We start from the raw sequence: 72089 nt of genomic DNA on the forward strand, positions 1-72089 counted from the left end.
CGACCGTTTTCACAGCGTGCAGCGTTGAAATTGAATCGGCTTTCAATAACTGAACTGATCAATTACACCTCTCAGCTAGCAGCTCTCCGCTCAGAATGTACAGACAGACAGACAGCCGGCAATAACTCCGATACAATATCGTTTATCATCAACTGAAACATTTTCTCTTATTAGAAATATTTTATTGCTTTTTTTTCTTATCAATTTTTTGACTGTATTCGAAACTAGCTGTCGCCCGTGATACCGTCCGCGCGGAATTAAAAAGTTAATTAGTAGCTTAGGCATTCTTCCAGGCTATCAAATTTCAGCGAGCTCCTTGCAGCAGTTTTAGAGAAAACATCTAACAAACATACATCCATACATCGAAACATTCGTATTTATAATATTAGTAAGATTTACAAAAAATACGATTCGTACATAAATTAGAGATATGTTTTATCATCTACCAACTGTTATTCCCAAAGGAAAAAATTACAAACTGAGAAATAAATATCCAATATTTTTGTAAATATTTAAATATCTAAATGCAGCATTTTAAACTTCAATGGCCACAAGTCTATTCAAATTAGGAAAGAATAATGTCGTGGCATATTTTTTTCAAAGTTTTTTTTTACAGACTTGGAGTGAATTAAAAAAGTACTGTTGAATTATTAATGTTACCATTAGAGCAAACATTAACAGAATACAGCGTTAGCTTCACAGTTCACTTTGTAACTCAAAGTCCGCCTTACTTAACGACCTCTTAAATAAGTAAATCTAATCAGACTCAAACACTTTAACGCAAAGAAATTTTAAGGTATTATTTTTGTAAAGAAATATTTCTTAACTTTATGTTTTTATTAAATTCACATAATTTAAAAAGTTAATGCGTTTGCTTCACTAACATCATTTCAAATCATGTTTTAGAAATGAAATAAAAATTCTCATAAATTTAAATTTTAAATATTCAACAAAAATTATACAATATTTTTTTTTCGTCGAAATATAATTTTCAGATCACTGACCGTTGGTTTCTGACAAAATATCTGTATGAAACAGAGATAACAATATATTTTAAACGGGAATTCTGGTCTCAGAAACTCACTTCTCAATAACATAAAGTAGTAGTAGATAAATAACTGTAACAAAACTAATGTAATTAAAAACAAATTACTATAACCTTCATCGGAAACGATTCCTAACAGATATCAATGTCACACATTTATGCAAATATAGGAAAACCCCAATTAAGGCTCCCTTGCTGCTACCTTACACTGAAGTAATATAATTAATAGTCGTAACTAATCCAGTAACATTAACTTAAGAACAATTTTACCACATTGTATTTGACTTTGAAATGAATATCTTTGCATATAAATAAAGCGTAAATCACCCTTAAGTTAGGCTCCGTGCCTCTCGGTGAAGACGTATAGTGAGCTGATGATGATGATAAATAAAGCGTTAGCAACTAAGTACATTGGATACGACTAAAATCAAGATATATTTGAAGAAAGTCTTCAGTTTTAATAAAAACTCCGACATATTGTCATATACTTTTAATATAACAATACAATAAAACGCTACTTTCGTGAAATAATTTATAAGACGCTACATCATGTCTCAAAAGAAAATAATTCTCAGGAAGCGACGAAGTATTTGTTCTGAATTAAATTGACTTTCTGTAGTTTGCGAAGCGTAACAATTTCCTACAAAGATGAATATTTATATATATATATATACATATATGTACATATAAATACAAATATATCTGCGAATGTTTCTTTCATTATGTGTATCAAAAGTGTTCACTTAATATTAAATTTTTTGACTTCTTTCATACAAGGTTGTTTAATTATAAATCCTTTGACAATTAAGATTAATATTGTCATTAAGTTTCATTAACTCCTTGGAATTTTTGTTTATATATGAAGAAAATAAAAGCTACTTACAAAGAGAAAGATCCTAAGTAGTGGGACGTAATTGAATAAGACAGATCGAGACAAACATCGTCTCTGTTCCAACATAAACACGAATCGAATGAGGAAAGTCAATATATTGTTACTTAATGTTTCTATGAACTTATTCTATCTATCGCAAAACAAATAATACGTAACCATGTCATAATCCCTTAATGAGTTTTCTAAAACTGATCTATGAAAGTTGTCTCCTTTACTACTAATTTAAAATTAGTTTTACACCACATGTTAAAAGATGGCGCTGTAACGAAATTAATTTAACCTAGACATCGCTGTTACGTATTCATTCTTCCATGAGGTATCATCTAAATACTTTTTTATACTATACAGGTATGTCGCAAGTCCAACAATAATGTGTCGTCATAATTTATGCACAACAAAACGGTCTCAGTATGAAATATAAAGGAAGAAAGTTATTCGCCTTATCAAAATTGTTCTTGACACAAAATATTTCTTTGAAGACAATTTCATATATAAATTGATATAAATTATTATTCATCCTAGAATTATGTAAAGGGTGGGGATATCTCCGGCAAATTGCTGTGAGAAAAATTGCCAATTTCTGCCCTTTGAAAATATGGGCAGGTTGTGTCGAGTTAACAGAGACAAATTGCCAGAGTTCTGTGCAGACTTACACTGAAATGTTTCCTTATATGATTGGGGAAAAACCTGTCCGAATATTATATAAATAATTGTCAAATACTCGTATGTTGCGGTAAATAATGTAGAAGTTTCAATTTTAAGGCTGCATCGAAACTTTGAAAACTACATTTAAAGTACATAGATATTTCTAGTATTTGATAATACAAGAATAAAAGAAGAAAGATTGGCTGTAGTACTATTATAGTGTGTTGAACTTTTAAAATGAAGCAGTTGATGGTACATATGTGGTCTTCGCTATCAAAGTACCAAGGATCACATAGGACGAATACATTGCTGAAATATATTGGAAGGCGCAAGAGACCGTTATAAATTTCTCGCACAAGAAATTGGCCGGTTACCTTGATGTATAACGGGTTGGTCAAGGTAAATAGCTTATTCTCAGATATATTTAGATATTTATGGGATTCAATATACGACATAACGACGCTGAGCTCATCAAGTACGTGGCCAGTGAACATTCAACCTAAAAATTGTTGGTTCTCCCCATAATTAACGTGTAAAGAATGACTCTAGAAGTTCAAATGTTCATTATTATTAACTATGAAACAAAATAACATATTCGTAAATAAGTTATAGGAAAAAATAAACATCTGAGTTTAAATCTTGTACACAGCTACACAGCGTTTGTCTAGACTTGTAGTATTGGTATACACATATATATAATTTAATTATGTATAAGTCAAAAGCGTAAGGCTTAAGTAGAATTTCTTAGCATTTTCAACTAGTATCTAAAAGTGGTAATTTACCACGTTTTAATACTATATTCTTCATCCCTTTTTATTTCGTTCTTTTTTTTCTGTAAACATTGGAGGTCCACCTCCTGAATTCAAACGACTTGTTAAACTGAGAATTCTTTAGCATTGAACAAAACACGTAAATAAATGGTTAACAGCTCAATCGACACCTTCATTATCAGCCGGGCCTTGCCTTGTAATGGGATCGACTTTGAAATTGCTTTTGCTTTCCTCCTAATGATATTTATACGTGATGTAATCTTGCGGCCTCAAACATTGTAACTTCTTGGTTAAACTAAGATTATATTTTAAAATTACAAACAATACAAAGACAACTCACGTCTGTGACGCAGTGGGTTAGGCAGAGATACTGAATTTTCTATTGGTGTAGTCAGTAGCACACAACTTTCGTCTCTTCCACATTCATTTACACAATAAAAATGTATGCTCGTTGTTTATGGGTTCCCTATTAATCCATAGATTTTTTACAACAAACGAAATCTACAGACTCTTGGTCCGTATCCTTTTTTGCACATGTTTTCTTAGTCTAAACGACTAAAGTTATTTTTACAATGTAATATTTCGAAATTCTATTTTTTTTTGTTACAAAAACCCATAAATTCAATAGATCTCCGTAAGGAGTGAACGTGCAATTTGTTATTTAGTTATTGCAGTCACAAATTGGATATATTTGACTAACATTATAAATGCGAATGTTTGGATGTTATTATGTTACGTTGTATGCTATCTGATTAGCTTTGCTCAAAGCTAGTTGCTTAGTTGATTTAACATGTAACGCTAGGAATGGGCATATGACGTGAGACATACAGCGTCATCTCAAATGTTCAGTGAAGCGGCACACCGTAGATAACGATGACACACACGGATCAAAAGTTTCCCCAAAATTTACCATATTTTTACTATTTGTTCCTTTTGCTTTGGTCGACGTCACATTATTGTTTTGTTAAGAATAATTTACGGATTAGTTTTGTTAAAAATTATATTTCACTTGAAGTTTAATTTATGTCATTAATATAATTTATGAAACTATAACGATGACGTCTATAGGGACATATCAAACTTGTCCTCAAATTGTCAACATTATGACATAGTTTAATTAACTAATCTTTCAGTTACATCGTTAATCCATCATTTAATTAACAACTATTATTGATGATCTAAACTTAATTACTGAATGTAAAACTTTTCAATTTTAATAAGTAATTGTAAAGAAACAATAGCAACACTGTTATTATTTTTACATTTTAATTGACGGTTATTATTTTGATATTAAGCATTAAAAAATAAATAAATCTTAAATCCATCCTTAAAGTTATAATTCAGTGCCATCTAGTAGCAGATCGCGGAACTACAACAAAGTGTGAGTCTGCGAATACAGTAGCTAAAACAGATTTGTGAGAATAAATAAATGAGAGTAAATTTAGAGAAATAATAGTGTAATATTTTACAAAATATAAATAAATTATAACAATTAAAGTTTATTGCTTTAACAAACAAAACCAACATTTTGTTAACAAAATCAACAATTTGTCTCTGCATGAATAATCATGTTCTTAATGAATGTTTTTATAACCTGACGATATTGAAATTCGTACCTAAAATACAATCTCATGAGCAGACGCTTAATTCTATAATATTTCATTAAACTATCGTTATGTTAACAAGTGTACAGAGACGAGACTTAATGAGAGGAAAATTTCAATTCCAAGTTGTGATAAAGTTTCTCGCTACACAATTTCGCTTCTTCGATTAATTTCTCCAATTATCTTCTCCATAAATCCATCATTGTCAGCTTTGAAATTAATTCTTAGTATTCATTTATTTCACTGTGAATTTCATAAGATGCGTAGTAACAAAAGTTATTTAAAACTTATTTACACTAAGAAGATATTATTTTTACTTGTGAAGGCGTCGCGTCATTGTACTTACGGACAAACACGCTTTGTCATGCAAATCATATTTGCTACATATAAAATCCAAACGCTGCAGCAAAACGTTGAAAAGACGACGACGTCATTTGAATATTCATCCATCTGTTGGATACGCGATCATTTTGTATATTTTCCTCAACAGCTCAAGAATAAAAATGCCCTCTGCGATCTTTAGGTCGAGTTGCTAACAACGATATAAAATTGTCCACGAAAACTCAACTAAAACTCTCGATTAAAAAATATTCTTAATTGCTAGAGTCAGAACCGTTCATTGGCCGCTAAAGAAAACTGTTTGTGTACATTTGTCATATTGAATCTATACAATTGGAAACCACTTAACCTCATTGATTGCTGCATTAAACGAGAATCATAAATGATTCATTAAAATTAGCTCAAACGATCAAATTATCATTAAACTTTTTAATTGCCCTCTAATTCTTTTAACTGTATGAGGACGTAATCTGAGTAAGCTGCAGCTTTGCTTGGATTTATATAGCCAGCTTGGGCGCGATACAGAACTGCGACCCACCTCTCCCACCGCGCTTCACTACACCCCGCCCTCACCAGCGCCATGCACTCAAGCCTAATCCCGCAACCAGACTAACATTTCCAAGAATGCACACATTGCATAGAAATTCACTATCACATCATAATATGTTTAAATAATTCTATCACAAAGATTAAAAGTCCGGTTTCCAAGGAAGTGCAACTCTACATATTTTTTTTTATTAAAAATGTAATTAACTTTTTATAACAAAGAAATGCTCGGATCTCATAATAATTTAATTTTAATTCCATGTCATTTCAGCATTATAAATTAAGTAAAATCTAGATTTATAAAGTGCACGTCCTAGTTCTGAACAGTTTGTTCCAAAAGTCAGAGAATTGTAACGTGCGCTAATGACGTCACTTGGACTAAGGAACCTATGTATTCTTTAGGCAGACAAGAGGAGCTATAGAAAGTTTTACGAATATTAAACTAACATATAAACGGCAACACATTCTTAGTTTGTGATAAAGTCTCACGAAATTTTAAATTATGTAATATTCTTTAGACCTTTCTATAGCTTCTCTTGTTGATTTCATGAACAATAAAAATAATATAAGAACCATTAGGTCACAATTAATAGTATTAATGGACATTAATTTAATTGTATTTCATGAATTTGTTTAGTGGAGATAAGCATCAGATGAAATGTTATCAGCGCTACAAATCTCTCATTGTAGCGACACTCGAGTGTATCGCAGTCATTTGGGAAATGAAATGTTCAAATCAAATAACATTTAAAGTCATTACAGAGATAGGGAACTAAATATTTAGTAATTTGTATTTTATATTCTTTTTGGTAAAGCAACAGAATTTATTCAGTACATAGAAGTAAGCATGTCCAAAAAGAACTATACAAAATTTGAAATTCATTATTTTTGTTATAATTAAAATATCGACGTAGTGTAAATGAAATTGAATTGTTAAATTTAATATTAATAATTTATTTCTTTCAATTGAAATTACTAGGAAACGTCGATGAAAGGTCACTCGTTACGCAGAAATAGTAAATTAATTGTGTTTTACAAACAAAAATTAAAGTGCACTACCTATATTTTAATATTTTTTCCTGCAACTATAAAATAATATTTTAATATACAATCTTAAAAACATATAAATAATACAATTATATGTAATAAAGTAATAAAATTATGTATAACAACGAAAGTTTTCACAACATACGTACTTTGATAATTTTACAACATTTTGTGGGAATCAAACGAACTTATCTTTTAGATAATCCGACTACGATTTTATTTTGTAACATTATTCTTGTTTTCGCTCCAAGCATCTTTATCGGATCAATTGTTTTTGATATTTTCTATGTAAATATTTCATTTATCTATTCCATAATGATTTTTGAACTGGCCGTGTCTTTAGAAACGATATATCTTCTGACCGCAGCTGTATCACAAACGAAGACGTTTGATGCTATTAAAATTTTAGATGAAAAATGTTTATTTTCTTATGAATACGCATCTAAAATTGAAGCAAAATCTTTAACTATTACAATAATAAATGCAGTATCTATTGTACTTGATGCCATTGGAATGTGGAAACTTGATTTACCAGCAAACGTTATTGTATTCTTGACTATATGTTTTGCTGTACATGATACAGAAATAAGTTTTTATTATTTGATAATATCAGGAATAAATTTAAGGCTATTCAGTGTAGTGGGAGCTAATGTAAATTACGGATCCAAAGTCTACAGACACGTGTTATTGATTGCGTCACATTTTGAAAAAGAATATAATTTATCGGTAAGATATTTTTATATTTGCAGTTTCGTTTATAAGTAAAATCTCTTAAATATTTAAAGTGTAAATGTTTTGCAGATTCTCATCATGTTGGGTATTACTTTTGTTACAACTGTTGTATATTCTTTGGTTATAATTCTTATAGATTCAACAGCGGTAAGATATATTTGGATTATTAACACAATAGCACACAAAGAACACGTATATGATGAAGCTTACCAAAAACTCTTTTTGACTGCGGTAATTTAACAATTGGTTTTTGCTTTAATTACAGAGATCAAATATTGGTATGTACTTAATATGGCGCGAGTTGAAATCATTATATTCGCTTTGGTTGTTGTGCTCCGCCGCAGCTCAAACGAAATTAGCCTGTAGCGAAATAATTGGTTACCTATCTCACTCAATGATATTTGATTTTAACAGTCCAGGTAACATTGCTTTTATATTTTCTCTCATTGACTGCCAATTTTTCGTGTATTTCCCCAACAAAGTTTATTTTTTCAAACTATTTTATACTAGAAGTTTCTTAATGGATCTGATGTTTATTAAACCTTTTTGCTTTACGTTATTATTTTTAGAAAAGACATATGTTCAGAGAACGACGAAGCGTCTGTTATTGAGTGTGAAAACTGAGAAGCCTCGTTACGTGAATGGATCTATATTCTCTATAGACTTGGGCGTGCCGCTGCGAGTGATGGATATCAGTGTTAATTATTTGTTAATCATCTTGCAGGTATGAATTAACAACGTAAAATATACTCCAATGTCCAGTGAGACATATAAAAGAATAAAATTATTAACACGTTCAATGCTACAACAAGTTTGATTATTTGGTGGCATTGAAAGTGTTAACTGAGATATAATTCTGATAGAAACATTTTATTTTCAGATATACGTCGCATATGTTATGAAACATTGAAATATTGTAGAAGCAAACAACCGTTTGTTAACTCGAAGAAAACTACAATTTGTTTAGAAAATATTAGTTTTATTTCCCGCATGAGAAGGAAAATAATCATAAGACGTATTTGAAGAATAAGCATTTAATAAATAAATATTATAAAGCTAAGCCGATAAAATATTAAAGTTGAGAAAAGGAGTGAAAAGGCAGGACGTGTACTACGAAAAGCGCTTTGACTTGGAGAGAAAAATTGTTTTTGTCAACACAATACTAAGGTAAAAATCTAACTTTATGTTATAAAATATTCTTTATTTACTTTTTATTATTATTATTTTTTAATTAACCTCCTCGTTTTATATAAAAATCTTCTAAATCGTGAGTATTTTACATGATGTCTACTTTGATAACAATATTGATATAGAAGTTTATACATACTGATGAAATTCCATAACGTTTAATATAATAAGATAGTATATAAAGCAGTGATCGCATGCGCCGCAACACCTCTTTGTTGTCCCTCGCTAATTGTGAACGAGATAAACTTTTTGCTCCTCAACACATCGGTCCATTGTTAGCGCGGCCCTTTGTCCGGCCGGACGTCGTTCCATTCATTCGTTCTTTGTAACAAATTTCTGTACACATCGCTCCGCTATTTTGAAATAGTATTTTTTGTAGTTTGAATTTACATTTTAATGTTTATTTCCTTTGATGAGAAAGTTAAAAGTATCAAGGCAAGTCGCAATCGTTTGGCAACGCTATTGTCTTTGTACTTCATGATAATTGTACTCCTAGTGCGTGTAATCGAGGCAACGGTACACTAAAATTAACACTGTTACAAAATGTAAAAGGGGGTTTTTGTAAGAAATGGATATATAATAGAACTGCGTACCCAGACGCGTTAATAACACTTTTATACATAATAGTTCCTGCTCACTTAAATAAAACTATTCGCTAAAATAATATGAAAAAGAGGGTCAACTTCAGACATAGCAATTTAACTTTGAATTTTCATCTTATTTTAATTTAATAGAGTAATATTTCTCGACGTCGGAGCAAAGTTTATAAATGAGCACTTACAATAAATCCTTGGCGTTATTCTGAAGCACTTGAAGTATTTAAACCATTAAGTTTGTGTAAAGTGGCTCGCGGAGTTGTATTATGTGTAATCTGGACGTATAAATTTACGCAAAGCACGGCCCGCCTTGGCTGTCGTCCATGGAAGCGTTTACACAATTATAAAAAAAATTAAGTGTATTGGAAGTCAGAATAATATTTGAAACATTAACTTTAATATAGATTTACTATTTTCTTAATTAAATAGCATCATACAATATTTACGTATAAAATTCATGAATAAAGACAGGTGTGCCTGGACGCCTAATGCTTTAATCTTTGACGACCCTCTCTGTTAGAGTCGTGAGTTATGTTTCTGTTGAATATAAAATAGGCTTAAGTGATTTTATTTGTACGTATTAACACGAGAATTAAAAATGTATAATGAAATGTTATTAGTATTAGTTGGAAAGGTCGGCCGTGGACACGAAATTGTTACCTAGTTAGCACCGCGTATGTTAATTGAATTAGATTCATTGTAATTCCAAACATGTTACTGCCAGTTACATTCACATTTACATACATATGTGTAATTAATTAAGCTATTGAAAGTGACTTTTCACAATTTTCCTAACCGCTGTTATTACGTTCTCTATGTTAAAATAGTTTGGTATTAAAATTATATTGCTTGCGAGTAACATAAGAAGACTTTTTAACAAAGAAGATGTTGATGAAATATTATAAATGCAAATGTTTGGATCGATGTATGTATGTTAGAAGGTATCACCAGAACGGCTGCATGGATAGGCATATGTGTAGAACATATTCTGAAAGAACACATAGGCTACTAATTTAGTTTTTAATCCCCCGCGGATTCGTGGACGACAGAAAGTACTTAAATAAAGTGCCATTAAAATAAATAATCTTCTTTAAAATAAAGAACGTAATAAATAATTTTCAACCAGTATTGTGGAAGGCATAAATTTAAGTTTAAATTATTTCTGTTCGTGTCGACTTGAGCCGCACTTTGTGAGAGAAACGAAATTACAGTTCAGAAATTATTGCAATAGTTGTGTTAAAAGTTTAACTGAGGCAATATTGTTCCTCTTATATCTACAGCTTTGTATTCAAATGTTCACTAATTATATTACCATACAAATTCTGTGTACCTCTATACATTTATACAACAAGTTTCTTACATAACACAAAAGAATAAAGATAGATAGATTTAATATTTTTGTCACGACACAACTCCCACTTTCTAGTCTAGAAAAGTTAAATCTCTTTCTAATAATAAATACCTAACGTTTTCTTTACTTAAATTATGAAAGTAATAATCTGAAGAAAGCTTGACAAATGCTATGCTTTATTGAGAACAGTACAGACAATGAATGTCATGTGAGGAAACATTTCTACCAAATATAGAATGTACACGTTTTGAACTAACAGAGGATAGTAAAGTAGATTTCCCTTGAGAAACGCTCGGCTATATTTTAAATGACTGAAATTCTCAACAACCTAAAATAATATTCATATTAGGGACAAGAAACTGTGGCAAATTCTTCGACATGTAATTTAGAGTGATACTGAACGAAGTAAGTTTTAACAAAATTATAAAAGCTACAAGATGATTCTAGAATGACGAAAGAAAAAAGGGGGCCATTGGTGTGTTTTCTTTATACGTTGAGATATAAACTAACAAGGAGCAGAAAATATAGGACAAAAGAAAGCCGTAACACATGTCTATCTTTAATTAATGATACTGTATCTAGATTATCTATATATTTACCGACAACTAACATTGCTCGCTCGCCTCAATTAACAAGGTACGTAATTACGACATTAACTTTTCTCATTTCAAGAAGGTAACCGTTTGACCGAAACAAATCTCCATATAAAATGGCTTTTTTCGAGGAGGAAATGAGTCATTATGAAGCGAGGGATCTCTTTGCCTCAATAACGGCGGGAAGGCGCCCCGAGGTGACAGCCTACGTCAAATTAACCCGCTGATTGTTCCGCGCTAAAAGATTGTAACAGACTAGTGTGGACATGCCATAACTTTTTTATCGCAATCCTAATGTCGTCGGTTTTAGCTTTATCTATTATAATAACGCTTTTCAACTTCTATCTTAACTATTCGACTTATTGAATAATATTTTTGATATTCTACAAGATTCTAAGTTTATAAGCAATTTTAAAAACAACTTCTGAAAAACCGTTGTTAAGAATTCTTACAAAAATCTCAATTAATATGTTACAATACGTAACAATACAATAGAAAATGTTTCCCTTCTTACAATAACACTGTCTACACAATAAAATACCGTAGTACTAAACCTAAAGGTTAGTCCACACTATACAAACAAAATATATCAAGGCTATTTTTGCATTTTAAAAGCGAGTCTTTAATGGCCAACCTTTGTTTTCATCATTCATTCAGTTGCAATTACATTCTGACTGCGATTTAAACAAGTGCCTTTTAATTTAATCTCCAATTCATTTAAAATGTCCTTAATTTGTTAATTTATATCTCAATTTTGGTGTATTAGCTAGTTGGTAAAATTGTCTGTTAGATTATTTTGGTATGTGGTGAATGAATCTGCTGTATATGTATATGTAATGAATAGCTCAATGTCACAATTAAAAAAAATATATGCTCCATAAGACAGTTTGCATGAATAGCAACTTTTTTAGCATTTTAATGACTTCGGTATTATATTTTCACAAAAATTAACTATTAAACTATTATCTAATTTAATAAAATACCATAATACAAAAATAAACAAAGTAATATTGTGAATTTTCTTCGATACATTTCAAGGTTTTTCAAACAGACAGCCGGCGGCGGAGCGGTTACAGGCAATTGAAAATTGTTTGCCGCAAGTCTACTGCGATTTTATTTCAAACGGGAAATAACTCTTGACTTCACCAATTAACTGCCAAAATGTGAGTGCTAAAGGCAAAGCGCTCGCCGACTACTATTTAAACAAATGACAATCAACATGAACTTAACTGACATCAAAATAGAGGGAAAATTCAATTAACTAAAGTGTCATTAAATCGTTAATTGCTATGTCAAAAAGCTTTTAGTAATTATTTTGATGATTAACTCATTTTGCTATCTAAAATTTGGGTATTTTATGCATTATTCTTTAGTTTTATTACAGAGTTTTTATTTTATGATCCACGACATATCCTGTAACAGGTTTTTCATAATTTTTCTGGAGAAAATAGATATGTTTGTTTTAGTACAATTAGAAAACAGATCTAGATATTTACTTAAAATCCTTAACGATACTACCTTCTTTAATATTTGACGATAATCTTACTTCTTAATATCTTACTAATATTATAAATGCTAATGTTTAGATGCATGGATATTTGTTTGAAGATATGTCTAGAACGGCTGAACGGATCCAGCTGAAATTTGGCATAGATGTAGAGTATAGTCTAGAAGAACACAAAGGCTCCGTTTTTTTTTAATTCTGGGCTTACGGAATTCCTTAATTAAGTTTTTAATAGAATTTTTCTATTAAAGCATACATATATGAATGTTAATCGTAACTTCCAATATCTTACCATCATCCAAATCTTTTTAAGTCAATCTATTATGATACTTTCCGAGGTCATCAGGTATACGTTTTTTCAAAGGCAAAGATTTCGTAAATTTTGTGTCTACAATAAATTGTATACAAAAAACTTTATTAAACTTCGATGTGTGAGGGTTAATAATTAGATGAATAAAATTAAATTTTAATTCCACATAAACATTCACAATCATCGTTTCGATATCACTAACATCAGTCACAATCCAAACGAAGCCATAAAATATGAATAGATTGAACAATTGAACGATATACAAAGGTTTCACTCGTTCACACAACCAATCATTTAGTCAAATATAACGTGTTTTATTCAAATCTATTTAAACACTAGCTCTGTCCGCGACTTCGTCCGCGAGAAAAACTGTCTTCTTTTTTCTAAAATATACGTAGCCTAAGTTACTCTTTATTACATTAGCTATCAGCCAAGAAAAGCCCCGTCAAAATCGCTCCAACTGTTTTAGAGATAAGCCAGAACAAACAGATAGAAAGACAACAATTGTAAAAAAAATATTTTGGTGTATGTATCGTATATGTATTCATATACATGTAGTAAAAAAGGTTATTTTAATATTACAAACAGACACTCCAATTTTATTAATATGTATAGATTCGATTCAATTTCATTGTATTTATATGAAGAATCTTTTCTTTTGTATCAAGATTCCATTGTTCAATGACATTGAGATAAATATTAAGAAATATTCAACTAAATGATTGTTTCTTTACAATTCGTAGACAATGTATTAACTATTTATTATTAAACTTAACTAATTTACATTTTGTAATATAAATGAGCTCGTTCACAAAGTACGACAAATATGTGCCATTTCGTTGATACAACAGGAAATTCGTATCTAACCTTTTATTTAACACAAGTTTATAATAAGTTCAAAATGAGCTATAATATTTACCACAGAATTCCTGAACCAACATTTTGTAATACGAATATTAAAAGCAATTTTGGTTCTAAAATTGTGAATTCAATAATAACTAATTCTATTAAATATTACTGTATGATGTTTAAAATACGTTTTAAAAAACAAGTAATAAAGATATTTATAAAATAAAATGGTGTAAATTAAAAACAAAAGACAAATCCCGGAATTCGTTAACTAAAATGGACGGACTTAACGAAATAGTTTTTTATCAATTAATTATTCTGACTCATACATTTCAGCAATATGTAAAAGAACTTCTATTTTTGTACATTTTTTATTTAATCGAATGAATGAACAAAATGCAAGAAATTATTAAATTTGCATAAAATGTAAAACAACTGACTATTGATATAATATTTACAATTATTTAATTTATTTAAAGGCCTTAAATATAATTATAATTATATAATAATAATATAATACAATAATATGTAGATTTTTGTACATTTAAGTAACATGTGACTGAGGTCAAAGCTTCTTTAGTTAATCGTTTTGTTTATCCTTACATCAACTAAATATAAACGGCTATTCAGAGTCGGCATCGTTTCAATATACGAGTGAAGTAATATTTAGTTTAGAAAATGATCTTAAGGAAATTTAAGTAATTCATCGCTATATTCGTTAAAAACCCTTTCTTCAAAAGCGTTTTTAACTTAGCGTTGTATGTGTTATTCGTCTGTGAAATTGACTATTGTATGGTACAATTTCTCAATTATATTCTTTATACTTTGCGTTTATTTCACGTTAACGAGAATTTATCGGTCAAAGGGTTCTTAGAAATATTCTATGTTTGGTAGAACTTTTCAACGGAAAAAGAGAAGGAAAATATAGTACTTATGTAGACTATTGAAAGGTTGATTTGAAATTCAGAACATTCGGAACATTATCTAAATCGTCATAGACGTAGGTATCAAATAAATCTACAATCAGTCTTATTTAAATTTAATTTTCCTTTGGTTCAGCTGAAATGAATACTTTTAACAACAACAGATACACAACAGTTAGATGCAACTCTCCTTCACCCTGCGCGAGGACGTGACCACTTCGGGCCGCAGCCGCGCCGCCGCCGCGGCGATGTCCGCGCTGCGCGCCGTCACACCGCGGTTCACCAAAGCTATATTCTGCAAGTCACCAATATTTTATCTACAAAATCAACATCTTTTCATGTCAACTATTTTATACGTTTTTTTCGTAGTTTGTCGTATATTCTTTGCCTTTCATCTCTTCCTCAACTCTGAACCTAATTGAGCAATTGTTCGCTGTCACATAATAGCAAAACTAGTCAGTTCTTTTACTGATTTCTAGCCGAAATATACTCTTTTGAGATGTGGTGTAAACAAATTAGAATCATTTTAATGAAAAAGCTACATTTATGAAATACAACACAAATTATATACAACATGATTTGAGGTACAGATTTTCATTTGGACATGTTTTGCGGCGCAGCTTTTTAATTAATTAAAGAGATGAACTTTTGCCCACAGGAGCCTATGTCGCTATCTACTTAGAGTTTTTAACGTTAAATAAAAATTTTATTTGAACGAATTTAGACATTTTAACGGTTGTAGAATTTCGTATCAAATGTAGGACAACATAATTTAATGTGTTTCTTAGTTAAATTAAAAATGTTTACATAACGAACATAAATGTTCGTCTCCCACGAGGAGGATATGAGAAGTATAGAATAACAGATGTTAGGTTGCTTTATCTATACTCACAGTATTAAATAATGACTGCTCGCTGTATATTCTTCTCGGCTCATTTTCTTGAAACGATGACTTACTGTACTCGTCCGTAGGCTTTTTGTCTATGACAGGAAAAAAAAACACAATTTTGAGCTTAATTTTGACATAAAATTGTGTGCAACTAACGTGTGAGTAATCTATACCGTAGTGAAATGGTATGATATCGGGGTCGGTCTCCTCGACATCGCCCTCCATCTTCAGTTCGTACTGACTGCTGTAGTCAATCTTGGGCGACGCGGAGTACGTGACGTCATCGCCCTTGTCTCGTCGCGGGAACGAGTCAACACTGTCTTCCGAATACAAGGCATTGCTGTTAAAATTAAAAAAAAGTTAATGTAGATCGATTCAAGCTATATCAAATTATTTTACTTAAATTGAGTTCCAAGTCTTTTACATCACGCTACCGAGAATATATATTTTTGGAAAATTTAAAATATCTAGTCAATTTCAATTTAACTGTTAAAAGGGTTTTGATAGGATAGAGTTAGATAGAATGCAGTCCATATGTTTAGTCAGAGCAATATTACTAACGTGGAGGGCGGGTGCTTGCGGTGTCGCGCGGCGTGCCGGCGGTACAACGCGGCGATGACGGCGCACACCGCCGCACTCAGCAACGCCGCCGCCGACAGCAGCGCTACTAGCAGCGGCGAGAGCGACAACCCGCTGCTACCTCCTGCATACAGAATATAAACATCGCCCATATTAATCGGAATAAGATATAGGTTGTAGTAATTCAGCTATAACAATATTAACAACATCACTTACCAGTGTACTTATCCGGAGATCGTAACGCGATCGTGTATAAAGTGACTATTTCGCTCCTGCCCTTGGAGTTGGCGGAGTACAAATTTAGTATATAGCTCACTCTACTGTCTACTCCCAGCACTTCGAAACTCGGCGTGAAGTTTGACGACACGTTAGCTCGAACCTGAAGCAATATTATTAGTATACTTGACCTTTAAATAGATAGAAACTTAATAAATGGTAACTGCAGTAGGTCTTTAAAAGCTCAAATTTATAAAGTCAATTAAAATTAATTTCATATCAGTTACTACTTAGGAGCCTTCAAGAAGAGAGCATAACATTCTCTTAAAGGCTGTGGTTCCTCTGATGCTACGGATGTACTTGTAGGATCAATTAAATAACAATATAAGTTAATCATTGATAAAAGTGGGCAAAATAATACTTGACTTCACTTTCTTTGAAAGTACATATACGGCTTTAAGAGAAATGAGCTGTTCTAATTCTTCTTTACGTATATTGTTGTTTAATATCAAAAAAAGAAACAGAAAAATGAATAGATAGCGCGATAGAATATAGAGGACAGGAAGAGCGGAGCGACAGAACCAATTACTGATAGAAAATATGGCATCTAACGACACAAAGCCGACCTCTGGTAATTGGCAAAGTGTAAAAATAAATAAATAAAGCGACTTCTTCTGTCCGAGAAAATGAAGAAAGTAAACAATAGTTAATTTAAGTTATAAATAAGGCTGCCAACAAACGCTTTAATTGAAATACACATTGTAGTTGTTGAGGGCTCCATGGTTCTGTTAAGTTAATTAAGCTATAGCATATGTGTTGTGTACTCACCACCAGAGAAGGTAACTCAAGCACTTCCATGTAGAATATCTGTGGCAATCCTCCGTCAAAGCCTTCCGCGCACTCGACCGCCAGCCTCTCTGAGCTCTGGTTCACAATCGAACAGTTCTGCAGCGTGGATGGACGATCTGAACAAAGCAGGAGCATAGTAATAACAGAATAGCATTTTCTGATCTTTTATGTCCAAAAAATTAAATAATTTGAAATGTAATTAGCTGTCAACCAATCTGTTATAAATTGTATGTAAGGATCAAATATATAAAACAACTGAATAACACGGCACGGTTATAACAAAATTAATTAGCAAATGTTAATTATAAGCGCACTTGAAGTGACGTCACGTTGACATTACCTCGCAATGTGTACAATCAAACATAACAGTATAATATAACAGAGCAAACCTGCCTATTGTTTATACTATTACTACACCGGAATGGCTAAATGGTACACATGACTATCACAATAATCGTTTCTTGCTAGCTATTTGAATAAAAACTCCCGATAAATCTGGTACAAATCAATGCCGATTTCTGACTGTATATTGGTCAGTGAAGCTAATTCCTTTTTACTTTTTAACTGTTCCAAAATCTTATATAGAGAAGATACAAATATAATATAAAATATCTTAGTATTATATTTTGCACTCTGTTACCTTTGGTGTCATCAAGGTAACAATAGACAATATTTACCTGCGGGAACAATCTTGTAGACACAAGGCGCCTCCTGCCGGCCGGCTGCATTCACCGCGAAGCATGAAATAGTTCCGTAATCCATGTTCGAGAGCGGCGTGTACCGCAGCACGGACGATGAGTTGTACATGCTGTATAGGCTAGAAACAATAGTACACTTCAAGGAATTTACAGGCATTTGTGATTTATCAGTTTCTATTTCAATAGCGCACATTTAAACATAAAATGTTTGCATAAAATATATCCTTTAATATAAATAATCCAAACATTTACGATGTTGAAAAAAAGCGCAGGGAATATATAATTTATTTATCTAGTTATATCTCATGTTTACAGCAAAATGATAAATCGAACATTTAAAATATGTTCAATATTGTTAAGATCAAATACAAATTTATTTTCCAACAGTCTACGTTCTCTCGAATTCTGGGAATCAGTTATACGAGAATATGAACTGTTTACACAGAATTATGTTTCTGCTGTTATTATTTATTGTAAGCAGGATGTGATTTATCTTTTTTTCCAAAAAAATTTAATATTAAAATTGAAATTCTCAAAATACAACTTATTTGTCAGAATAAATATCAAAAGAAAAACGTATAGATTATTGAACACATGGTAAATATTTTAGTAACTAATTTTATTATTCGATGTACTAGAATATGGTCTTAATAAATTACACTCTACAATTGAACGCATTACAAATTAGTAGATATGTATTATAGACAAACAGACAGAGAGAGTTTTGTATGTTGAATAAATAGTCTTATCGTATATTATGACACTATCTTATTTTAAATGCGTTTAGCGCGGTAGTATTTATTTTAAATTAAAAATTTTAGCATCTTGATAGGTCTCATGAGAGCCGTAAAGTAGAGATTAACTCTCATTTATTTCTCTTCTTGGACACTTAATCGTTGCTTTAGTGCGGCAACTGCGCCCCGTTGAAATACATGTGCGCTTATTTTAAATTATAGGCTTTGCACGATGTACATAAATGCATTTCTCTTAAATATTTCTATCGAATATTGAATTATCTTTACACTTTAAACAAAATAAATTACTATGTAACAGAAGTAAGAGGTTTCAGTTAATCTAGACTTTTTATTATGACTAGAAAAATCATTTTTTTGTACTCATTCAATGAGGTTTTTTAACAGTGAGCTTAATAATTTACCTAAAACTTAAATAAAAAGTACCATCGTGTAGCAATATTGATGAATTTAAATTGTCCCAAAAAAGTTATTTACGGGATTCGAAAACAACCACGCGATTTGATGCGTTTCGAACGTGGAAGTCCATAGACAAACTAACCTTGGCTGCAGTTCAGTGTGTCCGCCGGAGCTATCAAGTGTCCAGACGAAGGTTGTGGGCGGCGGGCTGGCGTCTACCGCGCACGTCAGCTCCACAGTCTCCTGCCGCAGCGCGCCCCACACGCCGCCCTGCTGCTGCTCCTGCTGCGGCTGCTGCTTGCACAGCGGCGCGTCTGCAAACATATCTATACTGTATGACGTCATCATCACGGTGGCCATTATAAATCAGCAAGTCGAGTACATCTCATAGACAAGAGAATCTGTTGATGCGGATCAGTTGACTCGACGCTTCTCTTTATATCGGTTCTTGAAATTTATTTAATACAGTCAACTATTTCAGTAGTTAAATTAAGAGTTAGTTTAGACAATGAGTACTGACATCTGACTTGCAGGGTGACAGAGTTGCTGGTGGCGCTGCCTTCAGCGTTGTGCGCGAGGCAGCTGTACTCTCCGCTGGAGGAGCGGTCGACGCGTTGCAGTACGAGGCTCTGGTCACTGAAGATCACTCCGGTGCTCGCGTTCTGCACTATCTCTCGCGCCTACAACACGTCACACTATATAATAATATGTTATCCTACATTTTAATAGCTTACTAACATTATAATACAAATGCAAATATTTGTATGTTTGAATGGATGGATGTTTGGCTGGTACCAAAACAAATTGTATTTAGAAAAAGCTTTACATTCTATAAGTTAAAATACAACGATAAGACAGCAAATAGGAATATAATAGCGACAATTACCCCCTTGTACCACGATAGTCTAGTCGATTTAGGATTTGCCTTCACGTTGCATTCAAAATAAACATCTTCGCCCTCCTTGATGTGGCCCGGATTTAGAGTGGAGCCCATTTTTAATGTCACTATCGGTACGTCTGGAAAAAATATGTTTATTTATACTACAATAGTTACGTTTTCTCGTTCACATATTTATCTATTGGTTACTTAGAGATTGTGAAATAATAAACAAATAGTTATTTCTTAAACGTTTGTGTTAACTTGTAATAGATATTTATCGAAGTTATTTGCTAATTTGCTTTTTCCAAAATAAAAGTTTTCGTATGTAATTCTGAAATTGTACATACATATAAAATAATCCACATCATAAAATATATGCTCGTTGAAACGAGTTCAATGAAAGTGTAATATATATATCACAAAGGAATGGTCGATGTGTAAAAGCGTGAAAATTCTTTTACATTTATTTCAGCTATTGTGCATTCGATAAAATACCCAAGTTGGGGTTACAAAACGAGGGCGATGAGAGCACTGAAGCGTAACCGGTAATCCCCGCGGTGTTCGCCACGAACCTACTTGCCGAACCAATTATCAAGAAGTAGATTGGATGTTTTCTTATACTAATAGATACTAGATAAAAATATTACTTTCCTAATCTAAATAAACTTGAAAAAGGTAATGATTATTAATTAACCTTCATGCATGAAATTTTTCAAGTAGTAAATTCATTGGTATTTTCTCTAATATTTATATTAGTACGAAGAAAATCTTGTTCTTATTAATATCTCCAATATATCGTAACTATTTTAACCTTTGATTTGAGTCATAACTAAATCCAGTTTGCGCAATAAAATTGGTATTCTATTACTTGAGATAAGATCCATTGGTCGACGTCGTTTCATTAATTAACTGCGGCGATTAGATCTGGAGCGGGAACCTGCGGAATTATCGCAAGGCGCTAGATGGCGCTGTACGCCAACACATTGACAAACGCCCAACATTACAGCCACTTAACAGTATTGCCTCTCATTAACATAATTGTGCTTCAACAATTTATTGTCCGACATAAATGATTATGTATATTTTATTCGTTTCCATTTCAATAATATTACATTGGCAATTTATTGCTCAATACAACACTTAAGAAGTCTCAAATAGTATAAGGGATTTGGCTTATCCGTACAAGAAAAAACTCATTCTGAGCAAAATTTGGTTGTTTTATAAATTTTCAGAACTAGAGTAATTGATTAGCTTTTTAATTTTTACACCTAGAGTGTGGGACCTAGATCACTGAAACTTACGAGTACAATTTAATAAAAAAAGTCACTATTTAATTAAATAAGAACAATTTTAACAATAAATACATTATAAATGATAAATGTTAGGTAAAACATATATCGTAATTAATCCTAGTGAAGCACTGAAAGTAGGACTTACAATGTACATTAAGTTTCCAGGAGTCTTCAAGCAGCGAGGAAGCGAGGCGCGGGTTCTCAGCGCGGCAGACCAGTGTGCGCTCGTGGTCCTCCGCCTCCGGAGTAAACGTCAACACGCTTAGCGTCGCGTTCGTGTCAGAGAACTAACACAACAAAAACATCGAGTTAATATTTAACTTTACTTGAATACAATTCGTTAAACTTTATTGCTGTTTCTATTTTTTTTTGTTAACTGCGTTTATAAAGTGATCCTAATTTTAGCTGCAAATTGATATTCTGATTTACGATATCAGTCATAGAACAAATCAATTTAAAGAATATTAATAAAATTATTTTCTATACATTAAAAAGAATAATCTACAATGTTAGTGCAAAGAATGTAAAATTGAGTCCGTATTAAGCGGATGCAAAAGACTAGCGTCAGGGGAGAGTTCCCAGTTCCGAGTTCCCAGAGCGCTTGATATGCGGCGAGCGCGCGCCTGCAGAGCGACGTGTCAACGTTGTTAATAATTACCAAATTCAAGTGCCCGCATCGATGTACTGTAATTTCATTTCATATAACTGAACAAGATAACTTTGGTGAATATAGGATTTAAATTAATATGAATTATATGCATACGAGATAATAATTATAAATTGATTTTATTCAATTTTAAATATTTAAATATTCAATAAATAATAGTAAAAAGGTTAACCACATATTCGTTAACCTCTAGGGTAAAGTTAAAAGTATAAACTTTAAACTTTATCGTAAAATTTAATATTAAATTGTACTGTATTTCGGACCTCGACGCCGATATTTAATTGACGTTCGAAATAACAAGACCACGTCACGTTCAGGATATGTCTGACGAAAACATTTAATATATAGCTGAAACAAATAACTTTAGAGTTATTGTAATTGGGGTCTTATTTCAAATGTTATTGTTTACACTTGTATTATTAAAAATATTTGATTGGCACTTATATATTAAGCAGTTTTTAGAATTTATAGTTAAGGAAGACTGACCGATGAAAACTATTAGAATAAATCAGAAAAAGCACTATCATACATGAATATAAAAATGAAAAATAAACTTCTTTTTTATTTTAATAAAACAATAATTGAGGTTTACTTTTAACAGGTAAATCCACAATTGCTTTTTTTTATACCGCCGATGCTTTTCATACACGTTCCCATTGAAATCTTAATTGCCTTTCATACAGCGATGCTCCGCTATACTTTTTTATTTTATCATCGGAAATGGAAATTAATGGAGGCTCCGAGGGACATGTCATTTAAATATAACAATGCACTTTTATACATGATATTGATACTTAATCTGACCGTTTTACTTTAATCGCTCGCTTAAAAACTCGTTATTTTCATTTAACGTAATCCGTACTTCATTAAACTCAAAAGATTACCTGAACATGATTATAAAAGACATCATTTAACGTATGCGTGTGACCTAATATCATTATGGTCGAGTTTAAGCCATACTAAGTACCTAAACTATCACTTTAAAAAGCTAACGACAAGAAAAAACCCTTTAATACATACATATGAGACGTTATCCAAGTTAATTAATTAATTTACTTATACAACGTATATAAGTACAGTGTACAATAAGTCAATGTAAATCACAAACCGTCTTGGTGTTTCTTCTGAGCGGGCGCGTTCCTTTCCACCAGGTGAGCTGCGCCGCGGGCCGCGAGCCGGTCGCCTTGCACTCCACCTCGTAACTCCTGTCCGCCGACAGTTGCCGGCTCTTGTTCAGGATTTGCACCGTCAAAGGCCTTACTGTTACAACACACTAGCTGCTACTTCATACACATAAACACACACATACAAAGGGAATAAATATTTAAAAAGCTTAACGTGTCAATCGTTTTTTTTTTAATTTGCTGTGTAAACACTACATACAATATATTTGATTTGCCCCCTTATTTCTTAGTATCTTATTACTAGCTAATATCGTAAGAACAAAAATATAGTATGTGATATTAATCTATATTGAACATAATTACGTAAAGGACATTTGCTTGAAACTAGATATGACACTTGATCGATCAGAGTAATTAATGTTGAGCTCGCGTCCACAGTAATCATGTTTCTACGCAGTAATTACACACTGAGACACAAATAGCCCACAGCTTATGCCTCGGGCGCGATCCCCAAACAGAAGAACTCGAATCCATGTATGTTTCTGAGAACTATGAGCAATTAGGAAATGTAATTGGGTAAATCTAATATGTCCGTAAAAACATAAGAACATCTTATTGCAGCTTGCTTAATTTCTTTTGGTACCACGTACCACCGTATTATTCGATTCGAGGCTGAGCCAAAATCGCTCGTTTCCAAGACCCAGGGGGACACAGATTTATTGAGAGATTCAAGCTTTTCCTTTTTTCGTATTGACGTTAAAGAATTCTTTAACAACTAAATACTTTTAAGTTATTAATTAATTTTACTTTTAAGCTCCAACAGTATGACTGCCATATCCTGATTTGTTAAAATATTTCCAAATACTGCCTATCCTTTTCCAGTATCTAGTAATTTTCGAACGCATCTCGACTTTGACATAAGCTTTCCTACACCAATAGGTAGACTTACAATTGATTTCTAAGATGAGCAGTTTCGTCTGCGGCGGAGCTAGATTGGTGTTGGAGGCCTGACAGATGAGCCGCACGTTCAGGTGCTGTCTGCCGATACTGGGGAAGGTTAGTGTGTTAACTGTCACGCCGTCGCTCTGCAGCTCGTACGAGTCGTCGATCACCGTGTTCTCCAAGTACCAAGTCAAGCGTGGCTTCGGATCACCTGTCAGCAGATTTTATAGTTAAATGTAGCAGTCGAAAATTGGAATGTTTAGAAACAGAACCTGCCAGAAGACGGACATGAATAAAATAATTATTTTTAATTGATCATGGTAAAGTTTATCATTACTGATCTCGCGATCTAATAACTAATTCAATTTAGGCAGATTTTATTTAATGAAAAGAAGCAAACTGTCATTGTAACTGATATTAATTAGCTGCGACACATTAAAAAATGTACGCATTGCGCAGTAGAGAGAGCGAGTGCTTTCAAACATTCAGCATCATGCCTTTTGTAAAGCAATGAATAAAGATTTAGCAAACTTTATAAAAGTGAGGCTCCTTATCTCATTACGAGGGCCGATATTTCAAACAAGAGCGCGGCGCAAGAAAAAATATTCAAACTTGGTAAAAATTATTTTGTCCTTATATAATATTTAGCTTCGTCCGCTCTGAAAAGCTGTTCGGTAAAGTTCTGCCTTTCTTTTGGTACCGTGACTAAATCAGCTTATAAAAATATACTTTGAAAGTTTACATCTGACATAAAAGGCCTAATACACACATGGCCTTTTGTGCCTCTTCCTACAAAATACTTTCAGATTTTGTGATTAAGGGTCACTAAACATGTTAGAAGTATAATGCATTTGCTGTACCATCTTTTGACATTTGTCTACCTCCAGGTCTTTACCTCCGCGAACTTCGCAGATCAACTCCAGCGTATCTCCCTCGTCGTAGGGCTCCAGGAGACGCGTCTGGTCTCTGGTCTTTGCGTCAATGATGACAGGCCGGTCTGGCGGCGCTGGGATCACAATTGTTAAAGTAAGAAACTGCATTAATAATACTTTACTATTTTATTAAATTAATTAAGAAATATACGATATATGGAATATTCTCACAAATCATCCGTTTGTGGGTAAATGTGTACAATACATACTGACTAATCAGGATTTTAATCGGTTTTATTAACTAATATAAATATATCTTCGTTTGATAATAATGTCCGTATGTACATACACTTTCATAGATATTTTGGATTATACTTTGGTGAGAAACAACACGACGATTTAAAAAACTGACCAAAATGAACTGTTTATTTATTTTTTAAGACGACAATGCTTTCTCAGTCGACCCCGTTTTTGCTTTGTCAGCGGCCGGAGGTCCCCAATATTGTTGAAGTTTCCGCACTAACTTCAGCTGTCCCAAACTTTTACACAAAATCTTGATATTAAATAAATCAAAATAGTGTTAACGTTGCGAATTTTAAAACATCGTCTTTGCCGAGTTTTTTTTGCTGAAAGGAATATTGTGTTTATATCGCTTCTGTAAATAACAGAAGTATTATATTATTTATATAAATGTTCAATATAATTTAAATTGTATTAAGAAAGGATAAATTCTTTGAGACTGTATAAAATATGATGTAATCAAAAGCAGTCCGCATTCAAAACAACCACAAATTAACAAAGATAATAAAAGTGAATGGGCATTGTTGGAGACTTAACGTTTATTTTATTATTCCCTTTTCTTGGGCGTTCCGATTGGCCGACGAAACACTTAGGAAAGTAATTTCCTTGGAATATTATTGGAAACGAGCGTTTGCAATGTTCATTGCATTGCCGACGATTATTTCATTCCGCTGTCTGATATCAAAAGCTTTATCACATTGATTATAGTCCTTCCTTTACCTTCCTTAGTGGGTATTTTGTTTAGCTTAAATTAGTTTTGATGTACCTATACAAATCTAAAAAAACAATAAAAATCTAATCGTAAGATTTTAGTAAATACGATAAATATTATTATCATGATGTTATCTTAAATTTTGTTGAAACCTCAGTGAGTCAGTCGGTCGAGCTTTACAATCAATGTGAATTTGAAATTGCTTATAAAATGCAACTGTTGAAATAATAAAATATATTTTGTCATTATTGAAGTAACCTAGTTTGTGACTTTCTCTGGTCTGATTTCAGTGGTTTTTGTTTCTAACATAGTTTTATGCCAATCATTTTAGCGGTTAAATAAATCTCATTTTATTTCTAAAGATAAAGATTTCCCTTATTGCGCGTTATTTCCCTTGACTTAGAGAAAATATAACAAACAAAATTATATTACATCTATAGATAAGTCCAATTGTTACAATAGAAATCTATTTTGTTAGACGTGATTTTTATTATTTACATATTTACACGCACACTAACAAGAAAATTAAACATTTACCTATTATGCTAAAAATAATATATGAGCAAATTTCACATTTAAAAACGTATTAATATTGTGTACCAGTGGATGTAATCCTGTTTTTCTTTCTTAACTTTTATCTGTACATAGAGTTGGCGTTACTTTTCCTTCATGTCCTGAATAAATGGTTGTACATAAATAAGAAGAGCTGTATCATGGCGCTTTTCAATTTCTATAATTAATTGTTACTGAATGACGTTTGAGAAACTGAATATTTACGACATAATAGACTCTCCAACACGCCTCAATTACTATCACAATATGCTGTTAATAACGTAATTTGTACGAGCATTATCGAATATTATCAGTTATTTTCTGTCACTTTTTGTACTGTCGATTATTGGAACCGGTGATATTTTAATGAAATTTGTGTTAGCGATGAAAATTATCGAAAATAACACTTTAATATATATTTTTAAATATAATGCATCACTTTCTCCATATCAAAGAGAAAATGTACATACTAGATATTCTTTTACAATTAAATTTTGGTCAATAATTTAAAGCGTAACGTCCATTGAACTTCCTAATTAAGTTCTCAACAACACCTTAAAAGTGCTATAAAATTTGGAGTAACTTACTGATAACAGTGAAATTAAGCCTCAAGTTTCTAGTGGGTGAGTTTGTAAAGTCGACCCTGCAGCGGTAGACGCCAGCGTCACTGGTGAACACGTTGTCTAGGAGCAATGTTGCGGGGACGGCGGCCGCACGGAAGAACGCGCGCGCCCCGAACCCGGACGGCGAAGACCACAGCTTGGGTTGCGTTAGTGCTCGCCCTCGCACGTCATAGCTATACAAATAATAATATTGGAGGTTGCTTTGTCATGCTGTTAACGGTGGGGTGCCACTATGGGAACGCCTATGCTAAAATATATTCTTAAAAAAATATTTTGGGTAACGTGGTGGAGTTGATGTTGCACGTGGTAGTTGTATACAAAATAGCTTATTAATTATTAATAGTGGTAGAGCCCGCTTTAACATCTTCGCACGAATTGACCCGGCTCGCCCGGTGAAATACCACGACCACACAGAAGACAAGCGTCAAGTGGAAGCAATTCCGCGTTATGTCTGATGAGTGTGCGTCCCGGAGGCCAAAATTAGTCCTCTTTCCCTTCCCACACTTTTTCTTATAAGGAAAGGATGGGAAGTGGAAGTGGACTTTCCGGATGAGAGGATGCATGGTAAGGGAAAATATGTTCTTTCTGTGCATCCTCTCCTCCGTCGACTAAAGGTAGGCAACGCATATGCAATTGCGTAAGTCTATGGGCAACGGTCACTTCGCTATTTCCGCATTTCAGGTGGCCGCTCGCTCGTTTGCCCCCTTGTGATATAAAAAAAAAGCTTATTAGAAACATAAATTATTAACAACCTATTTTTTATATCTAGCAACAGAAAGAATGTTAAACGGAATAGCAGTTTTCATTCAATCTATTACAACTATTGTTGCTTCTGTACAAAATATCCACGGTCAAGGTTTTTACCTTCAATACATAACATAATACATTTTACGGAGAAACATTCAATTGTGTAAGATACGAGATTGCTCATCTAAACTATACGAGTGAAGCTACACTCTGCGAAACAATATTAAAAACTTCATGAAGTATACGTTGTTGTTTGACTAAACGAAATTAAATGTAAATTTTCTTTAGAAGTTATGTCTTGTTTTACTAGAATAAAAGAGCAGGAAAGAGAAATATATTTTGCTGTTTTTATTGTAATTATATATATTACCTGTAGAGTGGTTCTCCGTCAGATTCCTTGAACCACAGCACCATGGCCACCTGGTCGTCCGCGGAGAGCGGCTGCGTGTCGCACGGCAGGGAGGCTTTCTTACCCACCACGCCTTGAACGTGCACCGTGGGCACTACAGACAAACCAAAAAATCGGTAAATTTTTCTCATTCCCATTAAGAATATATGATATATAGTATTTATATTTGTTATTTATAACTCCTATAAGTACTACTACTAGTGCATTTGTAACACCTAAATGGGTTCCTTAGTCTTGTACCATATGTGGAAAATTGTAGCACTTTTTTATAGAGTTATTGCATATCAATGTTTTTTGAGTGTTTACTGGTTTCAGTTCACCCTTTGCTAGCACTAGAAGTTGTATAACTAATTATCACAGTAATAAAGTAAATAAAACACGTATAATGCTGGCACCGGAGTGAAATGCTTTTGTTTGTATTCGGATCATGTAATTGTTGAAAAGTAATTAAATAGCCTTTCATGGCGCGCCGTCATTATATCATTCAGTCATTCATCAGACGGAGGCTAATTATAAATTGTCATTAATGTTCATCAAGAGAATTTTATATTATATTAAAAAATGAAGCTTATGCGATTTCACTTATTTTACATATTAATCACGCTGAGATCATTAACTTGCAGAAGATATCATTATCCTGTAGATGAAAGTCATTCATCTAGAATCTCTCTCTCTATCTATATAATATAAACTCCACTCCACTGAGTAACGTCGTTTTTATATTCTATACCTAAATAAAAAATAAATAACAATTGCTTATCTATATGCTTATTATAAGCAATTATTAAAAAGAGCTAAAGTCTCATCGATAAAACTATAACTAAAATAGAAAATGTTGAGCTGTCGAAGACTCGACCGATGGAGCGTGTCGAGCAGCGAGCCGTGTCGCTCGCACGGTGTCGTGTGTCGTGTCGTGTCGGAGTCGTCGCGCTCCGGCAACCGCCTCTACTGTTACCTACACGGACCTTTTGTAAACACGATGCTTCCATATTAAAAACATTTTTATTTTATCCATTGCAGTTCGTTTAAAAAAAAAATTGAGGATCCTTAAAATTACTACCAAGACAATTATAGAACTACTTAACGCCTTTCTTCTTCCCGTTCACTGTTCTTTACATAAACAATATATTATAATTTATATATTCTAATATATGTGAGGAGCCGCATATTTTAAGCCATAATTTTCGATGAAAGTTTTAATAATCGTTACGGTACTGACAAGTTTTCAGCCTTGAACAACCATTAAATACTGCGATATTTAGTCTTGTAAAAACGTATAAATTTGAAACGAAACCGGACATCCACAAAGCCTGTCTAGCCTAGATTGTGACTTCTGAGTAAGAATCTTACTAATGTTATAAATGTGAGAGTTTAGATGGATGGATGTTTGTTTTAAGGTATTATCAAAACGGATTAACGAATCTCGGAATTTTGGCATACATAGTATGGAAGAACACATAGGCTACTAATTACTTTTTTAAATCTGCAAGGAAAAGTCGAGGGCGACAGCTAGTAATATATAGATCGTATCGAATAGAGAAAAAATTTAATTTTATTTCTCAGAATAATAGCCGTAACTGAAACCTCCCGGCTTTATAAAACAGGATAAAAGTTTCTCGCTACCAATTTGAAGACGCCTGTGGGTCCAAGGTAATCCGAGGCGGGAGGTAATTGCCTCATAACGCTGCGAACTCAAAGAATTAATACAATTACGTTAATTGAACGCGAAGCGGATCGAATCAAAGAATTTAACGGGAACGTTAGTAATGCCGATGTTTGACCTCAATTAACAAAATTCCAAATTCGAATAATTATGTGTCGGGGAAGCCGATCTGCTCTGTGAGACTTCAATCGCAGGGAATTGATGAATGGCTTTTGGAGGTGATTTATTTTGTTTGATGGGAAGCTGGGTCGTGTTCCTTTTGTTCCGCATTTTTTTTTGTTAATTGGAATTTGCACCTGCTTTTCGTAATTTAATTGACGAATGACATTTGATTTTTTTTAAACACCGCGCAAACGAAGTCGTTGGAAAATGTTGGTTTTAAATTAATTAGTAAATAAAATACTAATTTTATTATATATCACAACTTCAGAATTTTATTAAACAAAGACCAAAGTTGCGGTATTTTGTTGAATTGTTCCTACTGTAACAGCTGTGTATTTCATTTATAATAATAATTTAGATGAATTTTGCCGGACAAATGCACCACAATCTGAATAAACCGCTTGTATCTCGTATACAAATTACAAAGGGTGCGTCATTTTTACGCAAATTGTACAGACCGACATTGGGTAAGGGCTAATCAAATGTATTTAGTTTTTATGTTTATCTTATAAATACACATATCAAACATTTCTTCCGAACATTCAAAAATGGCGAGTCAAAGGATTGCTAAACTTAAATAATTTACTGGATTTAAGCTGGAATAAAATACGCGCCCAAAAAACCCAAACAACAAATATAATACAGTGCTCCAGCTAACTGGGTCAAGGAAAATTGAACTTGTACATAAAGTATGCAATCGAAACAACCATCGTTATTAAAAAAAAACTTTCTTGTCTTTTTGAAGTCAGTTAAAAACTATAGCGAACACAAAAAGGCGTTACGGTTTTTTCTTGTTTTAGAAAGAGCAGTCTGTGAACAGAATGCCGGCATAAATATTCATATGTTTTAATCATTTACAAAGAGAAGTAAACTAGGTCGTTCCTAATAAATTTTTAATGTCAACGAAAAGAGAAAACGTGATTTAAAAAATTAACATATCATCTTTAAATATATTATAACATAATAAAATTTGAAATCAAAGCGAAGTTCAGTAAACATATAGCATCTATATTACTCGTAAATTTCAAGATCATAATAATTTGCTGTGTATATTTATATTGCAGGTTATTAATCGGTCATTTGATCGTGAGTCTGAGTCGCGAGCAGACGTGCCGGTGTCGGTGCGCTCGAGTAAACAAACAGTCCGTTAACTGTCGGAGGAAGCGACGTCCGATCGCCCGATCACTGTGCTTGATGCCTTTGTTTATTACATGTCCTGATGGAATCCGTACACGGCGATATCTTTTACTTCCCTGTCAGAACACGTCAATATATCACAATAGTTTATTGCCCAGATTATTGCAACTTAGCTCACTATAAAATTTATTTGGATTTTGCATTGGATAAAAATGTTTTAACATTTAATACGAAATTAGAGGCTGTAAAATGGTTTCAAGAAAAAATTATAAAACTGTGGCCAGTAAGTTTTATAATTACTTTAAATACAGGCTCGTTATTCTTGCCTTAGCGGAACTAGTGTCAGTATAAAAAACGCGCTCCGGGACTAGAATCTAATTTACTCTTTCCTTAATGAAACGGAGATTACGAGCCTTGTGCGATATATCCTGCCTTCTTTTTGTATGTTCTGCTTCTAATAGAAGAAAGATAAACTCAACAAAGATGCACCGAGAAAGGAAAAAGATTAATAAGACTTTTATAAAACTTAGGATGTTACTATGAATAAGGCTCTTTTAGTTTGTTTTACTTTTGAAAAGAGATGTTTGTGTTGATATCGTGTCGAAACATCTCTTTCTCAACTATCAAGAAGCAAATTAAGATAATGCCAATGTATTAATAATGCCAGAAGTGTTTTTTTTTTAAATCACAAATATAATTAGTAAAGACGCAAAGCTTTGAGAAGTCGTTTGAATCTTATTCCGTTGTTTTGTTTACTTCATTGTTTATATTATAATTCTCTCTGATAAAAAATATATTTTGCAAATATTCCTAAATATTTATAATTATAAAGCTGATGTTGATTTCAAAAAGATTTTCCTTTATCAACATTAACATACCAACAAAAATTAACAGAAATATGTTAAAAATCAACATTGTTATTTGAACAGAACCAACATGAATAATAAATAACGTCTCTGCGCCATCATCTGTTTATCTTAAAATTTACGAGGCGCAAACTTTCCCGCGGGACTTGATTTTAATATGTCACGGCTACTAACTTACAAATATTCACCAACTTTGTCTTTTACACGAGTACTTGTAAATGTTTTATGTAACACATAAATGATAAACTGTAACGTCATTTACTCAAACATAAACATTTCAGAATTAACAAATGATAGATCTTAATGTAATCTAGTTTTAATCGACAGTCTCCTACTAGATCTTAGTAATTTCTATAAACTAGCTCATTTATGGGCACAAATACACATTTCTGTTTTTAATGCGCTTATGTATTTCTTATGTTAGTCTGGTTATTTATAAACGGAGCAACTAATTGAATAACATTAAATGGTGAAGTTCAAACGATCAGAGTACACAGATGAAAATCAAAACGGTTCCGGAAACCGTTAATTCGTTCCGTTTAAAAGCAAATGGCGTTTTCCAGCGAAGTGTTTAATGAAACCTCCAAGTTCAATGGGAGCAATCAATCCTGCGATCTATTTCAGTGTGCCCCCCCTGCCCGCACCTCCCCCTGTCTCCCGTACACCGGACCCCGGCCCGGCTGCGTTCGATCACTGCATGTTTGGGACGTCGGGCACAAAACAAATAGTGCCACCGATCGCCTCCAACTGTGCTTAGAAGAAATGCACCACAAACTCTTTGTTTATCTTAGCAGCAATAACTGTAGGGTGCAAGTGAAGGCGTGTTGTTACAGCGCCTTCTCAGTATAACAAACTTAAACTTTATCGAATGTGCTCTCTAATAATGTAAGCTACTAGAACACTGTCGTAAACTTACAACATTGTTTAAAAATACAGTTCAATAGTGAGGACTGCCTATATTATTGTAACAAATTCATTTTATATAAACGTGTTAACGAGATGTTTTATTAAACTTCAGTAAAGGTCAAGTTTTAGATTCGTCCCTCTAATAGATTGTCCGCTAAAGTACTTAAATTGAGGCAATATTTTATGATCTGTTTACAGTGCGGTCGGAGGGCGGCGGGCGACGGCAGGCAGCGGGCGACGGGCGACGGGCGGCGGTGCGGCGCAGCGCGGGCCACCGCGCGGGAATACATTACCGGACTTGTGAATGGACAATTTCAGTGTTGATATTGGCTTTAACATAAATTATTTTGCCATTTTATTAAATACTAAACAAATTTTCACAGGTATCGTCATTTGCATCAAAATGAACGGCACCGACGAAATTAATTTAGCGTCAATATCAACCAGTAAACTAATTAAAGGCTTTACATCACAGTAATAAATTTTGTCGCAAAGTAATATCGAAAAGCTGTTCAAATTGTGGCTTCAAATTCAAACCATAACGCACCTGTAAATGTTGATTTTGGAATATTATTTACCAGCGGTAATTGAATCATTGGCAGTTGACATTTACTTTACTGACCACCGCATAATACATTTTAACATAAAAAATATATTTTTAAATAACTATACAATATACAGTAATTACATTTACAATATAAAGAACGAAGGCAGTTAACGTTACTGTTAGAATAAATCATGAAAACAACATTTTAAAATTCATTAGAGGCATCGCACGAAGGAAGTTTCCAAATTGAGGAGAAGAGGCGGCGCGGCGGGCTGGAGTGACTGATTGCTAATTAAAGACCCGAAGCAGCGCACTCGGCTCGCATGCAAAAACCTCGCGCAAACCCGCCCTCTTACACTCACGGGACACGATTATATACAATCACCTGTTTTCTCATAATCTTTATATTTACATACAGCGGATCTTTAGGCGTAAATTACTACCTCAAAATATCAATACCGTTTTAAGTAATGCGTTAAAATTGAATTATATTACATTAGAAGTTAGAGAAAGTAACAATCAGGATAGTAATCATTTTATATCTACTTTATTTCATTTATTAACATAGCTGGACCTTTCACATCAATTCAATTAGTGTGAATACTATGTCGTAGAACAGTCCCACTGATGAATTATTTAAGGAGTCCATCTTTTCGTGTTGTGACGTCATACTTCGCGTAATACTACTTTAGCTGATAACAACAATTACTGGGAGGGTTCCGCCGCTTCGTATTCATTATTAATGTTGCAAGGATGGAGATAAGACGTCGGTTCGCTGACAAAATTATAACCTATATATAATTCAGTACTCACAAAATTAAGTGAAACAAACGACGGCGAATAAAAGCTTAGAGACGATAGAAAAATAACATTCCCTAGAGCTTTTGGCTTATTATTATTGGAAGCTTTATTTATTTTATAGTTCTATCATCTCAAAAGTTATGTAATTAAAATTGCTGAATACACATTCACTAGGTTCGTTTAAAATTAAAGTATGTTCTACATCATAAAATAAATTGATTGCTCTTTTACAATTTCAATGGAAACAACTTGAAAACCACTAAAATGGGTTTTCTCACGCTTGGAAATTTCATAAATTTATTAAACTTGTGAATCCAAATGTTCTCTATTTGAATGGATAGAAATAAAAACTACACGCTAGTCCACAAAAGCCACGTTTATTTTTGTAAAAAGTCTGTCCGAATCGGATCACAAAGTTAAAAAAAAAACAGATGAATGTTCCGAAATTTTATCGTATTGTATGTACATATTGTTTAGCCACTTTCTACTAGTACTATGTACCAATATAGCTTATGTACAGTCAGCTCCATAAATGTATACATTTACAAACCTTCAGAAATTTCTACACGGTTTTGGTTTTTAAAACATGTATGCAAGAATCGGTCCATGTGCTTCTGTCCAAGAGTACATATCCTTGACAAATACGTGCATAACTTTTTTGATTCAGACAGGTTATACACGTTTCCAAAATTTTATAAATGTATAGATATTGATGCAGCTGACTGTACACATATTTATAGCAGACAATGAATAAAAACTGTGCTCGATAAATGTAACACTATCATAGTAAAAGAATTTGTAAAGAATGAAAAGAATAAGCTCCATTTACTTATAAAAAATTGTAATATCAATGTTTTTGTTACAATTTTAATTAAAAACTGTTCATATTTCAATGGCCTTCATTTTGAAACTACGAAATATCGTATTACATTTCAGTGGCAAGTTTGAATGGAGCTGGTTATTGTGTTGTAGACGCCTTTGAATAACTTCGCTTATTGACGCCGATTGGAAACTAAAATAAAATCAATAGGTTTTCATTACGAAGTCGACATTTAAATTCATCTGATATCTGACTTTAGTTATAACTTATTGGAATTGAACGTAGCAAAAGTTAATAAAGCTATAAGTTAATTATTAATATAGATGTGGTATGGAATAACTTATTCTTTTTACACTCAACAACACTTCAAATATATTTATATTTGCTTCAATATTACACGTTAATTATGTAAAATAACTGCCTATCATTTTAATAAATAGATTTATTATATCATAGTATGAGAATTCATTTTATGATTAAACTGTTAACTATTATACATTCTTAATAAAATAACACGATTAAATTTGATGCTTATAATTTAATTAAAAAAAACCTAGAGAACTGTTGGTAAAATGTTTTTCTTCTTTAAATATTTAGTGACTTATGTCAGTTATAAAGGACATAAACTAGAATTACTTTTTCACTATCTTATAACATTAAATTATAAAACGTGATAATCCATATTACGTCGCTATAAAAGAAACAAAAACAAGTAAACAAGTGCAGAGTATTGCAGTGCATTCAAACGTTGATATAAAACAGGGACAGTAATTCACATCAAAAACCGAAAACGTTTTATTAAGGAAGCGGCAGATAAAAACGTCATAGCGGTGCGTTAACGCGTTTTATGCGAATACAGTGCATAGCAGTTAAAGTCGCTTTAGTTATAACAAACAGAAGAATTCACGCCGCGATTACACGAGGCGGACTTAATGAGCTGGCGAGCTTCCGAGCGGGTGTGGGGCGCGAATATCAGCGGGCAACAAAATTCATAGCGGGTGTGAGGCGCGACTGTCAGCGAGCTCGGTGCCACTGTAAGTTGTAAAGTAAACATTTGCACTTATGATACAGTGTAATACATTTTAAAGAGTTAACACTTCTTTGTCATTGTAAAGGAATAAATTTTGGAGGTTACTTGGGAATATTAAAACTACCGTAATATATAATGAAACTAAAACTTTCTCAAGAACATGAAAAATATGCTCGATATCATAAAACATTTTACAACCGAGTTCCAACTGTGACGTTGAACAACTTCCAACTGAAAAAAAAAAACAACTAACACACAAAATGTGATAGTTTTTTAAAAGTTTTAACAAAGTGACTTTAGAAGTTTACGACAAAAATTCGTTGAGTCGACTACCCTGTTTCCGCTGGAACATTAGACTCAACTTCGTCGACAAGTTTGAGTCGGAGATTCCCGCTGACACCAAGGTGAGCTTCTGAGACTATTACTACATAGTTAAACAGCTAGTGGCAATGGGGGGATGCAGCAGGGAGGGGAGGGGGAGGGCAGGTCGTTACGACGATATTGCCCTGGTGAGAACTGCCGTCACTGCACAATGGCTTGCAGTTTTGCTGATCTTTTCCTAGTTACGAACTTTCTATGCCTGAAGTTTATTTTACAAAAAAAAAATTACTCAATCTTACAAACATATCATACAAAACTTATCAAAATATGTGAGTGATAACTTTTAACTGACGGCGAAGGGTCAATTAACAAATTTATATTTAAAATATAATAACACAACTTAAATTTAACTGTTTTCATTTTAGACATATCTAAAACTACAATTTCCTATTATTTTACATTATTTTACACTTTTCCAGTACATATTAATTATATACACACGTATATATTAAATTGACTTTATTCCACAAATTAAATTAGTTTAAAAAAACTCAGTTAACTCGCTCTATTTACCAGAATCAATTTTGTAATCCCTTTGCACTATATTCAATTTCAATATAATCATATCATTATTTATTTGTGTGTTATTCTTCACAAATATAAACATACATTTTAATTAATAAAATGCATGAAGCTAATTTGTGAACTACAAATTACGAGTATTTTCAATTACTTTATATCAACATGGATTTATTTATTTCCATACATTTCAAATCATGCTAAAACTAAATTTGATGTTATATTTACTGTTTAATTTTCCCTATTTTAAAACATTATTAGGATATTTGATATTTTTAAGCATTTCCATTCATAAAAGCGGGAGAGAAGTGTTAGCTCGGAGCCGAATAGAAATCCGCCCACACATCAGTTACACGCGTATGTTATGTTTATTTACAAAATACTCAATACGTACTCTTCAGCCGCAAGTTGATTCATCTCATTTTAATACAGCCAGCTTAGTTATAAACATATTTAGGATAAAACTCATTAGGATATACCTAGAACAATGCAGTTAGATCATTTTCCATCCAAAATTAGAATAACAAAACTTTTCGCTTTTGAATTTCAATATTAGGCGCGACGTCGGGCGCCTTCTTAAATGTTATTTTTAATATGCCTTTAATTTTATCGTTTTTGTTGACTGTCAGATTTTTAAATTAGGCACAATGTTAATTATATAGGTTAAAATTTAAATTATAAAACTAGACTTAATAATTAATTACAGCGGTAAACTGTAAAATAACATAAAAATAAATCAGTTTTTATAGTTAGTAGCTGTAATAAACTCCAAGCTTTAATTTGGCTCTTAATAACTAGAGCGATCGTTTTGTTGTGCGCCGTCACTTAGGGTCGAGGACTTAATTCTCATTTGTTACTTGACGCTTACAATTTAAGACCTACAATTACATTCAAAGTTAATAGCGCTCAGAATTTGTATCCGTATGTACATATGTTTTATGTATGCCTAATTTTAAATATTTTACATTGTGACGTCATATAGCCTAAACGACTGAACAGATTTTGACAAGTGATCGTGGAGTCGTATCTTATTCTTTACGACTGTGAGTCGTATTCTTCCCCTGAATGTCATGTTTAGGTTTAGGTAATATATTATTTTAATAAGTAAGAAGTAACAAACAAGTACTTATTACTTCACAACTTGGATTATTAGAAAATTAAAAAAAAAAGACGGACACAGTATAACCTTAATGAGCTTGGAAAATTTCAAAAATCCCAGTGAAGTCTGAGATTTAATTCTACCAAAGTTATGTTGTCAGGAAAATAAACTTGAATAAAACTTTCCATGAATTTGTTTTAAATAAATACGTCAGTAACCGCTCCACCGGGAACTACTCACTTACTCTACTTTCCCTAAAGGCGTCACATATAACTCACAACGTTCTTTACGTTTAAATTAAATAATGTGAGCCTTCGTATATCAAATGTTCCTATTCATATTTTATTACGTAAAGATAAAACGAAAAATCAAAGTAATATAGAAAACAGAAATGAATTAATAATGAAATTCCTTCACTACAAGAAAAAATCAAGAAAATAAAAAGACAATAACTTTATAAAAATGTAAAAATGACTACTTTATTATTTGATATTCTCAATTATAAAATTGGTAGCTAATTAAAAAGATTTATTTCTACAACAGGCGCACTTTATTATGTTATATAGGGTGACGTAGCGACACGAAGTACGCCTTCGTCTCCGACAACAAAAATCTACATTTTCCCCGATCCCGCGCTCTACCGATTCAGCTTCGGACCTGGAGTTCCTGCAGATCTTTAATTATCTCATCCATCCAGCGATACCTGAAACGCTAACTGGGCACCGCCCGCTCTGTCATCCCATGTATGCCTTTTGACTCCCCGAACATAAGCCTAAGTTCTCCCTAAGTGGCAGAGCCAGCTGTGTCTGTGCGCTTTTATCTCTCCAATGATGTTAGGCTCAGGCACCAGCTTCTTAATCTTTGTGGGTTGATGCTTCTGTTAAATAAAAGATTAAAAAAATATTATCCCGGAATGAGAAACTTGCATAATGAGCCATGATTAATGCAGGGGGCGCGCTAATTGCACTTCTCTAGACTTGTTCGCCCGGATATCCGGCACCTGATCAAATATTAATGGCAGCTAGGACAGTAATTGTTCAGTTTTATCCTCCCGCCCGCGCCGAAAGTAGCGCAGTCCTTACCAACATCATTTATTCACAAAATTAGTCACCGCAGTATCTTAATAACTTGTGCAAATTCAGGTTTCCTTGAAGAATACCAAAATCCCGTGGCCATAGGTAACTGTTAGATATTTTCTTTCATCTCATTTATGAGTAATTTTATCGTCGTCAACGTCTAGACGTTACAACCTAATGATAAACCTTTGAACCTAAGCTATTTAAGTTTTATGATCCCTAAAAGTACCAACTTTAATATGTCATTTTTATCGCAGGTTGTGTCGTAAAATTATTAGAATTTATTTAACAAGATACAAAGTTTTATCGGTTCTCAAAAGTATATATTTATAGATAATAATTTAATTGTTTTGTAAAACAGATTTGTTAAGTTAAAATATGTGTTTAAAGGAAGCACAAAACAGAATCGGACTCAGTCTCAGTCAGTCCCGTTAAAGTAACAAAAAGCCTTCCATAAATCTAAATGTTCCAAAAAAATCAGCTAATATTTGTGTGCGTGATTTAACAACATAAGGAAATAAAACATTCCGCATTTACATATTATCTGTGGGAATATGCTTATTCTTCTGGCACGGGGCCCGGGTCGCGGATCGTATGTCATTTACCGTGCCACAGAGCAAACGAATACCTACCACAGATTCAACTTTATTGCAGTACTACGGTTTAAATCAACGAAATGTTTTTATTTATTAACTTGGCTTATAATTCTTTGTTTTAATGGTAATGAACGTCATTATATGAGAGTTGCAGAGGCACGGTTCATGTAATCACAGAAGCACGTCGCTTGTTTTATGTTTCCATTGTGCGTTGGCTATTTCGTAATTTCTTGTTTTAATTGTGGTCGCATACAGTGATAGTTTTTTAAATTTCCCAAGTATGACCAATTATTGTTGACTAACAATAATTGGTTTTGGTAGGAAAACTGCATAATGTATTTTTGCTGTACGCGAGTAAAAAAAGAAAACAATTTACTTTGTATGAAATAAAATTTTTAACTGTATTTTTGGTTTTAATGATTATTATTTCGTATACTTTCTATTTTTAAACATAACTTTCTTTAAAAAGCTTTGTATTTTGAATGTTTAAGTTGTTAAAAGCAAAGCTTATGTTTTTAAAAGCAACAAAGTTTATACAGATTTTCATTTGTTGCTACTGCATAAGTTAAAGCTAAGTTAAGAATACATTTTAGTATGAAATTGTAGTACAGAGAGATTCTCTAAATTTATATTGTGGTTTGTGCCACCTAATCTGTATAATAATCAAAAACGTTGAGATGAGATCTTGCTATAGTTATATCACTGCGCAAGAGTGAATGAATAAATGATCGACGAATGAATTACTAAATCATCAATCAATCAATCGTAACACTACTATAAAATAATTTTTCAACCTTCTTTAAAGTGTATATTAGCTTTCAATTTTCGTTTAAATAGAAAAACGCAATTTCATTTTTAATCATCTAAAGCAAACAGGACCACGTCTTATTATCTTTGCATCAAACAAAACCGGTACTTATGTTGTACAACATAAGGTTTAAATTGTTACTCGTTGCGTCAAAGCATCTTGTTATACCGCACATCATAATCCATGTAGCATTTTATATTTATCCATCAATTTAATCAAATATGTATTTGATTTTATACGAACTAAAATATTCAAGCTGAAATAATGAATATTAAAATAACTGTTTAGATAAGACCCAATCCAATTTCAGTGACGTATAAAATAACAAAAGTGGACTTTAGTATTTGCTAACACTTTTATTTGTGAATTCTGTTATAACATCGATGACTATCATTTTTGTTTTTAATGTCCAAATTGTGAAATAAAACACTACTAAATATTTTTCCAATTCCTTCACCTGTTCTTAAAATTTTAAATTCATAATATACAACAATATTTATAAATAAATAATTAAGCTAATTTACCAAATATAATTTTGGTACTAAAATACTTAAAGGAAAATATAACGTTGAAATCAGATCCAAAAAAAGTTGATAAGCTTTATATTTGCAGTAACTTTTAGTGGTCTTGCGCTCTTAATCCTCGTGGCTACAGCGCGGCGGCAGGAACACGATGGCCTAGCCAGCAGCCGAAGCGCGCCAGGCTTGGCGATAACGTTCGCTTTGCTTTGCCGCTGCATATTTCCTTCGTCATTTCGACTCTACAAGCTCTTCGGTGAGGTTGAAATACTACTTTATGATCGCACACCGAGCTGTTTAATTTATTCCAAGTATAAAACTTTGTTTTCTTATAACATTTTTGTGTCCTGTAAATGACGTAATTGTAGTACCAATCAAAGTCAATATACAATTTTATGTCTTTTCTTATATAGTTATGTATTTAGGTAGCAGAGAATTGAAAGACATAACATTGGAGTTAATAACGATTGTCAGACTTACCGGGGGCACTGCAGAGCCCCCAAATGCTTTAAGCTCCTATTTTTTCAATAAATGTTCTAGAGAAAATGAGTAAATCTCCTAAAATATAGCAGAGTTTTGTGTAGGTGGCGTTATAAAACGAGAGTTTAGGTGATAAGACCGTTTTAACAAAAGGTCAACAAAGTATTATATTTAGTAAAATTAGATTTAGTCTGCAAAGGAGGAGGCACTTTGTATAGATTTTCTCGACTTTTAGATGTATACAATCAAAGGATGCTCTTCTTTATGTGGGATGTTATATAAATGTTAGTGTTAGTAGGAAAACATTTTATTTAAGTAAAAGAGTAAGTAATTTTTTAAACATTTAAGATTGTGTCGACAACTATAATCAACTCTAATTATAAAGCCATAATTCAAATATTCAATTACATCAATAAATTTCAAATTAATAATATTAACATATGAAATGAAACACAACAAACTAAAATAAGTGCAGTTGATGCGACGGTCTGCACACCAGCCTCTAACCGGTCACTCACTCGTAGGACAGAGTTTAATTTTTATACAAATTGTTTTATGTCCCGTCCGCGTCGCGTCGCTACAATCTCTACCCCTCCCCCCTCCCCCTTCCCCCGAAGCCGCCCCGGCGTCGCAGTTGATTTAACTTATGCGCTGTGAAACGGCACTTATGCAAAATTGGCGGGAAGCCAGGATTACACCACCTACATTTATGTTTTGATTGTAAACGCTCGCAAATCTGATAAGCCTTACCTTTTACAACTAATTACATTACTTTATGGAACTTTTCAAAGGACAAGTTTCAAAGCAAATATCGTCCAATCGTCTAATTGTAAACATTCAAGTTTCGATTTTAATATGTTGGACAAAGCTCTAAGATTATAGCAATTATTAGTGAATAATTCGTAAGATTCTCCACAATCTCTGCATTATTGTACTAGGCAAACTTTACTATTTGTAATTAATAATCTAGCTTTATTTTTTTACCTAATGTTAATAGTTAATTTCGTATTTACAACAGGCAAAGAAGTAGGACTTGTAGTAAACGCTCAGAGAATGGAAACAAGAGAAAAGCAAATAGCAAATGTTAAATAATAGTTGCAGTTTACATCACTAGTTACAGAATATTTCAAAGACGAGGAAGAAAGATTTTAATCACAAGAAAAGAAATGCTGCGTATTTGAAATAGAGCTAAGAAAGATATTTTACAATTACAGACAAAAGGCTTGAAGAATTTATCTTTTAAACTTTGTATCTTTATTTTCATATTTTTTTTTATATAATTTACAAACATTAATTTTAATGGAGATTAAAACAATTTTTGGCTATATCAGTCAGATATTTAATCAATCACTTGAAAAATACGTCGTCCATTGTATAATTAATAATGCAAAATGATTAGTAACCATGGTAACGTGACGTCATCGATTTAAGTTTATTTTCATACTGTATCCCGATTAACAATTATAATATCATCTGTGTCAGCTAGAATCTTGAGTTACAAGTCCAATATTGTTGACGTCACATTACTTCCTAATAAAACAGAAAGAGAGAGTAAAGTTTAATAGAACTTTAAATTTTTTGCCTTTGGTTAATAAACGGTTTTTAACGATTACACGTATTGATTCAAAATTAAGAATATGTGTAAAGGTGCGTGATAAATAAAATTATAACAAACATATTTATGTCTTGGATTCATCAGATTTTAACATCAAATACAATGTGATGTTTATAACTTGCGTGTGTATGATAACGAAACATCTGTACAAAAATATATTTCTATATCTATTACTCCAAAGTGAACGAGATGGAATGACAACATGCTTCGGCGGTGGAAACGCAATATCTCGCTTGTTTATACCATCGAAGACAGATTTACACTGCACGTTGTGTAAACTACACACGTGTAATAAACACATTACGTATATTTGTGATTGCTTATCTACACGTAAACTAACCGTTGGTTTCTGACATCAAAATATCTCTATAATACATATAGTCATCCCTGTAATTATCCAAAAAATCTATTATTAAAAGGGTTATTTTGTTATATGGTTATATACACAATATTGTGTTGTTTATTTTGGTCTCAGAAACCCACGGTAAGTCACGTGGTCATCATCATCATCATCAGCTCACTGCATGTCCCCACCGAGGGGCTCGGAGCCTACCCTAAGTTAAGAGTGATTTGTGATATTTATGTACGAGAGTATGAGTCACGTGGTATTTATCTCGAACTCGGTGGAATTAACCACATTTATACGAATTAAAGATTATACTATATAAAATATATATAAATAGGCGAAATTCTAGAAGTGATTCTAACACTAGTAGTCGGAATCAATTAGTATTGTCGAATAAGTTTCATAGAACGTTGCTTGTTATAATGAAGTAGCTTATAAAAACACGCGCTAACAAAGGCTTAATAATAATCGGCTCGGCGCCCTCGTTTATATAAATAAACTCTTACAAAATATTTGATATAATTAATATCTTTATACGAAATAATTATCTCTTAAAAATAAATAGATGACAAGCACATATACAAAAATATTCCGTGAAGTAATTAACTTAGCTGCATGTACCTAACATATTTTTAAACTTTATAACTTTGTTAGCGAATAGTGAATTTAAAATGTCATCAAACATTAAAAGCTATGTGATACATACATAGTGGTGGGGATTGGGGGGGTGGTAGCGGACATTTCGCTGGCCGTGCGAATATCCCTGTTACAGTTTTTAATTCGAAGCGATTGCGACGTAATGGCTCTTCTGTGAATAAAACGATGATTGTTATAACGAAACCGGACCATCAGCCAGAGCCGGACCGACAGCCGGGGCCGGACTCACACAAACTTTTATGTGTCAAATTTGTTTCAGTACCATTATTTAATCTACGCTAACGTACAGACATAATTCTTTAATCTAAAGCAATATAATTTTAAAACATTAAAGTAAACAGAGATACAATAACATTTCCATCTTTGTTTTATAAGAGAATCAGAAATAAACAATTCCATCCAATGTAATAGCAATCGAAACAAGCTCCATTTAAAGTTATAAAGGATACCATCTTGTGTAATAATAGTTGTATTTATAACTCTACCGTTTAACTTGAAATTACGAGGTGTTATATTGAAATGGGTACATTTATTATTTGTGATAAATTACTAATATTGTTATTGTAAATTGCTTCAGGCCTATTCGGAACTGAATAACTGGTTACAATACAATAATTTACTAAATCACTTTATTGTGCTCCCCACCAAACAAATAGCTAACAAAGCATTTCAACTAAACAACGCGGCCCACGCAGCTAACTGTTGTGTTTACATACAATATTGATATTATTTATTCTACTATTTATACATGATGTGTGAAAACCGTGGAATAGTACATACAATATCATATTACTAATTGGAATTAAATAAATGTTATTTATTTTTACTTCTAAAACACCATTTATTACTGAAAGCATTGGACTTATTTTTAGTAGGCTATTGAAGAACACAAAAGCTCAAGACCAGCAGCTCAGGCTCACTCTGTTCTGATGATTAAATGTTCTGCCATCTAATATACATAAAATGTTCATTTACCTAAAACTACATATATTCTTCTGCTTCGTCTTCGCAGATTTTCAATATTGGTCGTGGTCATGATTAAACTTAATAAAGTAACTGTTCAAATGACAGACATGTTGATAGTAGGTTCTATATACGAGTAAGAGACACAATCACATCCTATAACTTACATGAAAGAGACAATTTCCCGCCCACGATCTTATTAAAGTAATTATGAACAAAGAGCTGCTGGAAATTTGTTCATTAAAATTATTTGTAACATTCGTTATCTGTGGTTACACTGTAACGTGAACACGTTCATTATCACGTTTATATTTAAGTATTATTTTAGTATATTTAACTTTATAACACAATAACATGATAATAGTTATTTCTAATTTATCTATGTTATATATTTAACGTATGCATTTCAGTCATGTAGACTTTATGAAGATACTGAATATCGATTTATTTGTGAAACTTTGATTTCCAGATACGAGATAGAATCTACTAAATGACGATTTCATGAAATGACCAACTGAATCAATAATCAAATTTGGTCAGATCGCAACTTATACCTAAACTTTTTTTCTCAATTTCGGTCAAAACGTACCAAGTTTCTTCTGGTTTTGATGTTATTTATGTGAAGAAAAAATGAATACAATAATGAAACAGGACTCCGCTATTTACTTGGAACACACAAAATGTAGTAGTGAGGAGAAGGCAGAAGTTAATTCAATCTTTGGTGTGACGTAACATAATTATTATGCAAACGAGAAGGTCAGGTATTACGTAGTTAGTGTCGGTCGCTAACATCGGGACATCAAAGAATCCGCCGCGTTATCAACCTCCAGTAGAAAGGAGACAGATATAGTGATAAAGAAGCATCCTTGCAGAAGATATGACAGTTATCTTCGATTGCCATTTACAGTCAAACCCAATACTCGATTTTGGAGTTTAATCTTAAAAATATTTTAAATACTTCGTATGATATGGACCACAAAAAGGATCGATGTATTACAATCATTATATCGATTAAATCTGAATCAATTAATTAAGTCTGATCAAGTTTTGATTAAGTGATATAAAAAGCTTCTCGCTCTCATAACTGTTATTGTAATCTATCTTAATGAATGTTTGGATGAGACAGCTTCGTAATAAGATACAGATTATTGTGTTAACAACAATCTCTTTTTTGTTTCTACAGAAATAGAAAGTTGCTTAACTTCGACTATCTTCTCTCACCTTTTGACGCATATTTGAATTGTTTGCAAACTTCACATTAACACACTCATATATAATAAGTGCATTGAAAAAATATTTGTTCAACTAAATGATGAAGTATTCAAAGTAAATCATCCTTCCTGTACGAGATGTTCACAACAAAATAATGTATTGAAATAATACAAAATATTAACAAGTTATCAGTCCTCAAACGAGTTACTATTAATTGGCTATTTATTCATACACATTGAATTAATTCTTGGTAAATTTAAAGCTCCAAAAACGAATAATTCATGTATTGTTATAATTTTATAAATAAATGTTTTATTTGTTTACACTAAGCTTGTTAATTTATTGCACAAAATAAATTATCACCTGGTAGATCCAAGTCACTGATAAACTCCTCCATATCGACAGCATGCGCGGCGCTCAGCACCAGCAGGGCCACAGCAAGCCGCACGGCGAAACGCCGGCACTCCTCACCCACTCCATACAAACACAACAACTTCTCCATTTCATTTCTCATTTAATCCTCCATAAAGATCACATAATATTATCAATTAAAATAAATCCGATAAAATTATAATATCTCTAGCTTAATTGACTTGACTCATTGTTTACACATTTATTTTAGTATCACGATAAGTTCGAGCACTTCACATGTACGTATGTGTTCCACTCGACGATTGTTTATAATTCCGAAGTCGGGACACGTGTTCGTGTATAAACAAATCGAGATGGGATCAGCGGGAGACGTGCGTCCGTTGCGGCGGCGCGGCCCACACTGATCGGAAACCGATAGCGCTCAGCCCAAACTCAAACAATACATGAAAAAGAAAACCTCCCGAGGATTTTGAAATGCTAAAGCATCCCTGGACGTTACGTGATTCCCGCCGGACGAGCGCCTGACGGACGATGATTGTCATATTTGTAAACGAACGGTTCCGCGTACCCATTCCCAACTCTGTAGCTAGTGAGATTTGAGTACTTGTAAAATTTGCTATTTTTTTAAAAAAAATAGTTTCTTTTAAAGTTAGTCGTATTTTTCCACGATTCGTCTAGTATCGTAAACATGTACTATTAACTTGAGAAAAAAAAACTAAAATATAGAACTATGATTACCAGTTTCCTCTTTTCAAGACTAGCTTTCTAATTTTTTTTTTTATGGCAAACGAGCGAGCGGCCACCTGAAATCGCTGAAATAGCGAGGTGACCGTTGCCCATAGATATACGCAATTGCATATGCGTTGCCTACCTTTAATCGACGGAGGAGAGGATGCACAGAAAGAAAATGTTTTCCCTTTCCATGCATACTCTCATCCGGAAAGTCCACTTCCACTTTCCATCCTTTCCTTACCAGAAAAAGGGTGGGAAGGGAAAGGGGACTATATGAGGCCCTCCGGGACGCACACTCATCAGACGAAACGCGGAATAGCTTCCACTTCTCGCCTGTCTTTTGTGTGGTCGTGGTAATTCACCGGGCGAGCCGGGCCGATTCGTGCGAAGATGTTAAAGCGGGCTCTACCACTGTTAAAAAAAGTAAAAATAAATAAGCTAACAAAAAACTATTGGAATATAGGTTAAAAAAGAAAACACTTTTAACCTAATTTTATTTGCTCTCGCTTCAAATATTTAATTTGGTCAACTTAATATCACTCTCAACAAAATATTGTGAAGTTATTAAAATAGATTTTCTGTTTTGCGGCAAGTCTATACGATTGGTTTTGCAATTAAATTATATTTCTTATAATAACAAGTTGGATTGGTTATCAGATCAGTGTAGTTACCTAGATTTATTTACCTGTTCGTGACCAGGCAGTCATGAAAAGAAAGTTAACGAAACAGTTGAGATTATATTATGCTGTTATCAAAAGAATGAAGATGATGAAAGAAAATTGATTAATATTAATTCATTCATAATTCATTAATTCAAAGGCATGTTTGTTAATCGATAATATTTAATAAAAATATGCATATGTTATCAGATGTGTAAATGTCTTTCCTCAGTCTACTTAAATATTAATTATACTCGTATTAAGTACCTAATTCAGTGAGTTTATGTCAAAAGCAAATTGAACTTTGTTTTTTCTTTTCAGAGATTCGGAATGGAAAGGCAATAATGTTGTCATATAGATATTAAACAAGTAGAGACTGACCGTTACAGCGATTGTTGTGATAAAGTTGAACTGAAAAATATATGTATGAAGTGTTCGCAATTGCATGAATATAATCGGATAAACAGTGATATTAGTAATCTGGGATTATCTAAACGCTATTTTCACCAAAGCTTGTTGGCCTGTCGCCAATTTAATGGTCAAGTCGACGATATACTATTGCAGAGAGATTTAGGAAATGCTATTGTTATATCCCGCATTTTGTCCAAATTGAAGAAACAAACTACATATATTTATTAAACTTTTTTTATTACACAAAGAATAATAATTAATAGAACTCGTGTTTATTTACATCGTAATTTTTCAATGTTTTTTTATCTTTCAAAATTTCCAGCAAAGCATATTTTAAGTTCCCTCGCGGAATAAAATTCGTATTGGTTGTAAAGATACTTCGCGTTAAGCTCAACACTTTAATGAGTTGCACTTGATACAAATGAACAACAACTTTGTTGTATCCTACATAGATCCGCACAACATGAAACATCCTGTACTTCTTGTACAATAACATGAAACTTTTAAATATAATGATTGAAATTGATCATTAATGTAACTTTACAATGCTGTAGTCAGAGGCGTTTGTTCACTAAGGACGACCTTTAGTGTTGTTTTCTCATACTGCCTCACTGTCACTGTCAAAAACTAAATATACAACGGCTAACCCTCATGCATTTTCACGGCTCTCACTAAGGTTTAAATAATTTAATTGTTCAATATAAAATCTCAATAAACTTGTATGAAAATGTAAATGACGTTCAAAGCGTTCATGCTTTGAGGCGTCGTCCAAAGCGCATTGACCCGGTCTCGTATCAACATTATTTCACGGTCCCAAAGCCCTTTGTACGGCCGTCGCAATAGTTGCGGCGACGTGTTATTGTTTCAACAAGCCGCTGATAAATTAACTAAATATACTCTGCACTAACTGTGCTACGGTTTCATCTACGTTGCTACGACATTCTCGCGTCGCGTAGCATAATGTTAAATAGCCCTAGTCTTACTTACTCGTAATAATTGACCTGTCAAATGCAATAGGATTTTTTTAAATTTAATTTGTAGTTCTTTAGAAGATTGACATTAAATTTATTTTACAGATTTCTTTAGATAAAAATGCGTAAAATATTTTTTTGTCTACTTTACAATTTTCAATTTAATAGTATACAAACTCAATAAATCTACTAATACTCATGTATACCTGAAGAGTAACTATATATACTCGCATACATATATCCCAAGTCAATCGATATTATCCAACATGTTATGTTAGACTAGATGGAGTCCAACTTTCATGTACCGAGATCTTAGCCCTGCTATAGTAATGATGTTGAGTGAAAGAAAACGTGTTCTGTTTGTAAAATAATATACTTGATACTCATCTCGGCTTTATTTACTTATAAAATTGAGGAATACGTGAATCTTGATATGACCTTCATGACCTGATAGGAATCAAGGGAACAGTAAAATATCTTGTTACATAAGAAAGATTTCGTTACTAAATATTATTAGGTTATTAGCTCTTAATTTCTTATTTACTTGGTAGAGACTGGTTATCCTGTAAATAGCTGCACTAAAAAGTTATTGAAAGAAATATAAAAACTGAAAATATAAAAGTGAAAGCAAAATCAAAATAAAAAATATGAAGGCTTTTATAATTTTAGTAATTTAAAACTTCCAATTTAGCCTCAAGAAATTCGTTTGACATTTCAATTTTAGCTCTTAAGATCCAGCTGACCCTATTTATGTTGCGAATTAAGAAAAATAATTAAATATTCCTTTTGACCTTTGTATACTTAATGAAGCGGAATAAAATCGTCAAATGGAATTGAAAAAACATCGCCTGAGCGAAGGCAAATGTTTTGAATGACTACCGACCGCACCCAATCGCAACTGTCGATGAAACTTCATTATTTATATAAATTAATGATACGTTAATTATTAAAATTTTATCATTATCATCAATTACCGTTCGAAAAATCATGTCAAGTATCTGATTTTTTCTCAGAGTCTCCTTGGATTATTTATCTCAAGTTACTAAAATTTACTTCATAAAAACGGCTATTAATTTATGTACATATACCAAATAAGGTAAATTGTTATTATCAGTATTAATCCCTTAATGGTGTACATTAAAACTTTTGTCACAATTTTAAGGGCGATTAAATCCGAGCGTCGCGGACAACAAATTGCCGGCGCTAATTTCGCAATAGTAAAATATTATCTTAACAGCCGGTAATTCAGAGGCAAAGCAATAAAACGACACAACTTCAACTTCACTTGCCGTCTTTCTTTATGAATTAGATCAATAATAAAACAAACAAAGTTTCGTTTTGTACTTTACAAGATATAGTATCTACTATAAAAGATATTGCCGCATTGCCTGTCGATTTTATTCGCAGAACCTACGCTAGACCTCCGGTAAGGTGAACCTATCTGATCAAAGCTACTGGACTAATAATTATGGCGATCAATAGGTGAGAATTGCATCCTTTAGAAGATGGGGACTGGCTGGAAGGAAGATACTTACGAAAAAAAGTACAGAAAAAAAAGAAAATGAAGATCACGGTAAAGTTGACATTAAAACACAATACATAAAGAAAGGCAGCTGAGCGGAGCACGAGCGTCGCATTTCGTGTCACATCAGTATTTACATATGACATACAGTTTGGCGCGCGCCGGGCATTCTGATTTTTGGCTAATTCCCAACAACGAAGGCAGCATTTACGTAGCGCGTGTCTATCATATTACATAATGATGTATTTGTTTGTCTCCAAATGCTAGTAAAACTAATTAAATAGTATAATAGAAAAAAGTTATTTTACATCTTGCTCGCTTGCCACCTTTTAATATAAAAAAAGTTAAAAATTCACAATACGTAAAATATATTTCTTCATCATTAAGTTTAAATGCGTATCGCGCAATGATCTGATACAAAAGCAGGCTGGCTATATAAGTTAGTATTTGATAGCTCGAGCGCTGTCTACTGAGCCATAAAGATAAGCTAAACTGTTGCCATTTGTAATTTGTGATTCGTTAAGCGTTCCCGCGATGCCACGCCGGCCTCCACATCGCCATCATTTCTACGACCAGAACAGATGTTTTAATATTAGAAAGATAATATTATTTTTAAAGGAAAATATGTTATTATTAAAATTGAAACGAATATTGCAAAGTTTAACTATGATTAAATCGATCAAAATATATTACAGATTGTTGATAAATTGATTCTCATCAAATTGAAAACACTTGATTAAATTAAAACGACTTAACAAGAATTACTCACAAGATGTTAGTAGAGATCCTCAAAGCAAACACCAAACGGCACATAACGTCGAGGAAACGTTTTCAAATGCTAGCTGTGATAACATTTACATTCCGCGTAATTGCTTTGTACAATAAGCGGAATCTGAGTGGTACTCACAGTGTGGCCAAAATAAACGGCACCTAGACTTCGGAAAAGTAAATTATTATACGTCCTAAAGCGACAAAGAAAGGAAAACATTACCACATCACTATGATACTCGGAAAACTATTAAAGTCAGAAAGAATAGCACATAAAATTCTTCCTTGTTCTTCTTCCCACTGTGTTATAGTTACAGTAATGTTTACAGCTTTTTAAGTAAACTTTTTCTGTTTGTAAATTGTAAGAAAAATTTGTTAAAAATATCAAGTAAAAAAAATACAAGTTGCTTCAAAATCGTAAAAATAGAATTTTGAACAAATTTGATTCGTTTAAAAAACCTCATTTATGTCAATAAAAGTCACACAATTTTGTGTGTTTTCAGTCACTTACAGAGTCTTATAATTAGATGCTTTATGGTATAAAAACAAATTACTGCGAACAGAAATGGTCAGCCGGAATAAACCGCTAATTAAAATCGTTCCAGGTGATGATAACCATTGCCGTGTAATTAGCGAAAGCCTACTTTTATGACAATATACACGTTTATGTACATAAATTTGTTTTATGTACATACCATACTTATTGGTAAAGTTAAAAATTAAGTATAACTTTGATTAATTATACATTTAAAATTTGATATTTTTCCTAACTATTATAATACAGAGTCTAGCTGTATAACTTTTATTTATTTTAGCATAGTGTAACATTAACCCTTCAATGTTAACAAGTTAAGTGAACTAAAATTAGTTGTAACACTGAGTATACAAGGCGCGACTCCGCGCTCTGCTTGCTCAAGTTAGCGCGATCCAAAGCCGATGTTAATCGTGTGTGTACTAGAGCTTAGCTAATATTTACTCATCAATTTGGATCGAACGAGTCTATCGCTCCATGCCCTACACAATATACTGTTTACGAAGCATTTATATGTTAGATAAGTTAAATAACATGTTTCTTATACATGTTTTCGTGCTGAAAATCGGTAGAACTTATACATCTTTAATTATTTCAGAATGAACTTTATCGAGAACACACAAAATTAATAGGCTTCGATTAGAGAGATGTTATGTAATATATAGATTAAACATTACATTGTTAATTATTTGATTATTTATGTACACTGTTACGTAGTATTTTTCGCAACGTATTATGTACTACATTGGTGCTGGTAATGTCATATTTATGTATCAGTTACTAAACGTAGCATATAAGCCTTCCGTTTTTTTTGTATTTATTTATATGATATAAACATGAAGTGAGTTGGAAAAATCATCGAATCGTGTCACGATGTTATCCTGAGCGACTATTGAAAGAAATAAGGAAGATAAATCATTTAAACCATTTTGTCGCTCCCTCTTTTTACATGAACAAACATGTCCAATGAATTTGTGTACCACCCTCCTCTAATCCTTTCTTTTTACAAGGAAAAATATGAATATTTTTAATTATATTTACCATCTTCAAAGTACTTTTAACGTTGAAAAATTACTTTGATAAAGCTGTTTTTGTTTGTAAACGTAATTATTAGTGCAAACTAAATGTCGACGTTACAAAGATGTACGTATTTTATTGAAACAGTGAAAAAGCATATATTTTATAATATTTATGTTATGAACACTGCATCATATCCAGAACTGTATATTAATTATAAATTCACGTTCTAATCTTTCCACTTCACTTTTAAATGGCAATCTGATGACGGCTGATAAAAAAGCACTTGTAACAACAGAGGCTCTGGAATTAAAAGGCAAAAGCATTGCGATACGTATTTGTCAGCGTTCATAGCTCTTCAGCCGACAAACATCCGACCCGACGTACAGCCGGCAACAAGCCGAGCACCATCGAGCCACTCGCCATAGTTCACATATACATTGAACAGTTCTGCTACATTCATTGATTGCTGAAGCCTGAAGCCTTTGTGTTTCAGACAAATTACTATAACCTAGCGTTAAATATGAAAAGTACAATTTTAATAAAAAATATATATGTATATGTAAATTACATGATAATTTTTAACCGTTTTGTTAGTGACATACGTTTTAATATTCTATTCTTTATTGCAAAATAACCATTTTGTAATACGACGTTCACATCTCGCACCAAATGTTTCGGAAATAAGTTTTAACGTAAATCACACTTCCTAACATAAGATAAGGGTAATTAACACAATGTGAGAAAAGATTGCCACAGTCATCACTTTGTGAGAGAAAGCTGTACGTAAGCGAAACGTTACCCACACTACGTAGATGTATCGTAGCTCAGCGTAGGGGAATTGTAGCCGGTACAAACGTTTTTATAAGTCAGATGTTTGATTTAATTCAGTAAATTCTCAATATGTTCACGTTCGCCCAAGCAAAGGGACCGCGGCACGGTACAATTATGAGCCAATTACAGTTCCACAGCTTTCTGCCGCGTCACGCTCCATCACTCCGGGTCACGCCGCGTCACGCTACGTCACGCCGCACCCGTGGAAATAAAAGTATTATTTCAATTGATTAGGTTATTTGTTAATGTAGGGTAGGAAATTCGAACTTAATCAAGGAAGACTTTCCTTTGGGTACAGCTTTACACAGTAAGGAACGATTACTTATACTAATATGTAGATAAATAATTACCGGGTTAAAAATGTTTTGCACAACAAAATATTAAAATTTATACAATTTCATTTTTATTAATTAATATTGAAACAGTCTGAACATAGATAAAGCACAATTTTATCTAATACTTAATCCATGTTTTGCTATAAATATTTTCCAACAATTTATAAATAACTAAAAGGTTTCACCGCAAGGAGAATACCATACCGTCTGGCGCAGATTGACAAAGTACGAAAGGATCAATATCGGGATCATACTTTTCAATTTAGTTTGCGCAGAGAAAATATAAAATTACCATTTTTTTGTTTGATTTAAAGGTTCATCGTCCGTCGCGTCCAATAAAACGTCTAGAACGTTTTCCTCCTCTCAGCAAATGTCAAAACTCGTCAGAAAATGTTTCTTCGTTATCAATCAAAGTCAGATGTGAATACACGTCGCGTAGCAGCGGCGGCGGCGGCGGCGGCGGCGGCGGCGGCGGCTGAAACAATTCAGGCCCGGCTTTCGCAATAGTCCGCTCCTGCGTAATTTAGATTTCCGTTTCCCGCGGGACTAGTGTCCGGGGAAAGGTATTTTTCGAGAGCTTTTGGATATTAATTTTACCAGCTTTGTGTGGAGAAGCCTTCGAAATCTTTCGGTAGCTGTATTAATTAAATAAAATGAAAGCTTTCCAGTTTTAAAATAGAGAAAGATAATAACCGTTTTTACTTTGAATACAGACACACTGGACACAGAAAAAATTCATGGTTTCGTAATATTAGATAATGGACGGGGATTCAGTCAGCCAAAGAATTATTTCATCCCGCTCTGGGCCGGGACCAAATTACAAAATTGGTGGCAAACCTTCACACGGCGGCAAAAAGGCACCATAAGAAGAAGTTTTAGTGAATATATTTTGTATAATTGAATGCTGGACGAGAGATCGTACATTTTATTTTAGTATACAAATTTATTTTTATCCAGTTTGCATAAAATAAAACTTATTTTGCTATTGTCAAAGTTGTTTATAACAGCGACAAGGTGGTCGTGGCTTGTCGCTGTTATAACACAAATGTATTTGTAGCATCTTATTTAACTTTTAATTTATTCGCTCACTTCTCCGCGAGTCCATTTATTATTCAAGGCTCTGCTTCACAAATCGGATTAGGCGTTATTAAAGGGAGTGATTAATATTGTAGATGCGTCACCGACGTGTTCGCTTTATTTACACGAGCTTTTCCTCCTTCTTATGTACATTATTCATTTTACTCATCTTTACCTTTGCGAACCTATTAAATAATTATCATGATTTGAAGACGGTTCTATTACCTCTGCCTTATTGTAGACTAGTACTTTGATCGTCGCTTCTTTCAATAAAATTAACGACAATAGTTATGTTTGTAATGAAACAATATCAGGCTAACAACTTTAAACACGAAACGACAACACGAAACTTGTATTATAAACAGTTTTATGTATTTTAATACAACTTGTTTGCAAATCAAATAAAACTAATCAGCTAAGCAGCGGGCCGGCGCGGCGCGGCGCGGAACGGCGCGAGCTGTAAATATCTCCCTGCAGAGATATAAATCTGTGCCCACAGCTCAGAGCCCTCTCCGTGCTAAGCTAATACACATACTTTTATACAACCAATGAACAAATCAATCGTTTAATATTATTTTAACCAAAAAATATTAGGAATTAATCTAGATCAAATATACTTCGTAAACTGTCACCAGCAGAAATATAATTGTAAACATTGTTTGAGTATTAACAACAAAAAATATACGATTAGACTTTCTTCTAGATACTTTTCCATGTCACTGTCAAATAATTTGAAATAGTCTACAGCAAAAATACTTAAGTACCTATAACATCAATTTAAATTAAAGGTTAAATTAAGAAGGCAATACAAGAAATAAACATTAAACATCAAACAAACAAGTGTGTGACGTCAGAATTGCATCATACTTGTCACACACAAAATGCACTCGATGTCTGATTGCATACACTTTATTTTATTTACATTTTCCTTTCAGCGACGCATTTTCGATGCCTTTTCAAACTCCATCGCTTATTTCCTCTCCGCCCGCCCTCGTGCGCCCTCTTGCGCCCTCTTGCGGCGCTCGAGTGCTCTCGATAAATTACACACAACAAGTTTCAAGCTTTCCTTCTCGACTGCTAACAAGAATATGCTCTCATTACGTATCTCTCAATTATATTATTATTATTGAGTTACAAAACGGTCTTTTGAAGTTTTCATATTTTGGTATCAGAATACTAACTAGCCAGGTACATACATAAACTGACGTTTGTCTATACTAAAAGACTTTTTTTAATCTATAAAACAGTTCGTTACTTTGACACAGTATCAAAAACTATAAAAATCATATAAACAATGGAATAACTTGATATCACAATCTTTTCTCATTTATTTGTACGTTATATTTTTTTTATACTTAATGTAAGCTGAGCTCCTTATTAATGCTTCTAATTATGGCTGTAGCGTTAGTATATAAGTACTTGTGACATATTTGACAAGTCAGCGCAGCGGGTCACAGGCCAAAGTCAACATAAAATTAATTAAAATTAGTCCCATGCAGCTCGTGTTAGCAAAACCCAGCTTCATTACTCTGAATGACATCTGTAACTCTGCGTTATCATAATGTATGACAAAATTGAATTTAATTACAGAATTCGATTCATTATTTAAAATATCATATTATCTTACTTCTTGTCTTACTAATATTATAAATGAGAATGTTTGGATGGATGGATAGATGTTTGTTAGAATGTATCTCCAGAACGGTTGGATCTTGTTGAAATTTTCCATAGATGTAAAACATTTCCGTATAAGCGGAGTCGCGGGCAGGAGTTAGTAATAACATATTTAAAGAACTTTTTGTTTAAAACGTAAATACAATATATAATTTAGGTACATAACATGAGCCTTTGTGGCAAAAGGCTCATTTTTTTTCAGTATAACACGGTTGAGGTTAAGTCAATACAAATATAACACTTACACAATCAATAACAATCTCTACAATTATTTAAGTTATTATAATAATTTCCTAGTGTCGACGACCTTTTCTAAATCGCAATGTAAGTTGTATTTAATAAAAAAAACATGTCTTGATGCTACAAAAGTGTGCAGGCAGTGGAGTGGTGCAGAGAAGCAACACAGCTCAGCGTGGGCAACTCTCTTACTCGAACTAATTTTTATTTTCTATTGCCGGCGTCGATGTGTATTTATTGCTTTTCGTCTATTTATCCTTTCTTCATTTTTACAACAGTCCGTAAAATAATTTTGAATCGAATATTTCATTGAAGTCGAATCTTTAAGGTTTGTTTGAAAAATACGTCAAAAATTAACAATTTATTATTAAAACACTATACTCCTACATATTAGGCAGACCGCGTGAAATATTTATCTGTCTTTCTGTCTGCGTATCCGCGTTTGTTCCGAATTATCATCAGAACTGCAGAACCGATTTTGACAGATCTTTGTCGGGAAAGTAGCTAATGCATCAGATGAGAACATAGAGACGGTCTCCCGATAATATTACGGTAAAGTTCCATAAATCTTTCAAAGAAAACCAGGTAAGTAACATTCGTTGTATCAATTTTAGCGTCAGATCATTGACGTAGTTAGAGTGACACGTGTCCCATTCGGGCTTGGAGGCACGTGCTGTATTGGTGCCCTAACGCACGTGCTTCATGACGACGCTAGTGTCGCGCCAAGAGCCGAGTATCGCAAATCGTCCGCCACGTTTGTTCATTATCAATCAAAGTCACGTGTGGATACGTGGACGTACGATCCTCGCATATTTCGTAAAACGCGCTTCGTAATTTCGTTTTTCGGTCTCTGTCGGGCCGAGAGAAATTTTTTCAACGTCCTTTGAGGATCCTCGATCCATTGCTGGCTAAAAATATTGAAAGCCATATTTTGTCTGCTTTATTCACTATCCTAAAATAAAAGTTTACCAAAGTTAGCAAGAAAAATAAGATGTGTTAAATTTTAAATACGAACTTTTACCTATTTAATTCGCTGTTTTTCATATTTTAACCGAATACGTTTGTGAGAAAAGTATTTCCATTTGCATGATTTAAGTCCGACTGATCTTGCCCTTTTACCATATTCTAAACCGGTGCTCGTATGAATAAATACAACCCTTGTTAACTCGAAATTTTATTTTTTATAGATGACCACGCCGCCTGATAGTCTTAAAATAAAACATTTATCTGTTCACGTATTCTACAGCAGTGTACTGTGAGACTGTTTTCATAAATTAATATACAAAGGCGATGTCGGTTGTAGGACAAAAATGTAAACTTCTAGAGCGCACTGTAATGCTGGCTATTTGCATACACATTTACACAGGCTTATACTGAGCCTGGTTAACAACGACGCAGCTGTAGACATGCCGATCTGCTATTTACCTTTTGTTAACAATTAGATAGTTAAATTATGTAGTTCGGAAACTGATAAAGTTCACATTCCTTCTGTGTCACATATACATGAAGGGTTAGTTTCTGACGTCGAGTAATCTCACGGTGGTTGAATATCGCAATAACCTGACTCTCCACCTAGTAGTTTGTTGTTAAACACCAAAACATGGTAACAGCCAGTACGAAGCGTGAACGCGTGAAATTGTCACAGCCGGCAGCAACTGATATCGATATGCGGCCAGATTCCCACACGATTCCATTGCAGAGTGTAATGCGCGGTATGCGTCCTGTAATTGTGTCATATATTACTACTACTAAATTAGTAATCATGCATGTAAGTACATCAAAATAATCCACGCACTAATGCTGGTATTCCGGGGAAATAGAAAGATATGATTAATTTATCGTCTAAGTAAATAGTTTACATAACAGAAATACTTTCACCGTTGGGTTAGGTTAGGTTAGGTGTATGTATTTATGTGCATAGTTCAGAAATTATATCACCAAAAGATTAAAAGTGTCGAAATTTCAATTCAATTTAGTTAATATATGTGTTTTCGCATTTTTAAATGAAAAATGTCTCTTGGCAAGTATGAATAATACATCAATTGCAGTTGTATTTCGTGAAACAAAGCTCGATTCCCGTTTTCGTGAATAATAGACGCTTCATAACGGGGAATCCCATTATCTCCATCTACGGAAATAATTAAACGCGAAGCCTACCTTTCCCCCCCCCCCCCCCCCCTCCCCGCCTTGCCCCTTCCCTGAGCCCGCAGACAACTGTTTATCTTAATCACTCTTAATGTGGAAATACTTAGTAGTATTTATTGTTTATTGATATAATCTTGTAATTAATTTATTCTCCAAAACCATTTAATTACAATTTTCGAAATTAAACAACTCAATAAATGTCATTTAATTTAGAGTTGTAAGCGGGGAGTGAACTTTTTCCGTTGCACAAACTGTTAAGCTGTTAGTTTAAACTTGGAGTAGCTTTAATTAGATTTGATATTGTAGAGGATTTGTCTAACGTTAGACAAAGTAGCCTTCCAGTTGCATAATATGTGCAGTCAGAGTTGTTTTATACATATAACATTTTAATATAATATTAAAAAAAAATATTAAGATAAGTAAAGGTCAACAATATGTTCAATTTAGGGCAGTTTTTTGAAGAAAAGATTTGTGTACAAATATTGTATTTAGTATATATATTATTAATTGTTTGTACATGTTATAAATAAGAGAGACAGAGAGAGTGCGGTACCCAGAGTTAACTAATTGGAATTCCTAAAGGAAACTTTGTTGTTGCCTTTAAAAGCAAATACAAGTCACAAAGGGAGGAGTAGCTAGAACAGAGGACGCGGCGGACCTTTGTAAAACTTACGAGCTTTGGAACCAATAAAGATTGATTGTGTTACTACATGACATAATGTATAATCTTACAGTCAAGGATCTTTATTTCCTTCCCGGTAATATGTCTGACCACTTGTCATAGCAAAATATTTAACCTCTTCGTACGTAAATCTTCTAAACTAATATTGTATTCTTGCGCCGCCAGTATCGCGTTGCCCGCGTTCCCATGACGACGTTAAATCTTCTTTTTGATCCTAAGTGGGAAGATAATTTAATTCTTTAACTGTACACACATGTAAAGGTTGACAAGACAACAAAAACGCCACAACTTCGCGGTTCAGTGATGCCTTTCTTTGTGTTCAAATTGGTCTTTGACGAAAAGGAAATAGTTTCACACAAAAAAGTCAAACTTTTTCGGATAAAAGATCTTTGTGTTTGTAGATTTTTTATATCTTTGCAGGTCAAAATGGAGTTAAAGTTAGGTCAAAATCTTTTTATAAACTAATTGGATTTAAATTATAGATAATTGAACTGAATAACAGGATGTTTGATCAATATTTTATTGTTATATTGACAAATTAAGTACGATATGTTGGGAAGTTTGTAGCACAGGAATCAGGCCGTTATATAAAGAAGTCGAATCGAAAAGTTGATTATGGGATTAAAGCATTTAAAACATGATCTATTTTAATTAAGCAGAATATCTAAAATGTTTGAGATTTGTTAGAAACAATGAAGTGGTGCATACAGTGAGCGGGTCTGTGTGATAGGGGTCTCTGCCGCCGCCGCCGTCCTCAGCCCCTCCTAATGAAACACCCTTATCAAAGCCGGTACATTTCTAATTAATTTCTACAATCACCATCGACCACGGACCCACTTTTGTAACTTATAAGCCTAATTTTGGGCAAAATAAAAAAAAATCATCTAAAACTAACCGAAAGAAACTAAGAATTACATTGCATTGTTAAAAAAATACTACACTACAAATGTTTTTTTTTCAACAGAATTACCAACTTTATTAACAAAATGTACACATTAAAACAATATAGTACAATATTTCTTCAAATATAAAATATATTGATAAATGTTGAGGATTTAATAGCATTACTGGAAAATACTGGTGATTTCAGCGTATTCTGATTGAGTGGAACGTTCTCGGAATGCCGAGTTTTATGTTATAATGTGCAGCATCGGGCATTCCGGACACGTACCAACTCTGGACCTCTTATACTTACGCTAACCATATTAAACATAACAATTTTACCTTACTTTCTATAATCAAGCAATACGCATTTTGATTATATTGAAATCTAAGGAACAAACAAACACTTTTCATCAATTAAACAGATGTGTTTCTCTTTATTTAAGTAATTCTGCTCAAATGCGATATTAATTAATTAAATTGTTTCAAAGTGGAATTAGTTACGAGTTTTGTGTGATACGGCTGCCTGTCGGAAGCCTATTTTTAGACCTCTTTCTCTTCCCAATCTTTTCCTAATAAGGAAAGGATGGAAAGCGGATTTAATGGAGAAAGGAACGCATAGGAAAGGAAAAAATACTCTCTTTCTGTGCGTTCCCTCCTCGATTGAAGGCACCTGCAATGGCGGAAGTACATGGGCAGCCGTCGCTTCGCCGTTTTGACGAGTTCTAGTGACTAGATAGAAACTATTAACTAGACAACGATCATTTAGGACGTACCTAGCGACTTAAACAGCTGAACAAACATATTCAATTAAAATTTTATGTAAATACTTAAATCGTCATAAATAAAGAAAGGTTCTAACAAAATTCATAAATTCACCTGCGTTAGTGCGCTTAGCGCTAGGTGCCGACTGCGGACGCAAATCTATTTAGTGCAAGTACCAATTACGATCTGTTTACGATCCGAATGCGGCCGTTATCATCGCAATGCTTAAGCGAAGGTTTCCAACGTACATTTGCACTAATTGTTAAACGTGCTCTTTTAATTCGAGCCAAGAAGAAGTTCACAAAACATTACCAGCATTGTTTATTTACCAAAGAAAATTGAAAAATAAAGTTTTCGGAGAGAATAAAAAGAGAATAAAAAGTTGAAATTCATTTAAATACACGCAACTGCTGAAATATGAATAATATGTTGTGTTAATAATACAGTGTAATTATATGTTGTACAACATTTACGTGACAGAGTTATTTAGCGCGCTGCGTGACGGCGCGTAATTACAATTTGTGGTCGTTATTACTATTGATTAGTGAACGGCTTACGACCGATGTGCTTGCACCAAGTACTGCTTGAATACCCTAAAGACTAACCTCTGGTTCTGATTTAGAATATGATACTGAAATATTTGTCATTTTAAGTTACGTAAAAACTGCAACAAAATGTTGCGAGCTTTATAAGATACTTTTACTTTGTAGCACATACATTACCCTTAATGATGTAAAAAAAAACTTGAAAAAATTGTATCCGCTACAATTTAGACTGGTAGGTTTAAATTAAAGCTAGTCTCGGCAACATAAATAACAGCAATAGAGAAAACCTCACATTATTTCGGTAGTTTCTAGAATTCTTAACATTTCTACATAGATTTTTAAAATATAACACGGTATTATTTCCGATAGTTAAAACACTGTGAGTTTGGTCCTATAACTCTAGAGTTCTAGTATCAAACTGTCAGTACAAACTCCAAGTATTTATAATTCTATAGTTATAGAGAAATGGTTAGCAGTGTAGAGCAAGCGGACTATGCCACAGCAGGTGAGTGTGACGTAGAAAGCGACATAAATTGTCAGACGTGGACACAGCGTGTTAGTGGCGGCTCAGTGATAATATTAATCTGCGTCTGCTCCGCGGATTTTTGTTGAATTTTTCGTTTCTTTAAAAATAATTTAAATACTTCATAAAAGTGAAATTAATTTGAAAGTTAACGTAGTCGTATTTCCTCATTATACATTTCCGTAATGTAATGCCAGAATCTGTTAACTTTAAATTGGAAATAAGTCCAAACAAGGTAATTAAAACTGTGCCGGACCGAGCGCGCTGTCAGTACCAACTCACTACACACCGGACTGCCTGTTAAAATATAACTTTACTATACATTTTTCATCGTTAATAATTAAAATGTCTATGGTATTTTCTTTTTTATGCAATCAACATATTTCGCTAAATAATACCAAAAGTATCGCGCAAAAATACTAAGTATTGTAGAGTTGGCGCTACTGTTTCATTACTGTGAGAAAAACATAACAATGTAGTCAAGTCCGTTTTGAAATGAAACGTTTAATAAATCCCAAAGCATTTTTAATTTTCGCTTTCCATTCCAAAAAATGATCATTTAACCTCAGTTAAAAGATTCAAAATCCAGTGACAAAAGTTGCAGACAGAATCTATCGTAGTATACGACAGACGAACAGAATGTATAAGGCGTTTTGTATATCGATGCTCACACATAAGTATGTCAGCTGCCCAATGGATTTACTAAAGGAATTTCAGAATTCAAACTGTAAAATATAAACTTGTAAAACTGGTAGGTCTTTATAAAAAGAATCATTCTTTAAACTATTATAAATATTTTCTACAAAATACGCGCAAAAGGAATTATATAAATTCGTTGTATTATCTTCACTCAGGATGAGTAAGTAAAAGTAAAATGTTGCTGAATTATTTATCGACTTCTTTTATAAGTTTTTCACGTTTAATATTCGGGAATATCATAAAACTTTACACGTCTATATTTTCATGTTTTATTAAATTTAAACATGAGAAGAAACTCGAATAATTCAAACTCTTACTTTGAATTATTCATTAAACCAAATTAGTCTTTGGAATAGTTTTTTATAGATTCTTTAATTTTTATACATTTTCAACAACCCGCGTGGTATGGTAATGTACCCAAAATAATAATGAAATGAGACCGGAATTTTTCATTTAGTTACTTTGTTGCACCACATTTTTCTTCGTATCGTCGCCTTTGTGTATTTTCAAGCAGAGTTTTCTTATTAATTAGTTTTATCTAATACTGTTGAAGCCGAGTACACCAAGCCGAGCTCACAAGTACACTAGCACACGTCCAATGCTTTATTTCCTTTGAGATATAACACCGTTAAGGTTTATCATGTCTACACAGAGCAACGTTTAAAAATAAAATGATTGATCTGAACAAAATAACTTTGGATAGTTCTAAATAAGTACTAATGGTAAAAGAATCATTACAGGCCAATGAATATTAAAGTCAAATGAAATATCTTTTACTAACACCTACAAACACAGGAGACTCAAGTTTACTTGTGACAAAATAACTTAATAAGAATACCAAATTTTTTAATTTCCTTTGAAGTCTATTGATATGTCTCACAAGAAGTCCTGCGGCGCGGCGTTGTTACTCGCCACCGGGAATATGAAATGTGAACGAAATCGTTTTGCCGAAATACAAAGCAATGTACGCTCGCTTTCTATTAACTGGAAGCTCACATTCTATTGTTTGATACAATGGAATCAATATTGGTTTCATTGGGAAATATACATTTCAATTTATTGCTATTGGACCGCTCCACATCCACATCCACAAGACTGTATCATGCTTATACATACATCTCTTAATTACACTAATATGGTTCTCATATTTTTATATAATACAAGAAAATACCAAATTAACTAAGTAATTATAATTTTTCCGTATTAAGTTCGTTATGTATAGTAGTATGTATACAATTAAGGAGAAAAGACAAAGACGTATTGTTTAGGTGCACTTCACAGCTTTGCTGGAAACTCGCCGCTCTTAGTAATGATGCGTGGCCGCTGCCTCATTGCGCCTCGAAACTAACAGAATGCACGTCATTAGGTACGTCACAAGTGCTGGCTCCGGCAATAGCTCGTTAACTTCATACATACAAAAGTACTTACGATATGAAGAAAAGCTTTTTCAATTTCTTTAGTTATTGCAAATATAATTTAACAGTGGTGGAGCTCTAAACAACATCTGTTGCACGAATGAGTCCGCTCGACCGGTGAAATACCAAGACCGCACAGATAACAGAAAACAGGAACATTTGATATAGAATCAGCATAAAAACAGAACATGTGACGAATCTAACGCGATAAAAATACGAGTACGAATCGAATTCGAAATATTTGATAACAAAGAGCACTAGAGTCAACAGTGCTACACTTCGCTTTGTGATCACCGGGGCGGCGGGGAGCAGGGAGAGGGGGTTGGCGTGGGGTCATTCCTACTGCCCTGTTGATATTGCGAGTGTCCCGTGCAATGCCACTACAATGCAACTACCACTGCCACTGCACGCTGGACGACCTCACTCGACAAAAGCTGGCATCGCCAAACTTTCCCTCTAATTGCGTCGAGATTCTCAATAGTTTGAAGCTCTCGTCATCTCGCCGATTGTTGACTCTAACACGTTTCATTCTATCTACCAACTAGTGTCCACTCGCACTCGCCTACAAAGGAGAATTGCTTTCAATATTTGCATCTCCTTATTTCCTCACTAACCATGCTGTCTCTGGTGCGCTTAAACGCTATATTTTCAATTGTGCGCCTTCATACGCATTTTCATGCATACTTTATTTTATTTCTGGAACAAGTTACAGGCGTTTCCATTTTAGGCTATTCAAATAATCGTATTATATTTTCCATTCTTTAATTTAAGAAAAGTTCCACGAAGGCGCTCAGTCGCTACGTTTTGTCCAGTTCAGGAGTCGACGTTTGTTTGCACAAACGTGACGTTTTCCAAGAACGGCGGGTACTTTATATTATTACCCTTTGTTATATACAGAAAAATGTTCCCTTGCTGCGGACTTTAAAAGTAGCTTTATTTGGAATACATTAATTTCACATTCAGCTCCTTACATCTCTTTTCTATGTTTTCTGCAAACTACAAAACCACTTCACCATGTTTCTCTCCGCTAATCCAATATATTTATGTTGTATTTAGCGCACTTACAATTCATTATTAATTTTTGTTTATACTTATCAAATATGACAAATTTTACTTCTAATCTCTTCGAGTCAATATAATTAACAATATATACATATAGACATTGAAGTAATAACTAACTACAACTGACAGGAATGTCAAGCCATTTATAGTTGTACCTCCGTACCAGTACATGTACCAGAGACACATGAATGTTAACAAATAGTGAGTGTAAAGAAATCCTGCTTTGATAATGATTTGATTTATGATATCTTTACATTTCATTGTAATAGTTCCGCGTCTTAATTGAGGCTCGGGATAAAATTCTTTCGTATTCATCGTTGAAATTCCTCCGTTTATTTTGTGACTTCATTTAATTTCATTGTTCGGTGCGAAAGGAATTTGAATGACGGAATTATTCCAGCCTTAATTGGTTTCAACCGTTTTATTCAACTCGGCCTTTTGTGTTTGGAAATAAAGAGTTTCATGTTCTACATTTCACTACACTTTTTTTTAAATACTATATTTCGTTTTCGCCAAAACTCTTTGTCCGATTGTTTAAATTTCATGTGTGTATTCCCGTAGAGCCGGAGAGAGTCGGATTTATGTATCACGAAATATCAAACAACACGAAACATGAAATGCGGTTGTTGATACAAATAACCAAAATAAAATCTATTTCAGAAAATAATGTGAATTTTATTAAATTTAAATACAGTTCATATAGATAATTGTGAATTTAATGCTTTAAAATATTAATTAACATTTTTTATCAATATTTAATTTTTAATTTGAACGAACAGTTACAGATACAGTCGACTTCAGGGAAATCCTTCTTCGTTCCACACATCATATTATGTAAGTTTTATCAGTAACAATAAAAAGAGTAATTTTTTCCGTAATATAACGATAACTTACATATTCCAAATATATTCTGCACTGATTTATTCATATATGATAAATCTCAGTAAATTAATTATTTTTACGAACACCACCTTGCGGGAGAACTTGCGCCGATTTCATAAAAAATATATTTAACATCGATAAATCGACAGCATCATTTGTAGCCTCCTCTTAGCTCTATTACTCTTTTGTTAATCAACGCTAATGACACCTAAGTAAACATACATTTAGACTTTATTAATACCAAATGCAAAAATACAATTTGGTATTGAACAGTATTCCATTGTGTAGTAAATAAACGCTTCCTCGCGCTAATCACCCACTATAAGAAATTTAAAATTTCTTGTAACGAGATGTAAGAGGATCGCTCAGAACATTTGTCCGCCGCCGCTGTCCTTTTTTGCATTTTATCAGTTTATTTTGAACCGCTTCAAATCCACTACGTGCCGAGAATAAATTGCCGTCTCAGCTGCGTGGTACTTCGCTTCACAGGTTCACTGGAAATATAACTCCTTACAACATACATCGGGAACCCCAGTTTTAACAATAATTACGAGTACGTATTTAATTAGTAATCAAAACGCCTTTGCTCAAAGTAAAATGACAAATTGAAAATGTAAAATATTACTTGCGTGTTATAAACGAATCACATAATCCGTTGTCAACAATTTTATAACACGAATTGCCTTAATACATTATCATTTTACCTTTCCTCTTAGTATTTCTTGTTACCCATTTGTGACCGTAACTATGCGCCTGTAAGCCAACAGCGCCGTAACTCTCCGCGGCGGGAGATTAGCCCAACATAAAGTAAGCCTGAGAGCTGACGTGCTCCCGATTTATGTGACCTTGTCGACCTTCTCCACACCTTGCTCACAACAATATTACTAACAAACAAATATATGAGCATCCTATAGTTATATACATCCGTATTGTTCTATTCGGGGTAGAATCGAGATTTCTAATTTTCTTCCTTCGATAGAATATAATGATGAAATTGGTAAACTAATAAGTGTGATTCAGTTCAATTGGTTAGAGTTGTCCTTAGCGAGCGGCAAGCTGCAGCTGCAAAGTTTTTCAAAGGAAGTTTGTTCCCGCGGAAATTATTCGCTCAAGTTATCGCAGGTCCACTTTAATTTGTTCTAAGGAACAGTTTCTAATAGTTATAACCGACGATTTGTTCCATCCTAAGTTTACCAGAACGTTTATTTCTCTCACAAATTTTGGCCAGACATAACCAATTTTATGATATAATACATATTTTAAATATAAGCATATTTTTGTTGATTTACTTATATTTCTTTTGGCTATCATAGACAAACCGGAAACTTGTTTTGGTATAATATCTTAGACCGAATTACCTTTTCCAAGTTAGCGGCCTAAAGTGAAAAGAATCTGTTGTATTTGTTGCTGAAATTTGTGGTACTGATGATTGTTATTAAAAAAAATGTTTCTAATGTCCGCTCTATAACTGACTTATGCAAGCATTAACCTCTATGTGAGTACTGCACGTGTCGCGGCTCGAGTCTTGAGCCAGAACAAAGCGGTTTCCATTTATATCCTCGTTATCTTAACGCACCGCCACTTGTGATGGATGAAAGTGACCGCTCTATTGAGAAGCTAAGTTACCTTCGCGTATAATTCCCTATTTATCTCCGTAATCGTAAATACCAAAAAGTATTCTAAGCCCTGGTATGACGATTGCGTTTTGTCATGACTAAACTAAAAAGAAATTGAGAGATCGTGTTCTGCTTAATTTAATTAAATTAATTAAACATGTTAAAACAGCAAGAATAAGTTTAGCATCATGTTATACAAACATTTAGATTAATAACAGAAATCTTGTGATAAAGTACTAAAATATATCGTAATTTTTTTTATATTTTAGACATTTACCAAAACTTTAGCACAAGACTTTTCAGCACTTAAAGTCTAGTTTAAAATTATTAATCTGCGAACAAATTTAGCAAACAAATGAGCCCTCATAAGAAAACATATAAGACAGTGAGAGAGGAGCCCGTATGTATGTCGCAAGTCAAACAACGAGCTACCTAGCTGATGCGCTGCTCGCAGCCGGCATTAGCTACAGTCAACACTAGACTTATGCGGAACTTAATGCGCCCCCGCCCCGGCCTGCGCCTCGCCCCCGCCCCTCGCTAATTGCTGCACAAACATTTGAAGCAGCTTCTCTTCAATCTCGCGGACTGCTCCTATCACATGAATATACAAACTTTATTATTCAAGTGAACATTTCATCTCACAAGATGGCGATTAAATCAGTTGTTGAAGGTGAAAATTTGATCTGGATAAGTAAAAAACTTGGCAACTATATTAGTAGCTGAGTCATTAACAAAGTTATTTGTCGACAGACAGAAGAAAGCTGTGGTCAGTTTGTGGACAAAGGCCGGTCGGAAGTGTGGCCGCTTTGGCGTGCGCTGTTTGCCGTTCTGCCGTCTCTGCCACATCTAACTTTACAACTTTGTTGGAATTGACAAAGTCGAGAGTATTTGTCGCTTCATCAAATAAACATTGGATACAATTAACTTTATGTGAATAGATAATGATAAAGATTGTCATAGTAATTCAACGGTTTACAAATATATCCTATCTATACGGGTTAATACCATGACGCCAAACAATATTTACCAAATCAAAGCGCTATTTTAAGTAAAGTTAGTATATAACTTATTATTAAAAAGTACTGCATGCTATAATTGAATCTACTGTTTAAAGATTTCGCTAATGTTTTTTGAAGGTCGTAAAGGAGCAATGAATCTATCTAAATGTTGCTGTCCGTGTATCAAATGTGAAAGTACAAGCATCAATCAGATATCAGTGTATGGCGGGGACACTCTCTTTTGTGAGCGGCGGCGGAGGCGCGGCGTTGCGTGCGGCGAGATAACGCCACTGCTCCAGCGCAACGCATGTGTTATCAATCAACGTTGCGTGTCGGAGTGCTCCGGCCGTTTCTGATGTACTATGACTTGCTAATTCTTATGCCAAGTTCTTAGTAATATTCCCTTTTTAAAACAAACATCAAAGAAAACTTATATTGCGACCAATCAAGATTGTGTTCAAATGGCGCAGGAATTGACAAGACAAACAGGTCGTAGGTGTATTTAATAGTCAAGTTTTTTATTTTATTGTCGCTAAAAATTTACGATAAAATAGAATAAATATTACTTAATTTGTACTAATGTATGCGAAGTAGTAGCACTGTACAATATTAAGTTAAGTGATACCATCGTAAAGGAAGTAGATCGGAGATGTGAGATGGTGCGATTGTTATTTAGAGAGTAGTGGTTTGTCATGTGCGCTCGTTACCGCGACTGGAGCTAGTCTATCCTTACCGTACCACGAAGCCCGAAGCGGCGCGGCGAGTGCCAAACCTGCCCGGATATTGTAAACTTGCTTTATGCTAATACCAATCATAATAATAACCTTTTCCACTAGCGCGACTTAATGTGCGGCTACCCTCATAATTGCTTTCTCTTTGAGCATTTATTGGCATGTATTTTAAATAGTCAAAAAAAAATAATTTGCTTTCCAGTCATGGTAATGTTTCATACGGTAAAATGTCATCACCCTTTAACAAGTTTTCTTTAACATGAAAATAACTCGCGTTCAATTAAAACTGCGCGACTCGTCGCTTAGTGGAAAAGTGTGTAAGTGCAAAGTATGTGCGCGGTGCGGCGCCGGCGCGCCAACATTAAGGTGAATTGCGAGCGCGCCCTGGCTGCCGATCTTCTCATACATTTGATTTTTGGCTTAAAAACATTTCTCTCGTAGCTTTTTACTTAAATTTTATCCACTTTCAGTAGATTACATTTTTATTGTCTAGTTTTATAACTCAAATTTTATAATGGTCCAGATTTCCGAGGTGCATTAAAAGAAGATCTACTTATAATATTAAACGCAATATTATTTCAAAAAACGCTATTAAGTACTTCTATATTTTATTCTAGAAGTTAATTGTCATAGACGGCATATTGTTTAACTTAGGGTATTTGTTGTAAGTAATAAATTAGTGGTAAGAACCGCTTGACCTCCATTATATTAGGTTCCTTTGTCCTGATCTCGAGGCGCGGTAACAAGCCATTTATAGATGGAGATATCTGAACACAAACCAATACAGAATATCTATTCAATTGAACACAATCAAAGTCAAACAATACAAGCCATTCCTTGTAGCCGCGAGTGTTGAGGCTTCAGCGGAGGCGGAGGCGGCGGAGGCGGCGGAGGCGGCGCGCTCTCCTCACAACATTATATTTGAGAAACCACAAAATAACAACGAATTTACGCAATACAATAAAATATTAACTTGAATTTCTTCGTATTTTTTGTCAATTAAAGTTATTTATAAATTCTGCTGATGTTCCACTCTGCTTTATAAGAAATGTTTTGCTAAGATTTATGTCAAATCTAAAATAATGCGTATCTAAATATTTATTATGTGAAAATAAAATGCTAGAAATACGTTTGATGCAAAATCTTTTGTAGTTTGCATTCGATAGCTAACATATGTCGGCATCGATATTCAAACGCCTAATATATTCATTTTGTTCGGTCGCCGCATACTACGATATGTTCTATCCGTTACATTTGCCACACGATTTTGAACCTTCACAATCAGAATAAATGAACCATATTTAGACAACGCGTGTACCACGTATTGAATGGTAAAGGTGAAATGACAAATTCTCTGCGATTTTT

General features: G+C 33.3%; 1 protein-coding gene across 1 annotated transcript; it reads right to left on the bottom strand.

The window, feature by feature from the left end:
• Positions 1-14510: 14510 nt before the first annotated feature.
• LOC106120010 (nephrin) lies at positions 14511-47377 on the bottom strand. Its single transcript, XM_013315163.1, has 17 exons — positions 47002-47377; positions 28398-28530; positions 27245-27453; positions 25117-25227; positions 24229-24432; positions 23264-23415; positions 21634-21775; positions 20203-20333; positions 19837-19996; positions 19459-19630; positions 18145-18284; positions 17447-17583; positions 16619-16781; positions 16385-16526; positions 15997-16163; positions 15827-15915; positions 14511-15229 (listed from the first exon to the last, which is right to left on the bottom strand). Exons 1-17 carry the CDS (start codon positions 47150-47152, stop codon positions 15110-15112), a joined length of 2523 nt encoding a protein of 840 aa, XP_013170617.1. The 5' UTR covers positions 47153-47377; the 3' UTR covers positions 14511-15109.
• Between the last annotated feature and the right edge of the window lie 24712 nt (positions 47378-72089).

Source organism: Papilio xuthus, unplaced genomic scaffold (genome assembly GCF_000836235.2).
Source record: "Papilio xuthus unplaced genomic scaffold, Pxut_1.1 DF826961.1, whole genome shotgun sequence".
In the NCBI taxonomy this organism is placed as follows: Eukaryota; Metazoa; Arthropoda; class Insecta; order Lepidoptera; family Papilionidae; genus Papilio; species Papilio xuthus.

Bases quoted from the DNA above. Each gene is read 5' to 3' on its own strand.
- LOC106120010 (XM_013315163.1), bottom strand. From the start codon at position 47,152: ATGAGAAATGAAATGGAGAAGTTGTTGTGTTTGTATGGAGTGGGTGAG. The intron at 24,433-25,116 runs GTAAAGACCTGG...ATCTGCTGACAG, and splicing joins GATCTGCGAAGTTCGCGGAG to GTGATCCGAAGCCACGCTTG. The intron at 20,334-21,633 runs GTAAGTCCTACT...TATTTTTTCCAG, and splicing joins CTGGAAACTTAATGTACATT to ACGTACCGATAGTGACATTA.